Below are 72,089 nucleotides of genomic sequence, written 5' to 3' on the forward strand. Positions count from 1 at the left end.
TGTGTGTGTGTGTGTGTGTGTGTGTGTGTGTGTGTGTGTGTGTGTGTGTGTGTGTGTGTGTGTGTGTGTGTGTGTGTGTGTGTGTGTGTGTGTGTGTGTGTGTGTGTGTGTGTGTGTGTGTGTGTGTGTGTGTGTGTGTGTGTGTGTGTGAGCAAGGAGGTGGTGCCCATTAGCTGATTAGCTACCACCTGCCTGTCGATTGGTCCACCTGAGGAGACAGGAGCATATTAAGCGGCAGCCGTGCAGTTCCTCGGCCGCTCGCTGACTCCACTTCTCCTACTCCCAGCGCGGCGCTTTTTGATATTTTGTTCTATGGTGTTGTGAGCGCACTTTGGTATTGTTTGTCCTTCTCCTCTGGCTGCGGGCCAGTGTCACTTTACTTGTCTTTGCAAGACAGTTTATGTTCTCAGAAGTGCAAACCCTTTTGTTTTCTTTTCCCTTTTGGATCGATCGTTTCCTCATGTTTAAGGTAGTGTGACGGACTGAGGACAGACTGTGGACGGACAGAGGACAGATTGAGGACAGACTGAGGACAGACTGAGGACAGACTGAGGAAAGACTGAGAACAGACTGAGGACAGACTGATGAAAGACTGAGGACAGACTGAGGACGGACAGAGGACAGACAGAGGACGAACAGACAGAGGACGGACTGAGGACAGACAGGTGAAAGACAGAGGACATACTGAGGACATACTGAGGACAGACAGAGGACAGACTCAGGACACACTCAGGACACACTCAGGACACACTGAGGACAGACAGAGGACAGACTGAGGACAGACCGAGGACAGACTGAGGACATACTGAGAACAGACTGAGGAAAGACTGAGGACAGACTGAGGACAGACTGAGGACAGAGGACAGGCTGAGTACAGGCAGAGGACAGACTGAGGACAGACTGATGACATACTGAGGACAGACTGAGGACGGACAGAGGACAAATTGAGGACGGACAGGGGACAGACTGAGGGCAGAGGACATACTGAGGACAGACAGAGGACAGACTGAGGACAGACTGAGTACAGACTGAGTACAGACTGAGGAGAGACAGAGGATAGACTGAGGACAGACTGAGGACAGACAGAGGACATACTGAGTACATAGGACAGACTGAGGACAGACTGAGTACAGACTGAGGAAAGACTGAGAACAGACTGAGGACACACTGAGGACAGACCGAGGACAGACCGAGGACATACTGAGGACAGACTGAGTACAGACTGAGTAAAGACTGAGGACAGACTGATTATATACTGAGGACAGAGGACAGACTGAGGACGAACAGAGTACAGACTGAGGATGGACAGAGGACAGACTGAGGACAGACTGAGGACATAATGAGGAAAGACTGAGGATGGACAGACTGAGGACAGACTGAGGACAGAGGACGGTCAGAGGAGAGACTGAGGACAGAGGACATACTGATTACATACTGAGGACAGACAGATGACAGACAGAGGACAGACTGAGGACAGACTGAGGACAAACTGAGGACAGAGGACATACTGAGGACAGACTGAGGACGGACAGATGACAGACAGAGGACAGACTGAGGACAGACTGAGGACAAACTGAGGACAGACTGAGGACAGACTGAGGACAGACTCATGATATACTGAGGACAGATGACAGACTGAGGACGAACAGAGGACAGACTGAGGACGGACAGAGGACATACTGAGGACATACTGAGGACAGACTGAGGAAGGACAGACAGAGGACGGACAGAGGACAGACTGAGGACGGACAGAGGACAAACTGAGGACGGACAGGGGACAGACTGAGGACAGAGGACATACTGAGGACAGATTGAGGATGGACAGATGACAGACAGAGGACAGATTTAGGACAGACTGAGGACAAACTGAGGACAGACTGAGGACAGACTCATGATATACTGAGGACAGAGGACAGACTGAGGACGAACAGAGGACAGACTGAGGACGGACAGAGGACATACTGAGGACAGAGGACAGACTGAGGGCAGACAGATGACATACTGAGGACAGACAGAGGACAAACTCAGGACACACTGAGGACAGACTGAGGACAGAGGACAGACTGAGGACAGACTGAGGACAGACAGAGGACAGGCTGAGTACAGACAGAGGAAAGACTGAGTACAGACTGAGGTCAGACAGAGGACAGACTGAGGACAGACAGAGGACAGACTGAGGACAGACAGAGGACAGACTGAGTACATAGGACAGACTGAGGACAGACTGATGACAGACTGAGGACAGACTGAGGACGGACAGAGGACAGACTGAGGACAGACAGAGGAAAGACTGAGGACAGATTGAGGACAGACAGAGGACAGACTGAGGACACACTGAGGACAAACTGAGGACAGACTGAGGACAGACTGAGGACAAACTGAGGACAGCCTGAGGACAGACTGAAGACAGACTCATGATATACTGAGGACAGATGACAGACTGAGGACGAACAGAGGACAGACTGAGGACGGACAGAGGACAGACTGATGACATACTGAGGACAGACTGAGGAAGGACAGAGGACGGACAGAGGACAGACTGAGGACGGACAGAGGACAAACTGAGGACGGACAGGGGACAGACTGAGGACAGAGGACATACTGAGGACAGATTGAGGATGGACAGATGACAGACAGAGGACAGATTTAGGACAGACTGTGGACAAACTGAGGACAGACTGAGGACAGATGACAGACAGAGGACAGACAGAGGACAGACCGAGGACAGACTGAGGACATACTGAGAACAGACTGAGGACAGACAGAGGATAGATTGAGGACATACTGAGGACAGACTGAGGACAGAGGACAGGCTGAGTACAGGCAGAGGACAGACTGAGGACAGACTGAGGACAGACTGAGGATAGACAGAGGACAGATTGAGTACAGACAGAGGACAGGCTGAGTACAGACAGAGGACAGACTGAGTACAGATTAAGGACAGACAGAGGACAGACTGAGGACAGACAGAGGAAAGACTGTGAACATAGGACAGACTGAGGACAGACTGAGTACAGACTGAGGACAGACAGGGGATAGACTGAGGACACACTGAGGACAGACTGAGGACAGACTCATGATATACTGAGGACAGAGGACAGACTGAGGACGAACAGAGGACAGACTGAGGACGGACAGAGGACATACTGAGGACAGAGGACAGACTGAGGGCAGACAGATGACATACTGAGGACAGACAGAGGACAAACTCAGGACACACTGAGGACAGACTGAGGACAGAGGACAGACTAAGGACAGACAGAGGACAGGCTGAGTACAGACAGAGGAAAGACTGAGTACAGACTGAGGTCAGACTGAGGACAGACTGAGGACAGACAGAGGACAGACTGAGGACAGACAGAGGACAGACTGAGTACATAGGACAGACTGAGGACAGACTGATGACAGACTGAGGACAGACTGAGGACGGACAGAGGACATACTGAGGACAGACAGAGGAAAGACTGAGGACAGACAGAGGACATACTGAGGACAAACTGAGGACACACTGAGGACACACTGAGGACAGACTGAGGACAAACTGAGGACAGCCTGAGGACAGACTGAAGACAGACTCATGATATACTGAGGACAGATGACAGACTGAGGACGAACAGAGGACAGACTGAGGACGGACAGAGGACAGACTGATGACATACTGAGGACAGACTGAGGAAGGACAGACAGAGGACGGACAGAGGACAGACTGAGGACGGAAAGAGGACAAACTGAGGACGGACAGGGGACAGAGGACATACTGAGGACAGATTGAGGATGGACAGATGACAGACAGAGGACAGATTTAGGACAGACTGTGGACAAACTGAGGACAGACTGAGGACAGACTCATGATATACTGAGGACTGAGGACAGACTGAGGACGAACAGAGGACAGACTGAGGACAGAGGACAGACTGAGGACAGACTGAGGACAGACAGAGGACAGGCTGAGGACAAACAGAGGACAGACTGAGTACAGACTGAGGACAGACTGAGGACAGACTGAGGACAGACAGAGGACAGACTGAGGACAGACAGAGGACAAACTGAGGACAGACTGAGGACAGACTGAAGACAGACTCATGATATACTGAGGACAGATGACAGACTGAGGACGAACAGAGGACAGACTGAGGACGGACAGAGGACAGACTGAGGACATACTGAGGACAGACTGAGGAAGGAAAGACAGAGGACGGACAGAGGACAGACTCAGGACGGACAGAGGACAAACTGAGGACGGACAGGGGATAGACTGAGGACATACTGAGGACAGACTGAGGACAGAGGACAGGCTGAGGACAGACTGAGGACAAACTGAGGACAGACTGAGGGCAGAGGACAGACTGAGGACAGACCGAGGACAGACTGAAGACAGACTGATGAAAGACTGAGGACAGACCGAGGACAGACTGAGGACGGACAGAGGACAGACTGATGATAGACTGATAACAGACTGATGAAAGACTGAGGACAGACTGAGGACAGACTGAGGACAGAGGACAGACTGATGACAGACTGATAAAAGACTGAGGACACACTGATGACAGAGGACAGACTGAGGACAGAGGACAGACTGAGGACAGACTGAGGGCAGAGGACAGACTGAGGACAGACTGAGGGCAGAGGACAGACTGAGGACAGCCCGAGGACAGACTGAGGACACACTGATGACAGACTGATGAAAGACTGAGGACAGACCGAGGACAGCCTGAGGACAGACTGAGGACAGACTGAGGAAGGACAGAGGACAGACTGAAGACAGGCTGCGGACAGACTGAGGACAGAGGACAGACTGAGGACAGAGAACAGACTGAGGACGGACAGACTTAGGACAGACCGAGGACAGACTGAGGACAGACTGAGGACAGACTGAGTACAGACTGAGGAGAGATAGAGGATAGCCTGAGGACAGACTGAGGACAGACAGAGGACAGACTGAGTACATAGGACAGACTGAGGACAGACTGAGGACAGACAGAGGACAGACATAGGACAGGCTGAGGACAGACTGAGGACAGACTGAGGACAGACTGAGGACAGACAGAGGACAGACTGAGGACAGACAGAGGACAAACTGAGGACAGACTGAGGACAGACTGAAGACAGACTCATGATATACTGAGGACAGATGACAGACTGAGGACGAACAGAGGACAGACTGAGGACGGACAGAGGACAGACTGAGGACATACTGAGGACAGACTGAGGAAGGACAGACTGAGGGCAGACAGAGGACATACTGAGGATAGACAGTGGACAGACTCAGGACACACTGAGGACAGAGGACAGACTGAGGGCAGACAGAGGACATACTGAGGAAAGACAGAGGACATACTCAGGACACACTGAGGATAGACTGAGGACAGAGGACAGACTGAGGACAGAGAACAGACTGAGGACGGACAGACTTAGGACAGACCGAGGACAGACTGAGGACAGACTGAGGACAGACTGAGTACAGACTGAGGAGAGATAGAGGATAGCCTGAGGACAGACTGAGGACAGACAGAGGACAGACTGAGTACATAGGACAGACTGAGGACAGACAGAGGACAGACAGAGGACAGGCTGAGGACAGACTGAGGACAGACTGAGGACAGACTGAGGACAGACAGAGGACAGACTGAGGACAGACAGAGGACAAACTGAGGACAGACTGAGGACAGACTGAAGACAGACTCATGATATACTGAGGACAGATGACAGACTGAGGACGAACAGAGGACAGACTGAGGACGGACAGAGGACAGACTGAGGACATACTGAGGACAGACTGAGGAAGGACAGACAGAGGACGGACAGAGGACAGACTGAGGACGGACAGAGGACAAACTGAGGACGGACAGGGGATAGACTGAGGACAGACTGAGGACATACTGAGGACAGACTGAGGACAGAGGACAGGCTGAGGACAGACTGAGGACAAACTGAGGACAGACTGAGGGCAGAGGACAGACTGAGGACAGACCGAGGACAGACTGAGGACAGACTGATGAAAGACTGAGGACAGACCGAGGACAGACTGAGGACAGACAGAGGACAGACTGATGATAGACTGATAACAGACTGATGAAAGACTGAGGACAGACTGAGGACACACTGATGACAGAGGACAGACTGAGGACAGAGGACAGACTGAGGACAGACTGAGGGCAGAGGACAGACTGAGGACAGACCGAGGACAGACTGAGGACACACTGATGACAGACTGATGAAAGACTGAGGACAGACCGAGGACAGACTGAGGACAGACTGAGGACAGACTGAGGACAGACTGATGACAGACTGATGAAAGAGGATAGAGTGAGGACAGACTGATGAAAGAGGATAGAGTGAGGACAGACTGAGGACGGACAGAGGACCGACTGAGGACAGAGGACAGACTGATGACAGACTGATGAAAGACTGAGGACAGACTGAGGACAGAGGACAGACTGAGGACAGACTGATGAAAGACTGAGGAAAGACTGAGGACAGAGGACAGACTGAGGACAGACTGATGAAAGAGGATAGACTGAGGACAGTGTTATGACCCGGGTCGTTAGGTCATTTGTGTGTACATTTTTCCCTCCTCGTGTGTGTGTGTGTGTGTGTGTGTGTGTGTGTGTGTGTGTGTGTGTGTGTGTGTGTGTGTGTGTGTGTGTGTGTGTGTGTGTGTGTGTGTGTGTGTGTGTGTGTGTGTGTGTGTGTGTGTGTGTGTGTGTGTGTGTGTGTGTGTGTGTGTGTGTGTGAGCAAGGAGGTGGTGCCCATTAGCTGATTAGCTACCACCTGCATGTCGATTGGTCCACCTGAGGAGACAGGAGCATATTAAGCGGCAGCCGTGCAGTTCCTCGGCCGCTCGCTGACTCCACTTCTCCTACTCCCAGCGCGGCGCTTTTTGATATTTTGTTCTATGGTGTTGTGAGCGCAGTTTGGTATTGTTTGTCCTTCTCCTCTGGCTGCGGGCCAGTGTCACTTTACCTGTCTTTGCAAGACAGTTTATGTTCTCAGAAGTGCAAACCCTTTTGTTTTCTTTTCCCTTTTGGATCGATCGTTTCCTCATGTTTAAGGTAGTGTGACGGACTGAGGACAGACTGCGGACGGACAGAGGACAGATTGAGGACAGACTGAGGACAGACTGAGGACAGACTGAGGAAAGACTGAGAACAGACTGAGGACAGACTGATGAAAGACTGAGGACAGACTGAGGACGGACAGAGGACAGACAGAGGACGAACAGACAGAGGACGGACTGAGGACAGACAGGTGAAAGACAGAGGACATACTGAGGACATACTGAGGACAGACAGAGGACAGACTCAGGACACACTCAGGACACACTCAGGACACACTGAGGACAGACAGAGGACAGACTGAGGACAGACCGAGGACAGACTGAGGACATACTGAGAACAGACTGAGGACAGACTGAGGACAGACTGAGGACAGACTGAGGACAGAGGACAGGCTGAGTACAGGCAGAGGACAGACTGAGGACAGACTGATGACATACTGAGGACAGACTGAGGACGGACAGAGGACAAACTGAGGACGGACAGGGGACAGACTGAGGGCAGAGGACAGACTGAGGACAGACAGAGGACAGACTGAGGACAGACTGAGTACAGACTGAGTACAGACTGAGGAGAGACAGAGGATAGACTGAGGACAGACTGAGGACAGACAGAGGACATACTGAGTACATAGGACAGACTGAGGACAGACTGAGTACAGACTGAGGAAAGACTAAGAACAGACTGAGGACACACTGAGGACAGACCGAGGACAGACCGAGGACATACTGAGGACAGACTGAGTACAGACTGAGTAAAGACTGAGGACAGACTGATTATATACTGAGGACAGAGGACAGACTGAGGACGAACAGAGTACAGACTGAGGATGGACAGAGGACAGACTGAGGACAGACTGAGGACATAATGAGGAAAGACTGAGGATGGACAGACTGAGGACAGACTGAGGACAGAGGACGGTCAGAGGAGAGACTGAGGACAGAGGACATACTGATTACATACTGAGGACAGACAGATGACAGACAGAGGACAGACTGAGGACAGACTGAGGACAAACTGAGGACAGAGGACATACTGAGGACAGACTGAGGACGGACAGATGACAGACAGAGGACAGACTGAGGACAGACTGAGGACAAACTGAGGACAGACTGAGGACAGACTGAGGACAGACTCATGATATACTGAGGACAGATGACAGACTGAGGACGAACAGAGGACAGACTGAGGACGGACAGAGGACATACTGAGGACATACTGAGGACAGACTGAGGAAGGACAGACAGAGGACGGACAGAGGACAGACTGAGGACGGACAGAGGACAAACTGAGGACGGACAGGGGACAGACTGAGGACAGAGGACATACTGAGGACAGATTGAGGATGGACAGATGACAGACAGAGGACAGATTTAGGACAGACTGAGGACAAACTGAGGACAGACTGAGGACAGACTCATGATATACTGAGGACAGAGGACAGACTGAGGACGAACAGAGGACAGACTGAGGACGGACAGAGGACATACTGAGGACAGAGGACAGACTGAGGGCAGACAGATGACATACTGAGGACAGACAGAGGACAAACTCAGGACACACTGAGGACAGACTGAGGACAGAGGACAGACTGAGGACAGACTGAGGACAGACAGAGGACAGGCTGAGTACAGACAGAGGAAAGACTGAGTACAGACTGAGGTCAGACAGAGGACAGACTGAGGACAGACAGAGGACAGACTGAGGACAGACAGAGGACAGACTGAGTACATAGGACAGACTGAGGACAGACTGATGACAGACTGAGGACAGACTGAGGACGGACAGAGGACAGACTGAGGACAGACAGAGGAAAGACTGAGGACAGATTGAGGACAGACAGAGGACAGACTGAGGACACACTGAGGACAAACTGAGGACAGACTGAGGACAGACTGAGGACAAACTGAGGACAGCCTGAGGACAGACTGAAGACAGACTCATGATATACTGAGGACAGATGACAGACTGAGGACGGACAGAGGACAGACTGAGGACGGACAGAGGACAGACTGATGACATACTGAGGACAGACTGAGGAAGGACAGAGGACGGACAGAGGACAGACTGAGGACGGACAGAGGACAAACTGAGGACGGACAGGGGACAGACTGAGGACAGAGGACATACTGAGGACAGATTGAGGACAGACTGTGGACAAACTGAGGACAGACTGAGGACAGATGACAGACAGAGGACAGACTGAGGACAGACCGAGGACAGACTGAGGACATACTGAGAACAGACTGAGGACAGACAGAGGATAGATTGAGGACAGACTGAGGACAGACTGAGGACAGACTGAGGACAGAGGACAGGCTGAGTACAGGCAGAGGACAGACTGAGGACAGACTGAGGACAGACTGAGGATAGACAGAGGACAGATTGAGTACAGATTAAGGACAGACAGAGGACAGACTGAGGACAGACAGAGGAAAGACTGTGAACATAGGACAGACTGAGGACAGACTGAGTACAGACTGAGGACAGACAGGGGATAGACTGAGGACACACTGAGGACAGACTGAGGACAGACTCATGATATACTGAGGACAGAGGACAGACTGAGGACGAACAGAGGACAGACTGAGGACGGACAGAGGACATACTGAGGACAGAGGACAGACTGAGGGCAGACAGATGACATACTGAGGACAGACAGAGGACAAACTCAGGACACACTGAGGACAGACTGAGGACAGAGGACAGACTAAGGACAGACAGAGGACAGGCTGAGTACAGACAGAGGAAAGACTGAGTACAGACTGAGGTCAGACAGAGGACAGACTGAGGACAGACAGAGGACAGACTGAGGACAGACAGAGGACAGACTGAGTACATAGGACAGACTGAGGACAGACTGATGACAGACTGAGGACAGACTGATGACAGACTGAGGACAGACTGAGGACGGACAGAGGACATACTGAGGACAGACAGAGGAAAGACTGAGGACAGACAGAGGACAGACTGAGGACAAACTGAGGACACACTGAGGACACACTGAGGACAGACTGAGGACAAACTGAGGACAGCCTGAGGACAGACTGAAGACAGACTCATGATATACTGAGGACAGATGACAGACTGAGGACGAACAGAGGACAGACTGAGGACGGACAGAGGACAGACTGATGACATACTGAGGACAGACTGAGGAAGGACAGACAGAGGACGGACAGACGACATACTGAGGACGGACAGAGGACAAACTGAGGACGGACAGGGGACAGAGGACATACTGAGGACAGATTGAGGATGGACAGATGACAGACAGAGGACAGATTTAGGACAGACTGTGGACAAACTGAGGACAGACTGAGGACAGACTCATGATATACTGAGGACTGAGGACAGACTGAGGACGAACAGAGGACAGACTGAGGACAGAGGACAGACTGAGGACAGACTGAGGACAGACAGAGGACAGGCTGAGGACAGACAGAGGACAGACTGAGTACAGACTGAGGACAGACTGAGGACAGACTGAGGACAGACAGAGGACAGACTGAGGACAGACAGAGGACAAACTGAGGACAGACTGAGGACAGACTGAAGACAGACTCATGATATACTGAGGACAGATGACAGACTGAGGACGAACAGAGGACAGACTGAGGACGGACAGAGGACAGACTGAGGACATACTGAGGACAGACTGAGGAAGGAAAGACAGAGGACGGACAGAGGACAGACTCAGGACGGACAGAGGACAAACTGAGGACGGACAGGGGATAGACTGAGGACAGACTGAGGACATACTGAGGACAGACTGAGGACAGAGGACAGGCTGAGGACAGACTGAGGACAAACTAAGGACAGACTGAGGACAGAGGACAGACTGAGGACAGACCGAGGACAGACTGAGGACAGACTGATGAAAGACTGAGGACAGACCGAGGACAGACTGAGGACGGACAGAGGACAGACTGATGATAGACTGATAACAGACTGATGAAAGACTGAGGACAGACTGAGGACAGAGGACAGACTGATGACAGACTGATAAAAGACTGAGGACACACTGATGACAGAGGACAGACTGAGGACATAGGACAGACTGAGGACAGACTGAGGGCAGAGGACAGACTGAGGACAGACTGAGGGCAGAGGACAGACTGAGGACAGCCCGAGGACAGACTTAGGACACACTGATGACAGACTGATGAAAGACTGAGGACAGACCGAGGACAGCCTGAGGACAGACTGAGGACAGACTGAGGAAGGACAGAGGACAGACTGAAGACAGACTGCGGACAGACTGAGGACATAGGACAGACTGAGGGCAGACAGAGGACATACTGAGGATAGACAGTGGACAGACTCAGGACACACTGAGGACAGAGGACAGACTGAGGGCAGACAGAGGACATACTGAGGAAAGACAGAGGACATACTCAGGACACACTGAGGATAGACTGAGGACAGAGGACAGACTGAGGACAGAGAACAGACTGAGGACGGACAGACTTAGGACAGACCGAGGACAGACTGAGGACAGACTGAGGACAGACTGAGTACAGACTGAGGAGAGATAGAGGATAGACTGAGGACAGACTGAGGACAGACAGAGGACAGACTGAGTACATAGGACAGACTGAGGACAGACTGAGGACAGACTGAGGACAGACAGAGGACAGGCTGAGGACAGACTGAGGACAGACTGAGGACAGACTGAGGACAGACTGAGGACAGACTGAAGACAGACTCATGATATACTGAGGACAGATGACAGACTGAGGACGAACAGAGGACAGACTGAGGACGGACAGAGGACAGACTGAGGACATACTGAGGACAGACTGAGGAAGGACAGACAGAGGAGGGACAGAGGACAGACTGAGGACGGACAGAGGACAAACTGAGGACGGACAGGGGATAGACTGAGGACAGACTGAGGACATACTGAGGACAGACTGAGGACAGAGGACAGGCTGAGGACAGACTGAGGACAAACTGAGGACAGACTGAGGGCAGAGGACAGACTGAGGACAGACCGAGGACAGACTGAGGACAGACTGATGAAAGACTGAGGACAGACCGAGGACAGACTGAGGACAGACAGAGGACAGACTGATGATAGACTGATAACAGACTGATGAAAGACTGAGGACAGACTGAGGACAGACTGAGGACAGAGGACAGACTGATGACAGACTGATGAAAGACTGAGGACACACTGATGACAGAGGACAGACTGAGGACAGAGGACAGACTGAGGACAGACTGAGGGCAGAGGACAGACTGAGGACAGACCGAGGACAGACTGAGGACACACTGATGACAGACTGATGAAAGACTGAGGACAGACCGAGGACAGACTGAGGACAGACTGAGGACAGACTGATGACAGACTGATGAAAGAGGATAGAGTGAGGACAGACTGAGGACGGACAGAGGACCGACTGAGGACAGAGGACAGACTGATGACAGACTGATGAAAGACTGAGGACAGACTGAGGACAGAGGACAGACTGAGGACAGACTGATGAAAGACTGAGGAAAGACTGAGGACAGAGGACAGACTGAGGACAGACTGATGAAAGAGGATAGACTGAGGACAGTGTTATGACCCGGGTCGTTAGGTCATTTGTGTGTACATTTTTCCCTCCTCGTGTGTGTGTGTGTGTGTGTGTGTGTGTGTGTGTGTGTGTGTGTGTGTGTGTGTGTGTGTGTGTGTGTGTGTGTGTGTGTGTGTGTGTGTGTGTGTGTGTGTGTGTGTGTGTGTGTGTGTGTGTGTGTGTGTGTGTGTGTGTGAGCAAGGAGGTGGTGCCCATTAGCTGATTAGCTACCACCTGCATGTCGATTGGTCCACCTGAGGAGACAGGAGCATATTAAGCGGCAGCCGTGCAGTTCCTCGGCCGCTCGCTGACTCCACTTCTCCTACTCCCAGCGCGGCGCTTTTTGATATTTTGTTCTATGGTGTTGTGAGCGCACTTTGGTATTGTTTGTCCTTCTCCTCTGGCTGCGGGCCAGTGTCACTTTACCTGTCTTTGCAAGACAGTTTATGTTCTCAGAAGTGCAAACCCTTTTGTTTTCTTTTCCCTTTTGGATCGATCGTTTCCTCATGTTTAAGGTAGTGTGACGGACTGAGGACAGACTGCGGACGGACAGAGGACAGATTGAGGACAGACTGAGGACAGACTGAGGACAGACTGAGGAAAGACTGAGAACAGACTGAGGACAGACTGATGAAAGACTGAGGACAGACTGAGGACGGACAGAGGACAGACAGAGGACGAACAGACAGAGGACGGACTGAGGACAGACAGGTGAAAGACAGAGGACATACTGAGGACATACTGAGGACAGACAGAGGACATACTCAGGACACACTCAGGACACACTCAGGACACACTGAGGACAGACAGAGGACAGACTGAGGACAGACCGAGGACAGACTGAGGACATACTGAGAACAGACTGAGGACAGACTGAGGACAGACTGAGGACAGACTGAGGACAGAGGACAGGCTGAGTACAGGCAGAGGACAGACTGAGGACAGACTGATGACATACTGAGGACAGACTGAGGACGGACAGAGGACAAACTGAGGACGGACAGGGGACAGACTGAGGGCAGAGGACAGACTGAGGACAGACAGAGGACAGACTGAGGACAGACTGAGTACAGACTGAGTACAGACTGAGGAGAGACAGAGGATAGACTGAGGACAGACTGAGGACAGACAGAGGACATACTGAGTACATAGGACAGACTGAGGACAGACTGAGTACAGACTGAGGAAAGACTGAGAACAGACTGAGGACACACTGAGGACAGACCGAGGACAGACCGAGGACATACTGAGGACAGACTGAGTACAGACTGAGTAAAGACTGAGGACAGACTGATTATATACTGAGGACAGAGGACAGACTGAGGACGAACAGAGTACAGACTGAGGATGGACAGAGGACAGACTGAGGACAGACTGAGGACATAATGAGGAAAGACTGAGGATGGACAGACTGAGGACAGACTGAGGACAGACAGAGGACAGACTGAGGACAGACAGAGGACAAACTGAGGACAGACTGAGGACAGACTGAAGACAGACTCATGATATACTGAGGACAGATGACAGACTGAGGACGAACAGAGGACAGACTGAGGACGGACAGAGGACAGACTGAGGACATACTGAGGACAGACTGAGGAAGGAAAGACAGAGGACGGACAGAGGACAGACTCAGGACGGACAGAGGACAAACTGAGGACGGACAGGGGATAGACTGAGGACAGACTGAGGACATACTGAGGACAGACTGAGGACAGAGGACAGGCTGAGGACAGACTGAGGACAAACTGAGGACAGACTGAGGACAGAGGACAGACTGAGGACAGACCGAGGACAGACTGAGGACAGACTGATGAAAGACTGAGGACAGACCGAGGACAGACTGAGGACGGACAGAGGACAGACTGATGATAGACTGATAACAGACTGATGAAAGACTGAGGACAGACTGAGGACAGACTGAGGACAGAGGACAGACTGATGACAGACTGATAAAAGACTGAGGACACACTGATGACAGAGGACAGACTGAGGACATAGGACAGACTGAGGACAGACTGAGGGCAGAGGACAGACTGAGGACAGACTGAGGGCAGAGGACAGACTGAGGACAGCCCGAGGACAGACTTAGGACACACTGATGACAGACTGATGAAAGACTGAGGACAGACCGAGGACAGCCTGAGGACAGACTGAGGACAGACTGAGGAAGGACAGAGGACAGACTGAAGACAGACTGCGGACAGACTGAGGACATAGGACAGACTGAGGGCAGACAGAGGACATACTGAGGATAGACAGTGGACAGACTCAGGACACACTGAGGACAGAGGACAGACTGAGGGCAGACAGAGGACATACTGAGGAAAGACAGAGGACATACTCAGGACACACTGAGGATAGACTGAGGACAGAGGACAGACTGAGGACAGAGAACAGACTGAGGACGGACAGACTTAGGACAGACCGAGGACAGACTGAGGACAGACTGAGGACAGACTGAGTACAGACTGAGGAGAGATAGAGGATAGACTGAGGACAGACTGAGGACAGACAGAGGACAGACTGAGTACATAGGACAGACTGAGGACAGACTGAGGACAGACTGAGGACAGACAGAGGACAGGCTGAGGACAGACTGAGGACAGACTGAGGACAGACTGAGGACAGACTGAGGACAGACTGAAGACAGACTCATGATATACTGAGGACAGATGACAGACTGAGGACGAACAGAGGACAGACTGAGGACGGACAGAGGACAGACTGAGGACATACTGAGGACAGACTGAGGAAGGACAGACAGAGGAGGGACAGAGGACAGACTGAGGACGGACAGAGGACAAACTGAGGACGGACAGGGGATAGACTGAGGACAGACTGAGGACATACTGAGGACAGACTGAGGACAGAGGACAGGCTGAGGACAGACTGAGGACAAACTGAGGACAGACTGAGGGCAGAGGACAGACTGAGGACAGACCGAGGACAGACTGAGGACAGACTGATGAAAGACTGAGGACAGACCGAGGACAGACTGAGGACAGACAGAGGACAGACTGATGATAGACTGATAACAGACTGATGAAAGACTGAGGACAGACTGAGGACAGACTGAGGACAGAGGACAGACTGATGACAGACTGATGAAAGACTGAGGACACACTGATGACAGAGGACAGACTGAGGACAGAGGACAGACTGAGGACAGACTGAGGGCAGAGGACAGACTGAGGACAGACCGAGGACAGACTGAGGACACACTGATGACAGACTGATGAAAGACTGAGGACAGACCGAGGACAGACTGAGGACAGACTGAGGACAGACTGATGACAGACTGATGAAAGAGGATAGAGTGAGGACAGACTGAGGACGGACAGAGGACCGACTGAGGACAGAGGACAGACTGATGACAGACTGATGAAAGACTGAGGACAGACTGAGGACAGAGGACAGACTGAGGACAGACTGATGAAAGACTGAGGAAAGACTGAGGACAGAGGACAGACTGAGGACAGACTGATGAAAGAGGATAGACTGAGGACAGTGTTATGACCCGGGTCGTTAGGTCATTTGTGTGTACATTTTTCCCTCCTCGTGTGTGTGTGTGTGTGTGTGTGTGTGTGTGTGTGTGTGTGTGTGTGTGTGTGTGTGTGTGTGTGTGTGTGTGTGTGTGTGTGTGTGTGTGTGTGTGTGTGTGTGTGTGTGTGTGTGTGTGTGTGTGTGTGTGTGTGTGTGTGTGTGTGTGTGTGTGTGTGTGTGTGTGTGTGAGCAAGGAGGTGGTGCCCATTAGCTGATTAGCTACCACCTGCATGTCGATTGGTCCACCTGAGGAGACAGGAGCATATTAAGCGGCAGCCGTGCAGTTCCTCGGCCGCTCGCTGACTCCACTTCTCCTACTCCCAGCGCGGCGCTTTTTGATATTTTGTTCTATGGTGTTGTGAGCGCACTTTGGTATTGTTTGTCCTTCTCCTCTGGCTGCGGGCCAGTGTCACTTTACCTGTCTTTGCAAGACAGTTTATGTTCTCAGAAGTGCAAACCCTTTTGTTTTCTTTTCCCTTTTGGATCGATCGTTTCCTCATGTTTAAGGTAGTGTGACGGACTGAGGACAGACTGCGGACGGACAGAGGACAGATTGAGGACAGACTGAGGACAGACTGAGGACAGACTGAGGAAAGACTGAGAACAGACTGAGGACAGACTGATGAAAGACTGAGGACAGACTGAGGACGGACAGAGGACAGACAGAGGACGAACAGACAGAGGACGGACTGAGGACAGACAGGTGAAAGACAGAGGACATACTGAGGACATACTGAGGACAGACAGAGGACATACTCAGGACACACTCAGGACACACTCAGGACACACTGAGGACAGACAGAGGACAGACTGAGGACAGACCGAGGACAGACTGAGGACATACTGAGAACAGACTGAGGACAGACTGAGGACAGACTGAGGACAGACTGAGGACAGAGGACAGGCTGAGTACAGGCAGAGGACAGACTGAGGACAGACTGATGACATACTGAGGACAGACTGAGGACGGACAGAGGACAAACTGAGGACGGACAGGGGACAGACTGAGGGCAGAGGACAGACTGAGGACAGACAGAGGACAGACTGAGGACAGACTGAGTACAGACTGAGTACAGACTGAGGAGAGACAGAGGATAGACTGAGGACAGACTGAGGACAGACAGAGGACATACTGAGTACATAGGACAGACTGAGGACAGACTGAGTACAGACTGAGGAAAGACTGAGAACAGACTGAGGACACACTGAGGACAGACCGAGGACAGACCGAGGACATACTGAGGACAGACTGAGTACAGACTGAGTAAAGACTGAGGACAGACTGATTATATACTGAGGACAGAGGACAGACTGAGGACGAACAGAGTACAGACTGAGGATGGACAGAGGACAGACTGAGGACAGACTGAGGACATAATGAGGAAAGACTGAGGATGGACAGACTGAGGACAGACTGAGGACAGAGGACGGTCAGAGGAGAGACTGAGGACAGAGGACATACTGATTACATACTGAGGACAGACAGATGACAGACAGAGGACAGACTGAGGACAGACTGAGGACAAACTGAGGACAGAGGACATACTGAGGACAGACTGAGGACGGACAGATGACAGACAGAGGACAGACTGAGGACAGACTGAGGACAAACTGAGGACAGACTGAGGACAGACTGAGGACAGACTCATGATATACTGAGGACAGATGACAGACTGAGGACGAACAGAGGACAGACTGAGGACGGACAGAGGACATACTGAGGACATACTGAGGACAGACTGAGGAAGGACAGACAGAGGACGGACAGAGGACAGACTGAGGACGGACAGAGGACAAACTGAGGACGGACAGGGGACAGACTGAGGACAGAGGACATACTGAGGACAGATTGAGGATGGACAGATGACAGACAGAGGACAGATTTAGGACAGACTGAGGACAAACTGAGGACAGACTGAGGACAGACTCATGATATACTGAGGACAGAGGACAGACTGAGGACGAACAGAGGACAGACTGAGGACGGACAGAGGACATACTGAGGACAGAGGACAGACTGAGGGCAGACAGATGACATACTGAGGACAGACAGAGGACAAACTCAGGACACACTGAGGACAGACTGAGGACAGAGGACAGACTGAGGACAGACTGAGGACAGACAGAGGACAGGCTGAGTACAGACAGAGGAAAGACTGAGTACAGACTGAGGTCAGACAGAGGACAGACTGAGGACAGACAGAGGACAGACTGAGGACAGACAGAGGACAGACTGAGTACATAGGACAGACTGAGGACAGACTGATGACAGACTGAGGACAGACTGAGGACGGACAGAGGACAGACTGAGGACAGACAGAGGAAAGACTGAGGACAGATTGAGGACAGACAGAGGACAGACTGAGGACACACTGAGGACAAACTGAGGACAGACTGAGGACAGACTGAGGACAAACTGAGGACAGCCTGAGGACAGACTGAAGACAGACTCATGATATACTGAGGACAGATGACAGACTGAGGACGAACAGAGGACAGACTGAGGACGGACAGAGGACAGACTGATGACATACTGAGGACAGACTGAGGAAGGACAGAGGACGGACAGAGGACAGACTGAGGACGGACAGAGGACAAACTGAGGACGGACAGGGGACAGACAGAGGACATACTGAGGACAGATTGAGGATGGACAGATGACAGACAGAGGACAGATTTAGGACAGACTGTGGACAAACTGAGGACAGACTGAGGACAGATGACAGACAGAGGACAGACTGAGGACAGACCGAGGACAGACTGAGGACATACTGAGAACAGACTGAGGACAGACAGAGGATAGATTGAGGACAGACTGAGGACAGACTGAGGACAGACTGAGGACAGAGGACAGGCTGAGTACAGGCAGAGGACAGACTGAGGACAGACTGAGGACAGACTGAGGATAGACAGAGGACAGATTGAGTACAGACAGAGGACAGGCTGAGTACAGACAGAGGACAGACTGAGTACAGATTAAGGACAGACAGAGGACAGACTGAGGACAGACAGAGGAAAGACTGTGAACATAGGACAGACTGAGGACAGACTGAGTACAGACTGAGGACAGACAGGGGATAGACTGAGGACACACTGAGGACAGACTGAGGACAGACTCATGATATACTGAGGACAGAGGACAGACTGAGGACGAACAGAGGACAGACTGAGGACGGACAGAGGACATACTGAGGACAGAGGACAGACTGAGGGCAGACAGATGACATACTGAGGACAGACAGAGGACAAACTCAGGACACACTGAGGACAGACTGAGGACAGAGGACAGACTAAGGACAGACAGAGGACAGGCTGAGTACAGACAGAGGAAAGACTGAGTACAGACTGAGGTCAGACAGAGGACAGACTGAGGACAGACAGAGGACAGACTGAGGACAGACAGAGGACAGACTGAGTACATAGGACAGACTGAGGACAGACTGATGACAGACTGAGGACAGACTGAGGACGGACAGAGGACATACTGAGGACAGACAGAGGAAAGACTGAGGACAGACAGAGGACAGACTGAGGACAAACTGAGGACACACTGAGGACACACTGAGGACAGACTGAGGACAAACTGAGGACAGCCTGAGGACAGACTGAAGACAGACTCATGATATACTGAGGACAGATGACAGACTGAGGACGAACAGAGGACAGACTGAGGACGGACAGAGGACAGACTGATGACATACTGAGGACAGACTGAGGAAGGACAGACAGAGGACGGACAGAGGACAGACTGAGGACGGACAGAGGACAAACTGAGGACGGACAGGGGACAGAGGACATACTGAGGACAGATTGAGGATGGACAGATGACAGACAGAGGACAGATTTAGGACAGACTGTGGACAAACTGAGGACAGACTGAGGACAGACTCATGATATACTGAGGACTGAGGACAGACTGAGGACGAACAGAGGACAGACTGAGGACAGAGGACAGACTGAGGACATACTGAGGACAGACAGAGGACAGGCTGAGGACAGACAGAGGACAGACTGAGTACAGACTGAGGACAGACTGAGGACAGACTGAGGACAGACAGAGGACAGACTGAGGACAGACAGAGGACAAACTGAGGACAGACTGAGGACAGACTGAAGACAGACTCATGATATACTGAGGACAGATGACAGACTGAGGACGAACAGAGGACAGACTGAGGACGGACAGAGGACAGACTGAGGACATACTGCGGACAGACTGAGGAAGGAAAGACAGAGGACGGACAGAGGACAGACTCAGGACGGACAGAGGACAAACTGAGGACGGACAGGGGATAGACTGAGGACAGACTGAGGACATACTGAGGACAGACTGAGGACAGAGGACAGGCTGAGGACAGACTGAGGACAAACTGAGGACAGACTGAGGGCAGAGGACAGACCGAGGACAGACTGAGGACAGACTGATGAAAGACTGAGGACAGACCGAGGACAGACTGAGGACGGACAGAGGACAGACTGATGATAGACTGATAACAGACTGATGAAAGACTGAGGACAGACTGAGGACAGACTGAGGACAGAGGACAGACTGATGACAGACTGATAAAAGACTGAGGACACACTGATGACAGAGGACAGACTGAGGACAGAGGACAGACTGAGGACAGACTGAGGGCAGAGGACAGACTGAGGACAGACTGAGGGCAGAGGACAGACTGAGGACAGCCCGAGGACAGACTGAGGACACACTGATGACAGACTGATGAAAGACTGAGGACAGACCGAGGACAGCCTGAGGACAGACTGAGGACAGACTGAGGAAGGACAGAGGACAGACTGAAGACAGACTGCGGACAGACTGAGGACATAGGACAGACTGAGGGCAGACAGAGGACATACTGAGGATAGACAGTGGACAGACTCAGGACACACTGAGGACAGAGGACAGACTGAGGGCAGACAGAGGACATACTGAGGAAAGACAGAGGACATACTCAGGACACACTGAGGATAGACAGAGGACAGAGGACAGACTGAGGACAGAGGACAGACTGAGGACGGACAGACTTAGGACAGACCGAGGACGGACTGAGGACAGACTGAGGACAGACTGAGGACAGACTGAGTACAGACTGAGGAGAGATAGAGGATAGACTGAGGACAGACTGAGGACAGACAGAGGACAGACTGAGTACATAGTACAGACTGAGGACAGACTGAGGACAGACTGAGTACAGAATGAGTACAGACTGAGTACTGACTGAGGAGAGACAGAAGATAGACTGAGGACAGACTGAGGACAGACAGAGGACAGACTGAGTACATAGGACAAACTGAGGACAGACTGAGTACAGACTGAGGACAGACAGAGGATAGACTGAGGACACACTGAGGACAGACTGAGGAAAGACCAAGGACATACTGAGGACAGACTGATGATATACTGAGGACAGAGGACAGACTGAGGATGAACAGAGTACAGACTGAGGACGGACAGAGGACAGACTGAGGACATACTGAGGACAGACTGAGGACTAAATGAGGAAAGACTGAGGACGGACATACTGAGGACAGACAGAGGACGGTCAGAGGAGAGACTGAGGACAGAGGATAGACTGATGACATACTGAGGACAGACTGAGGACGGACAGAGGACAAACTGAGAACGGACAGGGGACAGACTGAGGGCAGAGGACAGACTGAGGACAGACTGAGGACAGACAGAGGACAGACTGAGGACAGACTGAGGACAGACTGAGTACAGACTGAGGAGAGACAGAGGATAGACTGAGGACAGACTGAGGACAGACTCAGGACACACTGAGGACAGAGGACAGACTGAGGACAGACTGAGGACAGACCGAGGACAGACCGAGGACAGACTGAGGACATACTGAGGACAGACAGAGGACAGACTGAGGACAGACTGAGGACAGACTGAGGACAGAGGACAGGCTGAGTACAGGCAGAGGACAGACTGAGGACAGACTGAGGACAGACTGAGGATAGACAGAGGACAGATTGAGTACAGACAGAGGACAGGCTGAGTACAGACAGAGGACAGACTGAGTACAGATTAAGGACAGACAGAGGACAGACTGAGGACAGACAGAGGAAAGACTGTGAACATAGGACAGACTGAGGACAGACTGAGTACAGACTGAGTACAGACTGAGGACAGACAGGGGATAGACTGAGGACACACTGAGGACAGACTGAGGACAGACTCATGATATACTGAGGACAGAGGACAGACTGAGGACGAACAGAGGACAGACTGAGGACGGACAGAGGACATACTGAGGACAGAGGACAGACTGAGGGCAGACAGATGACATACTGAGGACAGACAGAGGACAAACTCAGGACACACTGAGGACAGACTGAGGACAGAGGACAGACTGAGGACAGACAGAGGACAGGCTGAGTACAGACAGAGGAAAGACTGAGTACAGACTGAGGTCAGACAGAGGACAGACTGAGGACAGACAGAGGACAGACTGAGGACAGACAGAGGACAGACTGAGTACATAGGACAGACTGAGGACAGACTGATGACAGACTGAGGACAGACTGAGGACGGACAGAGGACAGACTGAGGACAGACTGAAGACAGACTCATGATATACTGAGGACAGATGACAGACTGAGGACGAACAGAGGACAGACTGAGGACGGACAGAGGACAGACTGAGGACATACTGAGGACAGACTGAGGAAGGACAGACAGAGGACGGACAGAGGACAGACTGAGGACGGACAGAGGACAAACTGAGGACGGACAGGGGATAGACTGAGGACAGACTGAGGACATACTGAGGACAGACTGAGGACAGAGGACAGGCTGAGGACAGACTGAGGACAAACTGAGGACAGACTGAGGGCAGAGGACAGACTGAGGACAGACCGAGGACAGACTGAGTACAGACAGAGGACAGACTGAGTACAGATTAAGGACAGACAGAGGACAGACTGAGGACAGACTGAGTACAGACTGAGGACAGACAGGGGATAGACTGAGGACACACTGAGGACAGACTGAGGACAGACTCATGATATACTGAGGACAGAGGACAGACTGAGGACGAACAGAGGACAGACTGAGGACGGACAGAGGACATACTGAGGACAGAGGACAGACTGAGGGCAGACAGATGACATACGGAGGACAGACAGAGGACAAACTCAGGACACACTGAGGACAGACTGAGGACAGAGGACAGACTGAGGACAGACAGAGGACAGGCTGAGTACAGACAGAGGAAAGACTGAGTACAGACTGAGGTCAGACAGAGGACAGACTGAGGACAGACAGAGGACAGACTGAGGACAGACTGAGGACTAAATGAGGAAAGACTGAGGACGGACATACTGAGGACAGACAGAGGACGGTCAGAGGAGAGACTGAGGACAGAGGATAGACTGATGACATACTGAGGACAGACTGAGAACGGACAGAGGACAAACTGAGAACGGACAGGGGACAGACTGAGGGCAGAGGACAGACTGAGGACAGACTGAGGACAGACTGAGGACAGACAGAGGACAGACTGAGGACAGACTGAGGACAGACTGAGGACAGACTGAGTACAGACTGAGGAGAGACAGAGGATAGACTGAGGACAGACTGAGGACAGACTCAGGACACACTGAGGACAGAGGACAGACTGAGGACAGACTGAGGACAGACCGAGGACAGACTGAGGACATACTGAGAACAGACTGAGGACAGACAGAGGATAGACTGAGGACAGACTGAGGACAGACTGAGGACAGAGGACAGGCTGAGTACAGGCAGAGGACAGACTGAGGACAGACTGAGGACAGACTGAGGATAGACAGAGGACAGATTGAGTACAGACAGAGGACAGGCTGAGTACAGACAGAGGACAGACTGAGTACAGATTAAGGACAGACAGAGGACAGACTGAGGACAGACAGAGGAAAGACTGTGAACATAGGACAGACTGAGGACAGACTGAGTACAGACTGAGTACAGACTGAGGACAGACAGGGGATAGACTGAGGACACACTGAGGACAGACTGAGGACAGACTCATGATATACTGAGGACAGAGGACAGACTGAGGACGAACAGAGGACAGACTGAGGACGGACAGAGGACATACTGAGGACAGAGGACAGACTGAGGGCAGACAGATGACATACTGAGGACAGACAGAGGACAAACTCAGGACACACTGAGGACAGACTGAGGACAGAGGACAGACTGAGGACAGACAGAGGACAGGCTGAGTACAGACAGAGGAAAGACTGAGTACAGACTGAGGTCAGACAGAGGACAGACTGAGGACAGACAGAGGACAGACTGAGGACAGACTGAGGACAGACTGATGACAGACTGAGGACAGACTGAGGACGGACAGAGGACAGACTGAGGACAGACTGAAGACAGACTCATGATATACTGAGGACAGATGACAGACTGAGGACGAACAGAGGACAGACTGAGGACGGACAGAGGACAGACTGAGGACATACTGAGGACAGACTGAGGAAGGACAGACAGAGGACGGACAGAGGACAGACTGAGGACGGACAGAGGACAAACTGAGGACGGACAGGGGATAGACTGAGGACAGACTGAGGACATACTGAGGACAGACTGAGGACAGAGGACAGGCTGAGGACAGACTGAGGGCAGAGGACAGACTGAGGACAGACCGAGGACAGACTGAGTACAGACAGAGGACAGACTGAGTACAGATTAAGGACAGACAGAGGACAGACTGAGGACAGACTGAGTACAGACTGAGGACAGACAGGGGATAGACTGAGGACACACTGAGGACAGACTGAGGACAGACTCATGATATACTGAGGACAGAGGACAGACTGAGGACGAACAGAGGACAGACTGAGGACGGACAGAGGACATACTGAGGACAGAGGACAGACTGAGGGCAGACAGATGACATACTGAGGACAGACAGAGGACAAACTCAGGACACACTGAGGACAGACTGAGGACAGAGGACAGACTGAGGGCAGACAGATGACATACGGAGGACAGACAGAGGACAAACTCAGGACACACTGAGGACAGACTGAGGACAGAGGACAGACTGAGGACAGACAGAGGACAGGCTGAGTACAGACAGAGGAAAGACTGAGTACAGACTGAGGTCAGACAGAGGACAGACTGAGGACAGACAGAGGACAGACTGAGGACAGACAGAGGACAGACTGAGTACATAGGACAGACTGAGGACAGACTGATGACATACTGAGGACAGACTGAGGACGGACAGAGGACAGACTGAGGACAGACAGAGGAAAGACTGAGGACAGACAGAGGACAGACTGAGGACACACTGAGGACAAACTGAGGACAGCCTGAGGACAGACTGAAGACAGACTCATGATATACTGAGGACAGATGACAGACTGAGGACGAACAGAGGACAGACTGAGGACGGACAGAGGACAGACTGATGACATACTGAGGACAGACTGAGGAAGGACAGACAGAGGACGGACAGAGGACAGACTGAGGACGGACAGAGGACAAACTGAGGACGGACAGGGGACAGACTGAGGACAGAGGACATACTGAGGACAGATTGAGGATGAAAGACTGAGGACAGACCGAGGACAGCCTGAGGACAGACTGTCCTCAGTCTGTCCTCTGCCCTCAGTCTGTCCCCTGTCCGTCCTCAGTTTGTCCTCTGTCCGTCCTCAGTCTGTCCTCAGTATGTCATCAGTCTATCCTCTGTCCTCAGTCTCTCCTCTGACCGTCCTCTGTCTGTCCTCAGTATGTCCGTCCTCAGTCTGTCCTCAGTATGTCATCAGTCTATCCTCTGTCCTCAGTCTCTCCTCTGACCGTCCTCTGTCTGTCCTCAGTATGTCCGTCCTCAGTCTGTCCTCTGTCCGTCCTCAGTCTGTACTCTGTTCATCCTCAGTCTGTCCTCTGTCCTCAGTATATCATCAGTCTGTCCTCAGTATGTCCTTGGTCTTTCCTCTGTCTGTCCTCAGTCTGTACTCAGTCTGTCCTCAGTTTGTCCTATGTACTCAGTCTGTCCTCTGTCTGTCCTCAGTCTGTCCTCAGTCTATCTTCTGTCTCTCCTCAGTCAGTACTCAGTCTGTACTCATTCTGTACTCAGTCTGTCCTCAGTCTGTCCTCAGTCTGTACTATGTACTCAGTCTGTCCTCTGTCTGTCCTCAGTCTGTCCTCAGTCTATCCTCTATCTCTCCTCAGTCTGTACTCAGTCTGTCCTCAGTCTGTCCTCAGTCCGTCCTCGGTCTGTCCTAAGTCTGTCCGTCCTCAGTCTGTCCTCTGTCCTCAGTCTGTCCTCTGTCCTCAGTCTATCCTCAGTGTGTCCTGAGTATGTCCTCTGTCTTTCCTCAGTATGTCCTCTGTCTGCCCTCAGTCTGTCCTCTGTCCTCAGTGTGTCCTGAGTCTGTCCACTGTCTATCCTCAGTATGTCCTCTGTCTGCCCTCAGTCTGTCCTATGTCCTCAGTCTGTCCTCAGTCTGTCTTCAGTCTGTCCTCTGTCCTTCCTCAGTCTGTCCTCAGACTGAGGACAGACTGAGTACAGACTGAGGAGAGATAGAGGATAGACTGAGGACAGACAGAGGAAAGACCAAGGACATACTGAGGACAGACTGATGATATACTGAGGACAGAGGACAGACTGAGGATGAACAGAGTACAGACTGAGGACGGACAGAGGACAGACTGAGGACGGACATACTGAGGACAGACAGAGGACGGTCAGAGGAGAGACTGAGGACAGAGGATAGACTGATGACATACTGAGGAAAGACTGAGGACGGACATACTGAGGACAGACAGAGGACGGTCAGAGGAGAGACTGAGGACAGAGGATAGACTGATGACATACTGAGGACAGACTGAGGACGGACAGAGGACAAACTGAGGACGGACAGGGGATAGACTGAGGGCAGAGGACAGACTGAGGACAGACTGAGGACAGACTGAGGACAGACAGAGGACAGACTGAGGACAGACTGAGTACAGACTGAGTACAGACTGAGGAGAGACAGAGGATAGACTGAGGACAGACTGAGGACAGACAGAGGACATACTGAGTACATAGGACAGACTGAGGACAGACTCATGATATACTGAGGACTGAGGGCAGACTGAGGACGAACAGAGGACAGACTGAGGACAGAGGACAGACTGAGGACAGACTGAGGACAGACAGAGGACAGGCTGAGGACAGACAGAGGACAGACTGAGTACAGACTGAGGACAGACTGAGGACAGACTGAGGACAGACTGAGGACAGACAGAGGACAGACTGAGGACAGACAGAGGACAAACTGAGGACAGACTGAGGACAGACTGAAGACAGACTCATGATATACTGAGGACAGATGACAGACTGAGGACGAACAGAGGACAGACTGAGGACGGACAGAGGACAGACTGAGGACATACTGAGGACAGACTGAGGAAGGACAGACAGAGGACGGACAGAGGACAGACTGAGGACGGACAGAGGACAAACTGAGGACGGACAGGGGATAGACTGAGGACAGACTGAGGACATACTGAGGACAGACTGAGGACAGAGGACAGGCTGAGGACAGACTGAGGACAAACTGAGGACAGACTGAGGGCAGAGGACAGACTGAGGACAGACCGAGGACAGACTGAGGACAGACTGATGAAAGACTGAGGACAGACCGAGGACAGACTGAGGACAGACAGAGGACAGACTGATGATAGACTGATAACAGACTGATGAAAGACTGAGGACAGACTGAGGACAGACTGAGGACAGAGGACAGACTGATGACAGACTGATGAAAGACTGAGGACACACTGATGACAGAGGACAGACTGAGGACAGAGGACAGACTGAGGACAGACTGAGGGCAGAGGACAGACTGAGGACAGACCGAGGACAGACTGAGGACACACTGATGACAGACTGATGAAAGACTGAGGACAGACCGAGGACAGCCTGAGGACAGACTGTGGAAGGACAGAGGACAGACTGAAGACAGACTGAGGACAGACTGAGGACATAGGACAGACTGAGGGCAGACAGAGGACATACTGAGGATAGACAGTGGACAGACTCAGGACACACTGAGGACAGAGGACAGACTGAGGGCAGACAGAGGACATACTGAGGAAAGACAGAGGACATACTCAGGACACACTGAGGATAGACTGAGGACAGAGGACAGACTGAGGACAGAGGACAGACTGAGGACGGACAGACTTAGGACAGACCGAGGACGGACTGAGGACAGACTGAGGACAGACTGAGTACAGACTGAGGAGAGATAGAGGATAGACTGAGGACAGACTGAGGACAGACAGAGGACAGACTGAGTACATAGTACAGACTGAGGACAGACTGAGGACAGACTGAGTACAGAATGAGTACAGACTGAGTACTGACTGAGGAGAGACAGAAGATAGACTGAGGACAGACTGAGGACAGACAGAGGACAGACTGAGTACATAGGACAAACTGAGGACAGACTGAGTACAGACTGAGGACAGACAGAGGATAGACTGAGGACACACTGAGGACAGACTGAGGAAAGACCAAGGACATACTGAGGACAGACTGATGATATACTGAGGACAGAGGACAGACTGAGGATGAACAGAGTACAGACTGAGGACGGACAGAGGACAGACTGAGGACATACTGAGGACAGACTGAGGACTAAATGAGGAAAGACTGAGGACGGACATACTGAGGACAGACAGAGGACGGTCAGAGGAGAGACTGAGGACAGAGGATAGACTGATGACATACTGAGGACAGACTGAGGACGGACAGAGGACAAACTGAGGACGGACAGGGGACAGACTGAGGGCAGAGGACAGACTGAGGACAGACAGAGGACAGACTGAGGACAGACTGAGTACAGACTGAGTACAGACTGAGGAGAGACAGAGGATAGACTGAGGACAGACTGAGGACAGACAGAGGACATACTGAGTACATAGGACAGACTGAGGACAGACTCATGATATACTGAGGACTGAGGGCAGACTGAGGACGAACAGAGGACAGACTGAGGACAGAGGACAGACTGAGGACAGACTGAGGACAGGCTGAGGACAGACAGAGGACAGACTGAGTACAGACTGAGGACAGACTGAGGACAGACTGAGGACAGACAGAGGACAGACTGAGGACAGACAGAGGACAAACTGAGGACGAACAGAGTACAGACTGAGGATGGACAGAGGACAGACTGAGGACAGACTGAGGACAGACAGAGGACAGACTGAGGACAGACAGAGGACAAACTGAGGACAGACTGAGGACAGACTGAAGACAGACTCATGATATACTGAGGACAGAGGACAGACTGAGGACAGACCGAGGACAGACTGAGGACAGACTGATGAAAGACTGAGGACAGACCGAGGACAGACTGAGGACAGACTGAGGACAGACAGAGGACAGACTGATGATAGACTGATAACAGACTGATGAAAGACTGAGGAAAGACTGAGGACAGACTGAGGACAGAGGACAGACTGATGACAGACTGATGAAAGACTGAGGACACACTGATGACAGACTGATGAAAGACTGAGGACAGACTGAGGGCAGAGGACAGACTGAGGACAGACTGAGGACAGACTGAGGACACACTGATGACAGACTGATGAAAGACTGAGGACAGACCGAGGACAGCCTGAGGACAGACTGAGGACAGACTGAGGAAGGACAGAGGACAAACTGAAGACAGACTGAGGACAGACTGAGGACATAGGACAGACTGAGGGCAGACAGAGGACATACTGAGGATAGACAGTGGACAGACTCAGGACACACTGAGGACAGAGGACAGACTGAGGGCAGACAGAGGACATACTGAGGATAGACTGAGGACAGAGGACAGACTGAGGACAGAGGACAGACTGAGGACGGACAGACTTAGGACAGACCGAGGACGGACTGAGGACAGACTGAGGACAGACTGAGTACAGACTGAGGAGAGATAGAGGATAGACTGAGGACAGACTGAGGACAGACAGAGGACAGACTGAGTACATAGTACAGACAGAGGACATACTGAGGATAGACTGAGGACAGAGGACAGACTGAGGACAGAGGACAGACTGAGGACGGACAGACTTAGGACAGACCTAGGACGGACTGAGGACAGACTGAGGACAGACTGAGTACAGACTGAGGAGAGATAGAGGATAGACTGAGGACAGACTGAGGACAGACAGAGGACAGACTGAGTACATAGTACAGACTGAGGACAGACTGAGGACAGACTGAGTACAGAATGAGTACAGACTGAGTACTGACTGAGGAGAGACAGAAGATAGACTGAGGACAGACTGAGGACAGACAGAGGACAGACTGAGTACATAGGACAAACTGAGGACAGACTGAGTACAGACTGAGGACAGACAGAGGATAGACTGAGGACACACTGAGGACAGACTGAGGAAAGACCAAGGACATACTGAGGACAGACTGATGATATACTGAGGACAGAGGACAGACTGAGGATGAACAGAGTACAGACTGAGGACGGACAGAGGACAGACTGAGGACATACTGAGGACAGACTGAGGACTAAATGAGGAAAGACTGAGGACGGACATACTGAGGACAGACAGAGGACGGTCAGAGGAGAGACTGAGGACAGAGGATAGACTGATGACATACTGAGGGCAGACTGAGGACGGACAGAGGACAAACTGAGGACGGACAGGGGACATACTGAGGGCAGAGGACAGACTGAGGACAGACTGAGGACAGACTGAGGACAGACAGAGGACAGACAGAGGACATACTCAGTACAGACTGAGGAGAGACAGAGGATAGACTGAGGACAGACTGAGGACAGACAGAGGACATACTGAGTACATAGGACAGACTGAGGACAGACTCATGATATACTGAGGACTGAGGGCAGACTGAGGACGAACAGAGGACAGACTGAGGACAGAGGACAGACTGAGGACAGGCTGAGGACAGACAGAGGACAGACTGAGGACAGACTGAGGACAGACTGAGGACAGACATAGGACAGACAGAGGACAGACAGAGGACAAACTGAGGACGAACAGAGTACAGACTGAGGATGGACAGAGGACAGACTGAGGACAGACTGAGGACAGACAGAGGACAGACTGAGGACAGACAGAGGACAAACTGAGGACAGACTGAGGACAGACTGAAGACAGACTCATGATATACTGAGGACAGAGGACAGACTGAGGACAGACCGAGGACAGACTGAGGACAGACTGATGAAAGACTGAGGACAGACCGAGGACAGACTGAGGACAGACTGAGGACAGACAGAGGACAGACTGATGATAGACTGATAACAGACTGATGAAAGACTGAGGAAAGACTGAGGACAGACTGAGGACAGAGGACAGACTGATGACAGACTGATGAAAGACTGAGGACACACTGATGACAGACTGATGAAAGACTGAGGACAGACTGAGGGCAGAGGACAGACTGAGGACAGACTGAGGACAGACTGAGGACACACTGATGACAGACTGATGAAAGACTGAGGACAGACCGAGGACAGCCTGAGGACAGACTGAGGACAGACTGAGGAAGGACAGAGGACAGACTGAAGACAGACTGAGGACAGACTGAGGACATAGGACAGACTGAGGGCAGACAGAGGACATACTGAGGATAGACAGTGGACAGACTCAGGACACACTGAGGACAGAGGACAGACTGAGGGCAGACAGAGGACATACTGAGGATAGACTGAGGACAGAGGACAGACTGAGGACAGAGGACAGACTGAGGACGGACAGACTTAGGACAGACCGAGGACGGACTGAGGACAGACTGAGGACAGACTGAGTACAGACTGAGGAGAGATAGAGGATAGACTGAGGACAGACTGAGGACAGACTGAGGACAGACTGAGTACAGAATGAGTACAGACTGAGTACTGACTGAGGAGAGACAGAAGATAGACTGAGGACAGACTGAGGACAGACAGAGGACAGACTGAGTACATAGGACAAACTGAGGACAGACTGAGTACAGACTGAGGACAGACAGAGGAAAGACCAAGGACATACTGAGGACAGACTGATGATATACTGAGGACACACTGATGACAGACTGATAAAAGACTGAGGACAGACCGAGGACAGACTGAGGACAGACTGAGGACAGACTGATGACAGACTGATGAAAGAGGATAGAGTGAGGACAGACTGAGGACGGACAGAGGACCGACTGAGGACAGAGGACAGACTGATGACAGACTGATGAAAGACTGAGGACAGACTGAGGACAGAGGACAGACTGAGGACAGACTGATGAAAGACTGAGGAAAGACTGAGGACAGAGGACATACTGAGGACAGACTGATGAAAGAGGATAGACTGAGGACAGTGTTATGACCCGGGTCGTTAGGTCATTTGTGTGTACATTTTTCCCTCCTCGTGTGTGTGTGTGTGTGTGTGTGTGTGTGTGTGTGGGGGGGGGGGTGTGTGTGTGTGTGTGTGTGTGTGTGTGTGTGTGTGTGTGTGTGTGTGTGTGTGTGTGTGTGTGTGTGTGTGTGTGTGTGTGTGTGTGTGTGTGTGTGTGTGTGTGTGTGTGTGTGTGTGTGTGTGTGTGTGTGTGTGTGTGTGTGTGAGCAAGGAGGTGGTGCCCATTAGCTGATTAGCTACCACCTGCATGTCGATTGGTCCACCTGAGGAGACAGGAGCATATTAAGCGGCAGCCGTGCAGTTCCTCGGCCGCTCGCTGACTCCACTTCTCCTACTCCCAGCGCGGCGCTTTTTGATATTTTGTTCTATGGTGTTGTGAGCGCACTTTGGTATTGTTTGTCCTTCTCCTCTGGCTGCGGGCCAGTGTCACTTTACCTGTCTTTGCAAGACAGTTTATGTTCTCAGAAGTGCAAACCCTTTTGTTTTCTTTTCCCTTTTGGATCGATCGTTTCCTCATGTTTAAGGTAGTGTGACGGACTGAGGACAGACTGAGGACGGACAGAGGACAGATTGAGGACAGACTGAGGACAGACTGAGGACAGACTGAGGAAAGACTGAGAACAGACTGAGGACAGACTGATGAAAGACTGAGGACGGACAGAGGACAGACAGGGGACGAACAGACAGAGGACGGACTGAGGACAGACAGGTGAAAGACAGAGGACATACTGAGGACATACTGAGGACAGACAGAGGACAGACTCAGGACACACTCAGGACACACTGAGGACAGAGGACAGACAGAGGACAGACTGAGGACAGACCGAGGACAGACTGAGGACATACTGAGAACAGACTGAGGACAGACAGAGGATAGACTGAGGACAGACTGAGGACAGACTGAGGACAGAGGACAGGCTGAGTACAGGCAGAGGACAGACTGAGGACAGACTGATGACATACTGAGGACAGACTGAGGACGGACAGAGGACAAACTGAGGACGGACATGGGACAGACTGAGGGCAGAGGACAGACTGAGGACAGACTGAGTACAGACTGAGTACAGACTGAGGAGAGACAGAGGATAGACTGAGGACAGACTGAGGACAGACAGAGGACATACTGAGTACATAGGACAGACTGAGGACAGACTGAGTACAGACAGAGGATAGACTGAGGACACACTGAGGACAGACCGAGGACAGACCGAGGACATACTGAGGACAGACTGAGTACAGACTGAGTAAAGACTGAGGACAGACTGATTATATACTGAGCACAGAGGACAGACTGAGGACGAACAGAGTACAGACTGAGGATGGACAGAGGACAGACTGAGGACAGACTGAGGACATAATGAGGAAAGACTGAGGACGGACAGACTGAGGACAGACTGAGGACATATGACGGTCAGAGGAGAGACTGAGGACAGAGGACAGACTGATTACATACTGAGGACAGACTGAGGACGGACAGAGGACAAACTGAGGACGGACAGGGGACAGACTGAGGACAGAGAACATACTGAGGACAGACTGAGGACGGACAGATGACAGACAGAGGACAGACTGAGGACAGACTGAGGACAAACTGAGGACAGACTGAGGACAGACTGAGGACAGACTCATGATATACTGAGGACATATGACAGACTGAGGACGAACAGAGGACAGACTGAGGACGGACAGAGGACATACTGAGGACATACTGAGGACAGACTGAGGAAGGACAGACAGATGACGGACAGAGGACAGACTGAGGACGGACAGAGGACAAACTGAGGACGGACAGGGGACAGACTGAGGACAGAGGACATACTGAGGACAGATTGAGGATGGACAGATGACAGACAGAGGACAGATTTAGGACAGACTGAGGACAAACTGAGGACAGACTGAGGACAGACTCATGATATACTGAGGACAGAGGACAGACTGAGGACGAACAGAGGACAGACTGAGGACGGACAGAGGACATACTGAGGACAGAGGACAGACTGAGGGCAGACAGATGACATACTGAGGACAGACAAAGGACAAACTCAGGACACACTGAGGACAGACTGAGGACAGAGGACAGACTGAGGACAGACTGAGGACAGGCTGAGTACAGACAGAGGAAAGACTGAGTACAGACTGAGGTCAGACAGAGGACAGACTGAGGACAGACAGAGGACAGACTGAGGACAGACAGAGGACAGACTGAGTACATAGGACAGACTGAGGACAGACTGATGACAGACTGAGGACAGACTGAGGACGGACAGAGGACAGACTGAGGACAGACAGAGGAAAGACTGAGGACAGATTGAGGACAGACAGAGGACAGACTGAAGACAGACTCATGATATACTGAGGACAGATGACAGACTGAGGACGAACAGAGGACAGACTGAGGACGGACAGAGGACAGACTGATGACATACTGAGGACATACTGAGGAAGGACAGACAGAGGACGGACAGAGGACAGACTGAGGACGGACAGAGGACAAACTGAGGACGGACAGGGGACAGACTGAGGACAGAGGACATACTTAGGACAGATTGAGGATGGACAGATGACAGACAGAGGACAGATTTAGGACAGACTGTGGACAAACTGAGGACAGACTGAGGACAGACTCATGATATACTGAGGACTGAGGGCAGACTGAGGACGAACAGAAGACAGACTGAGGACAGAGGACAGACTGAGGACAGACTGAGGACAGACTGAGGACAGACAGAGGACAGACTGAGTACAGACTGAGGACAGACTGAGGACAGACAGAGGACAGACTGAGGACAGACAGAGGACAAACTGAGGACAGACTGAGGACAGGCTGAAGACAGACTCATGATATACTGAGGACAGATGACAGACTGAGGACGAACAGAGGACAGACTGAGGACGGACAGAGGACAGACTGAGGACAGACTGAGGACAGACTGAGGACAGACTGAGGATAGACAGAGGACAGATTGAGTACAGACAGAGGACAGGCTGAGTACAGACAGAGGACAGACTGAGTACAGATTAAGGACAGACAGAGGACAGACTGAGGACAGACAGAGGAAAGACTGTGAACATAGGACAGACTGAGGACAGACTGAGTACAGACTGAGTACAGACTGAGGACAGACAGGGGATAGACTGAGGACACACTGAGGACAGACTGAGGACAGACTCATGATATACTGAGGACAGAGGACAGACTGAGGACGAACAGAGGACAGACTGAGGACGGACAGAGGACATACTGAGGACAGAGGACAGACTGAGGGCAGACAGATGACATACTGAGGACAGACAGAGGACAAACTCAGGACACACTGAGGACAGACTGAGGACAGAGGACAGACTGAGGACAGACAGAGGACAGGCTGAGTACAGACAGAGGAAAGACTGAGTACAGACTGAGGTCAGACAGAGGACAGACTGAGGACAGACAGAGGACAGACTGAGGACAGACAGAGGACAGACTGAGTACATAGGACAGACTGAGGACAGACTGATGACAGACTGAGGACAGACTGAGGACGGACAGAGGACAGACTGAGGACAGACTGAAGACAGACTCATGATATACTGAGGACAGATGACAGACTGAGGACGAACAGAGGACAGACTGAGGACGGACAGAGGACAGACTGAGGACATACTGAGGACAGACTGAGGAAGGACAGACAGAGGACGGACAGAGGACAGACTGAGGACGGACAGAGGACAAACTGAGGACGGACAGGGGATAGACTGAGGACAGACTGAGGACATACTGAGGACAGACTGAGGACAGAGGACAGGCTGAGGACAGACTGAGGACAAACTGAGGACAGACTGAGGGCAGAGGACAGACTGAGGACAGACCGAGGACAGACTGAGTACAGACAGAGGACAGACTGAGTACAGATTAAGGACAGACAGAGGACAGACTGAGGACAGACTGAGTACAGACTGAGGACAGACAGGGGATAGACTGAGGACACACTGAGGACAGACTGAGGACAGACTCATGATATACTGAGGACAGAGGACAGACTGAGGACGAACAGAGGACAGACTGAGGACGGACAGAGGACATACTGAGGACAGAGGACAGACTGAGGGCAGACAGATGACATACGGAGGACAGACAGAGGACAAACTCAGGACACACTGAGGACAGACTGAGGACAGAGGACAGACTGAGGACAGACAGAGGACAGGCTGAGTACAGACAGAGGAAAGACTGAGTACAGACTGAGGTCAGACAGAGGACAGACTGAGGACAGACAGAGGACAGACTGAGGACAGACTGAGGACTAAATGAGGAAAGACTGAGGACGGACATACTGAGGACAGACAGAGGACGGTCAGAGGAGAGACTGAGGACAGAGGATAGACTGATGACATACTGAGGACAGACTGAGGACGGACAGAGGACAAACTGAGAACGGACAGGGGACAGACTGAGGGCAGAGGACAGACTGAGGACAGACTGAGGACAGACTGAGGACAGACAGAGGACAGACTGAGGACAGACTGAGGACAGACTGAGTACAGACTGAGGAGAGACAGAGGATAGACTGAGGACAGACTGAGGACAGACTCAGGACACACTGAGGACAGAGGACAGACTGAGGACAGACTGAGGACAGACCGAGGACAGACTGAGGACATACTGAGAACAGACTGAGGACAGACAGAGGATAGACTGAGGACAGACTGAGGACAGACTGAGGACAGAGGACAGGCTGAGTACAGGCAGAGGACAGACTGAGGACAGACTGAGGACAGACTGAGGATAGACAGAGGACAGATTGAGTACAGACAGAGGACAGGCTGAGTACAGACAGAGGACAGACTGAGTACAGATTAAGGACAGACAGAGGACAGACTGAGGACAGACAGAGGAAAGACTGTGAACATAGGACAGACTGAGGACAGACTGAGTACAGACTGAGTACAGACTGAGGACAGACAGGGGATAGACTGAGGACACACTGAGGACAGACTGAGGACAGACTCATGATATACTGAGGACAGAGGACAGACTGAGGACGAACAGAGGACAGACTGAGTACGGACAGAGGACATACTGAGGACAGAGGACAGACTGAGGGCAGACAGATGACATACTGAGGACAGACAGAGGACAAACTCAGGACACACTGAGGACAGACTGAGGACAGAGGACAGACTGAGGACAGACAGAGGACAGGCTGAGTACAGACAGAGGAAAGACTGAGTACAGACTGAGGTCAGACAGAGGACAGACTGAGGACAGACAGAGGACAGACTGAGGACAGACAGAGGACAGACTGAGTACATAGGACAGACTGAGGACAGACTGATGACAGACTGAGGACAGACTGAGGACGGACAGAGGACAGACTGAGGACAGACTGAAGACAGACTCATGATATACTGAGGACAGATGACAGACTGAGGACGAACAGAGGACAGACTGAGGACGGACAGAGGACAGACTGAGGACATACTGAGGACAGACTGAGGAAGGACAGACAGAGGACGGACAGAGGACAGACTGAGGACGGACAGAGGACAAACTGAGGACGGACAGGGGATAGACTGAGGACAGACTGAGGACATACTGAGGACAGACTGAGGACAGAGGACAGGCTGAGGACAGACTGAGGACAAACTGAGGACAGACTGAGGGCAGAGGACAGACTGAGGACAGACCGAGGACAGACTGAGTACAGACAGAGGACAGACTGAGTACAGATTAAGGACAGACAGAGGACAGACTGAGGACAGACTGAGTACAGACTGAGGACAGACAGGGGATAGACTGAGGACAGACTGAGGACAGACTCATGATATACTGAGGACAGAGGACAGACTGAGGACGAACAGAGGACAGACTGAGGACGGACAGAGGACATACTGAGGACAGAGGACAGACTGAGGGCAGACAGATGACATACGGAGGACAGACAGAGGACAAACTCAGGACACACTGAGGACAGACTGAGGACAGAGGACAGACTGAGGACAGACAGAGGACAGGCTGAGTACAGACAGAGGAAAGACTGAGTACAGACTGAGGTCAGACAGAGGACAGACTGAGGACAGACAGAGGACAGACTGAGGACAGACAGAGGACAGACTGAGTACATAGGACAGACTGAGGACAGACTGATGACATACTGAGGACAGACTGAGGACGGACAGAGGACAGACTGAGGACAGACAGAGGAAAGACTGAGGACAGACAGAGGACAGACTGAGGACACACTGAGGACAAACTGAGGACAGCCTGAGGACAGACTGAAGACAGACTCATGATATACTGAGGACAGATGACAGACTGAGGACGAACAGAGGACAGACTGAGGACGGACAGAGGACAGACTGATGACATACTGAGGACAGACTGAGGAAGGACAGACAGAGGACGGACAGAGGACAGACTGAGGAAGGACAGAGGACAAACTGAGGACGGACAGGGGACAGACTGAGGACAGAGGACATACTGAGGACAGATTGAGGATGAAAGACTGAGGACAGACCGAGGACAGCCTGAGGACAGACTGTCCTCAGTCTGTCCTCTGCCCTCAGTCTGTCCCCTGTCCGTCCTCAGTTTGTCCTCTGTCCGTCCTCAGTCTGTCCTCAGTATGTCATCAGTCTATCCTCTGTCCTCAGTCTCTCCTCTGACCGTCCTCTGTCTGTCCTCAGTATGTCCGTCCTCAGTCTGTCCTCAGTATGTCATCAGTCTATCCTCTGTCCTCAGTCTCTCCTCTGACCGTCCTCTGTCTGTCCTCAGTATGTCCGTCCTCAGTCTGTCCTCTGTCCGTCCTCAGTCTGTACTCTGTTCATCCTCAGTCTGTCCTCTGTCCTCAGTATATCATCAGTCTGTCCTCAGTATGTCCTTGGTCTTTCCTCTGTCTGTCCTCAGTCTGTACTCAGTCTGTCCTCAGTTTGTCCTATGTACTCAGTCTGTCCTCTGTCTGTCCTCAGTCTGTCCTCAGTCTATCTTCTGTCTCTCCTCAGTCAGTACTCAGTCTGTACTCATTCTGTACTCAGTCTGTCCTCAGTCTGTCCTCAGTCTGTACTATGTACTCAGTCTGTCCTCTGTCTGTCCTCAGTCTGTCCTCAGTCTATCCTCTATCTCTCCTCAGTCTGTACTCAGTCTGTCCTCAGTCTGTCCTCAGTCCGTCCTCGGTCTGTCCTAAGTCTGTCCGTCCTCAGTCTGTCCTCTGTCCTCAGTCTGTCCTCTGTCCTCAGTCTATCCTCAGTGTGTCCTGAGTATGTCCTCTGTCTTTCCTCAGTATGTCCTCTGTCTGCCCTCAGTCTGTCCTCTGTCCTCAGTGTGTCCTGAGTCTGTCCACTGTCTATCCTCAGTATGTCCTCTGTCTGCCCTCAGTCTGTCCTATGTCCTCAGTCTGTCCTCAGTCTGTCTTCAGTCTGTCCTCTGTCCTTCCTCAGTCTGTCCTCAGACTGAGGACAGACTGAGTACAGACTGAGGAGAGATAGAGGATAGACTGAGGACAGACAGAGGAAAGACCAAGGACATACTGAGGACAGACTGATGATATACTGAGGACAGAGGACAGACTGAGGATGAACAGAGTACAGACTGAGGACGGACAGAGGACAGACTGAGGACGGACATACTGAGGACAGACAGAGGACGGTCAGAGGAGAGACTGAGGACAGAGGATAGACTGATGACATACTGAGGAAAGACTGAGGACGGACATACTGAGGACAGACAGAGGACGGTCAGAGGAGAGACTGAGGACAGAGGATAGACTGATGACATACTGAGGACAGACTGAGGACGGACAGAGGACAAACTGAGGACGGACAGGGGATAGACTGAGGGCAGAGGACAGACTGAGGACAGACTGAGGACAGACTGAGGACAGACAGAGGACAGACTGAGGACAGACTGAGTACAGACTGAGTACAGACTGAGGAGAGACAGAGGATAGACTGAGGACAGACTGAGGACAGACAGAGGACATACTGAGTACATAGGACAGACTGAGGACAGACTCATGATATACTGAGGACTGAGGGCAGACTGAGGACGAACAGAGGACAGACTGAGGACAGAGGACAGACTGAGGACAGACTGAGGACAGACAGAGGACAGGCTGAGGACAGACAGAGGACAGACTGAGTACAGACTGAGGACAGACTGAGGACAGACTGAGGACAGACAGAGGACAGACTGAGGACAGACAGAGGACAAACTGAGGACAGACTGAGGACAGACTGAAGACAGACTCATGATATACTGAGGACAGATGACAGACTGAGGACGAACAGAGGACAGACTGAGGACGGACAGAGGACAGACTGAGGACATACTGAGGACAGACTGAGGAAGGACAGACAGAGGACGGACAGAGGACAGACTGAGGACGGACAGAGGACACACTGAGGACGGACAGGGGATAGACTGAGGACAGACTGAGGACATACTGAGGACAGACTGAGGACAGAGGACAGGCTGAGGACAGACTGAGGACAAACTGAGGACAGACTGAGGGCAGAGGACAGACTGAGGACAGACCGAGGACAGACTGAGGACAGACTGATGAAAGACTGAGGACAGACAGAGGACAGACTGAGGACAGACAGAGGACAGACTGATGATAGACTGATAACAGACTGATGAAAGACTGAGGACAGACTGAGGACAGACTGAGGACAGAGGACAGACTGATGACAGACTGATGAAAGACTGAGGACACACTGATGACAGAGGACAGACTGAGGACAGAGGACAGACTGAGGACAGACTGAGGGCAGAGGACAGACTGAGGACATACCGAGGACAGACTGAGGACACACTGATGACAGACTGATGAAAGACTGAGGACAGACCGAGGACAGCCTGAGGACAGACTGTGGAAGGACAGAGGACAGACTGAAGACAGACTGAGGACAGACTGAGGACATAGGACAGACTGAGGGCAGACAGAGGACATACTGAGGATAGACAGTGGACAGACTCAGGACACACTGAGGACAGAGGACAGACTGAGGGCAGACAGAGGACATACTGAGGAAAGACAGAGGACATACTCAGGACACACTGAGGATAGACTGAGGACAGAGGACAGACTGAGGACAGAGGACAGACTGAGGACGGACAGACTTAGGACAGACCGAGGACGGACTGAGGACAGACTGAGGACAGACTGAGTACAGACTGAGGAGAGATAGAGGATAGACTGAGGACAGACTGAGGACAGACAGAGGACAGACTGAGTACATAGTACAGACTGAGGACAGACTGAGGACAGACTGAGTACAGAATGAGTACAGACTGAGTACTGACTGAGGAGAGACAGAAGATAGACTGAGGACAGACTGAGGACAGACAGAGGACAGACTGAGTACATAGGACAAACTGAGGACAGACTGAGTACAGACTGAGGACAGACAGAGGATAGACTGAGGACACACTGAGGACAGACTGAGGAAAGACCAAGGACATACTGAGGACAGACTGATGATATACTGAGGACAGAGGACAGACTGAGGATGAACAGAGTACAGACTGAGGACGGACAGAGGACAGACTGAGGACATACTGAGGACAGACTGAGGACTAAATGAGGAAAGACTGAGGACGGACATACTGAGGACAGACAGAGGACGGTCAGAGGAGAGACTGAGGACAGAGGATAGACTGATGACATACTGAGGACAGACTGAGGACGGACAGAGGACAAACTGAGGACGGACAGGGGACAGACTGAGGGCAGAGGACAGACTGAGGACAGACTGAGGACAGACTGAGGACAGACAGAGGACAGACTGAGGACAGACTGAGTACAGACTGAGTACAGACTGAGGAGAGACAGAGGATAGACTGAGGACAGACTGAGGACAGACAGGGGATAGACTGAGGACACACTGAGGACAGACTGAGGACAGACTCATGATATACTGAGGACAGAGGACAGACTGAGGACGAACAGAGGACAGACTGAGTACGGACAGAGGACATACTGAGGACAGAGGACAGACTGAGGGCAGACAGATGACATACTGAGGACAGACAGAGGACAAACTCAGGACACACTGAGGACAGACTGAGGACAGAGGACAGACTGAGGACAGACAGAGGACAGGCTGAGTACAGACAGAGGAAAGACTGAGTACAGACTGAGGTCAGACAGAGGACAGACTGAGGACAGACAGAGGACAGACTGAGGACAGACAGAGGACAGACTGAGTACATAGGACAGACTGAGGACAGACTGATGACAGACTGAGGACAGACTGAGGACGGACAGAGGACAGACTGAGGACAGACTGAAGACAGACTCATGATATACTGAGGACAGATGACAGACTGAGGACGAACAGAGGACAGACTGAGGACGGACAGAGGACAGACTGAGGACATACTGAGGACAGACTGAGGAAGGACAGACAGAGGACGGACAGAGGACAGACTGAGGACGGACAGAGGACAAACTGAGGACGGACAGGGGATAGACTGAGGACAGACTGAGGACATACTGAGGACAGACTGAGGACAGAGGACAGGCTGAGGACAGACTGAGGACAAACTGAGGACAGACTGAGGGCAGAGGACAGACTGAGGACAGACCGAGGACAGACTGAGTACAGACAGAGGACAGACTGAGTACAGATTAAGGACAGACAGAGGACAGACTGAGGACAGACTGAGTACAGACTGAGGACAGACAGGGGATAGACTGAGGACAGACTGAGGACAGACTCATGATATACTGAGGACAGAGGACAGACTGAGGACGAACAGAGGACAGACTGAGGACGGACAGAGGACATACTGAGGACAGAGGACAGACTGAGGGCAGACAGATGACATACGGAGGACAGACAGAGGACAAACTCAGGACACACTGAGGACAGACTGAGGACAGAGGACAGACTGAGGACAGACAGAGGACAGGCTGAGTACAGACAGAGGAAAGACTGAGTACAGACTGAGGTCAGACAGAGGACAGACTGAGGACAGACAGAGGACAGACTGAGGACAGACAGAGGACAGACTGAGTACATAGGACAGACTGAGGACAGACTGATGACATACTGAGGACAGACTGAGGACGGACAGAGGACAGACTGAGGACAGACAGAGGAAAGACTGAGGACAGACAGAGGACAGACTGAGGACAGACTGAGGAAAGACTGAGAACAGACTGAGGACAGACTGATGAAAGACTGAGGACGGACAGAGGACAGACAGGGGACGAACAGACAGAGGACGGACTGAGGACAGACAGGTGAAAGACAGAGGACATACTGAGGACATACTGAGGACAGACAGAGGACAGACTCAGGACACACTCAGGACACACTGAGGACAGAGGACAGACAGAGGACAGACTGAGGACAGACCGAGGACAGACTGAGGACATACTGAGAACAGACTGAGGACAGACAGAGGATAGACTGAGGACAGACTGAGGACAGACTGAGGACAGAGGACAGGCTGAGTACAGGCAGAGGACAGACTGAGGACAGACTGATGACATACTGAGGACAGACTGAGGACGGACAGAGGACAAACTGAGGACGGACATGGGACAGACTGAGGGCAGAGGACAGACTGAGGACAGACTGAGTACAGACTGAGTACAGACTGAGGAGAGACAGAGGATAGACTGAGGACAGACTGAGGACAGACAGAGGACATACTGAGTACATAGGACAGACTGAGGACAGACTGAGTACAGACAGAGGATAGACTGAGGACACACTGAGGACAGACCGAGGACAGACCGAGGACATACTGAGGACAGACTGAGTACAGACTGAGTAAAGACTGAGGACAGACTGATTATATACTGAGCACAGAGGACAGACTGAGGACGAACAGAGTACAGACTGAGGATGGACAGAGGACAGACTGAGGACAGACTGAGGACATAATGAGGAAAGACTGAGGACGGACAGACTGAGGACAGACTGAGGACATAGGACGGTCAGAGGAGAGACTGAGGACAGAGGACAGACTGATTACATACTGAGGACAGACTGAGGACGGACAGAGGACAAACTGAGGACGGACAGGGGACAGACTGAGGACAGAGAACATACTGAGGACAGACTGAGGACGGACAGATGACAGACAGAGGACAGACTGAGGACAGACTGAGGACAAACTGAGGACAGACTGAGGACAGACTGAGGACAGACTCATGATATACTGAGGACATATGACAGACTGAGGACGAACAGAGGACAGACTGAGGACGGAAAGAGGACATACTGAGGACATACTGAGGACAGACTGAGGAAGGACAGACAGATGACGGACAGAGGACAGACTGAGGACGGACAGAGGACAAACTGAGGACGGACAGGGGACATACTGAGGACAGAGGACATACTGAGGACAGATTGAGGATGGACAGATGACAGACAGAGGACAGATTTAGGACAGACTGAGGACAAACTGAGGACAGACAGAGGACAGACTCATGATATACTGAGGACAGAGGACAGACTGAGGACGAACAGAGGACAGACTGAGGACGGACAGAGGACATACTGAGGACAGAGGACAGACTGAGGGCAGACAGATGACATACTGAGGACAGACAGAGGACACACTCAGGACACACTGAGGACAGACTGAGGACAGAGGACAGACTGAGGACAGACTGAGGACAGGCTGAGTACAGACAGAGGAAAGACTGAGTACAGACTGAGGTCAGACAGAGGACAGACTGAGGACAGACAGAGGACAGACTGAGGACAGACAGAGGACAGACTGAGTACATAGGACAGACTGAGGACAGACTGATGACAGACTGAGGACAGACTGAGGACGGACAGAGGACAGACTGAGGACAGACAGAGGAAAGACTGAGGACAGATTGAGGACAGACAGAGGACAGACTGAAGACAGACTCATGATATACTGAGGACAGATGACAGACTGAGGACGAACAGAGGACAGACTGAGGACGGACAGAGGACAGACTGATGACATACTGAGGACATACTGAGGAAGGACAGACAGAGGACGGACAGAGGACAGACTGAGGACGGACAGAGGACAAACTGAGGACGGACAGGGGACAGACTGAGGACAGAGGACATACTTAGGACAGATTGAGGATGGACAGATGACAGACAGAGGACAGATTTAGGACATACTGTGGACAAACTGAGGACAGACTGAGGACAGACTCATGATATACTGAGGACTGAGGGCAGACTGAGGACGAACAGAAGACAGACTGAGGACAGAGGACAGACTGAGGACAGACTGAGGACAGACTGAGGACAGACAGAGGACAGACTGAGTACAGACTGAGGACAGACTGAGGACAGACAGAGGACAGACTGAGGACAGACAGAGGACAAACTGAGGACAGACTGAGGACAGGCTGAAGATAGACTCATGATATACTGAGGACAGATGACAGACTGAGGACGAACAGAGGACAGACTGAGGACGGACAGAGGACAGACTGAGGACATACTGAGGACAGACTGAGGAAGGACAGACAGAGGACGGACAGAGGACAGACTGAGGACGGACAGAGGACAAACTGAGGATGGACAGGGGATAGACTGAGGACAGACTGAGGACATACTGAGGACAGACTGAGGACAGAGGACAGGCTGAGGACAGACTGAGGACAAACTGAGGACAGACTGAGGGCAGAGGACAGACTGAGGACAGACCGAGGACAGACTGAGGACAGACTGATGAAAGACTGAGGACAGACCGAGGACAGACTGAGGACAGACAGAGGACATACTGATGATAGACTGATAACAGACTGATGAAAGACTGAGGACAGACTGAGGACAGACTGAGGACAGAGGACAGACTGATGACAGACTGATGAAAGACTGAGGACACACTGATGACAGAGGACAGACTGAGGACAGAGGACAGACTGAGGACAGACTGAGGGCAGAGGACAGACTGAGGACAGACCGAGGACAGACTGAGGACACACTGATGACAGACTGATGAAAGACTGAGGACAGACCGAGGACAGCCTGAGGACAGACTGAGGACAGACTGAGGAAGGACAGAGGACAGACTGAAGACAGACTGAGGACAGACTGAGGACATAGGACAGACTGAGGGCAGACAGAGGACATACTGAGGATAGACAGTGGACAGACTCAGGACACACTGAGGACAGAGGACAGACTGAGGGCAGACAGAGGACATACTGAGGAAAGACAGAGGACATACTCAGGACACACTGAGGATAGACTGAGGACAGAGGACAGACTGAGGACGGACAGACTTAGGACAGACCGAGGACGGACTGAGGACAGACTGAGGACAGACTGAGTACAGACTGAGGAGAGATAGAGGATAGACTGAGGACAGACTGAGGACAGACAGAGGACAGACTGAGTACATAGTACAGACTGAGGACAGACTGAGGACAGACTGAGTACAGAATGAGTACAGACTGAGTACTGACTGAGGAGAGACAGAAGATAGACTGAGGACAGACTGAGGACAGACAGAGGACAGACTGAGGACAGACTGAGGAAGGACAGAGGACAGACTGAAGACAGACTGAGGACAGACTGAGGACATAGGACAGACTGAGGGCAGACAGAGGACATACTGAGGATAGACAGTGGACAGACTCAGGACACACTGAGGACAGAGGACAGACTGAGGGCAGACAGAGGACATACTGAGGATAGACTGAGGACAGAGGACAGACTGAGGACAGAGGACAGACTGAGGACGGACAGACTTAGGACAGACCGAGGACGGACTGAGGACAGACTGAGGACAGACTGAGTACAGACTGAGGAGAGATAGAGGATAGACTGAGGACAGACTGAGGACAGACAGAGGACAGACTGAGTACATAGTACAGACAGAGGACATACTGAGGATAGACTGAGGACAGAGGACAGACTGAGGACAGAGGACAGACTGAGGACGGACAGACTTAGGACAGACCGAGGACGGACTGAGGACAGACTGAGGACAGACTGAGTACAGACTGAGTACAGACTGAGGAGAGATAGAGGATAGACTGAGGACAGACTGAGGACAGACAGAGGACAGACTGAGTACATAGTACAGACTGAGGACAGACTGAGGACAGACTGAGTACAGAATGAGTACAGACTGAGTACTGACTGAGGAGAGACAGAAGATAGACTGAGGACAGACTGAGGACAGACAGAGGACAGACTGAGTACATAGGACAAACTGAGGACAGACTGAGTACAGACTGAGGACAGACAGAGGATAGACTGAGGACACACTGAGGACAGACTGAGGAAAGACCAAGGACATACTGAGGACAGACTGATGATATACTGAGGACAGAGGACAGACTGAGGAGAGACTGAGGACAGAGGACAGACTGATTACATACTGAGGACAGACTGAGGACGGACAGAGGACAAACTGAGGACGGACAGGGGACAGACTGAGGACAGAGAACATACTGAGGACAGACTGAGGACGGACAGATGACAGACAGAGGACAGACTGAGGACAGACTGAGGACAAACTGAGGACAGACTGAGGACAGACTGAGGACAGACTCATGATATACTGAGGACATATGACAGACTGAGGACGAACAGAGGACAGACTGAGGACGGACAGAGGACATACTGAGGACATACTGAGGACAGACTGAGGAAGGACAGACAGATGACGGACAGAGGACAGACTGAGGACGGACAGAGGACAAACTGAGGACGGACAGGGGACAGACTGAGGACAGAGGACATACTGAGGACAGATTGAGGATGGACAGATGACAGACAGAGGACAGATTTAGGACAGACTGAGGACAAACTGAGGACAGACTGAGGACAGACTCATGATATACTGAGGACAGAGGACAGACTGAGGACGAACAGAGGACAGACTGAGGACGGACAGAGGACATACTGAGGACAGAGGACAGACTGAGGGCAGACAGATGACATACTGAGGACAGACAGAGGACAAACTCAGGACACACTGAGGACAGACTGAGGACAGAGGACAGACTGAGGACAGACTGAGGACAGGCTGAGTACAGACAGAGGAAAGACTGAGTACAGACTGAGGTCAGACAGAGGACAGACTGAGGACAGACAGAGGACAGACTGAGGACAGACAGAGGACAGACTGAGTACATAGGACAGACTGAGGACAGACTGATGACAGACTGAGGACAGACTGAGGACGGACAGAGGACAGACTGAGGACAGACAGAGGAAAGACTGAGGACAGATTGAGGACAGACAGAGGACAGACTGAAGACAGACTCATGATATACTGAGGACAGATGACAGACTGAGGACGAACAGAGGACAGACTGAGGACGGACAGAGGACAGACTGATGACATACTGAGGACATACTGAGGAAGGACAGACAGAGGACGGACAGAGGACAGACTGAGGACGGACAGAGGACAAACTGAGGACGGACAGGGGACAGACTGAGGACAGAGGACATACTTAGGACAGATTGAGGATGGACAGATGACAGACAGAGGACAGATTTAGGACAGACTGTGGACAAACTGAGGACAGACTGAGGACAGACTCATGATATACTGAGGACTGAGGGCAGACTGAGGACGAACAGAAGACAGACTGAGGACAGAGGACAGACTGAGGACAGACTGAGGACAGACTGAGGACAGACAGAGGACAGACTGAGTACAGACTGAGGACAGACTGAGGACAGACAGAGGACAGACTGAGGACAGACAGAGGACAAACTGAGGACAGACTGAGGACAGGCTGAAGATAGACTCATGATATACTGAGGACAGATGACAGACTGAGGACGAACAGAGGACAGACTGAGGACGGACAGAGGACAGACTGAGGACATACTGAGGACAGACTGAGGAAGGACAGACAGAGGACGGACAGAGGACAGACTGAGGACGGACAGAGGACAAACTGAGGATGGACAGGGGATAGACTGAGGACAGACTGAGGACATACTGAGGACAGACTGAGGACAGAGGACAGGCTGAGGACAGACTGAGGACAAACTGAGGACAGACTGAGGGCAGAGGACAGACTGAGGACAGACCGAGGACAGACTGAGGACAGACTGATGAAAGACTGAGGACAGACCGAGGACAGACTGAGGACAGACAGAGGACATACTGATGATAGACTGATAACAGACTGATGAAAGACTGAGGACAGACTGAGGACAGACTGAGGACAGACTGAGGACAGAGGACAGACTGATGACAGACTGATGAAAGACTGAGGACACACTGATGACAGAGGACAGACTGAGGACAGAGGACAGACTGAGGACAGACTGAGGGCAGAGGACAGACTGAGGACAGACCGAGGACAGACTGAGGACACACTGATGACAGACTGATGAAAGACTGAGGACAGACCGAGGACAGCCTGAGGACAGACTGAGGACAGACTGAGGAAGGACAGAGGACAGACTGAAGACAGACTGAGGACAGACTGAGGACATAGGACAGACTGAGGGCAGACAGAGGACATACTGAGGATAGACAGTGGACAGACTCAGGACACACTGAGGACAGAGGACAGACTGAGGGCAGACAGAGGACATACTGAGGAAAGACAGAGGACATACTCAGGACACACTGAGGATAGACTGAGGACAGAGGACAGACTGAGGACAGAGGACAGACTGAGGACGGACAGACTTAGGACAGACCGAGGACGGACTGAGGACAGACTGAGGACAGACTGAGTACAGACTGAGGAGAGATAGAGGATAGACTGAGGACAGACTGAGGACAGACAGAGGACAGACTGAGTACATAGTACAGACTGAGGACAGACTGAGGACAGACTGAGTACAGAATGAGTACAGACTGAGTACTGACTGAGGAGAGACAGAAGATAGACTGAGGACAGACTGAGGACAGACAGAGGACAGACTGAGGACAGACTGAGGAAGGACAGAGGACAGACTGAAGACAGACTGAGGACAGACTGAGGACATAGGACAGACTGAGGGCAGACAGAGGACATACTGAGGATAGACAGTGGACAGACTCAGGACACACTGAGGACAGAGGACAGACTGAGGGCAGACAGAGGACATACTGAGGATAGACTGAGGACAGAGGACAGACTGAGGACAGAGGACAGACTGAGGACGGACAGACTTAGGACAGACCGAGGACGGACTGAGGACAGACTGAGGACAGACTGAGTACAGACTGAGGAGAGATAGAGGATAGACTGAGGACAGACTGAGGACAGACAGAGGACAGACTGAGTACATAGTACAGACAGAGGACATACTGAGGATAGACTGAGGACAGAGGACAGACTGAGGACAGAGGACAGACTGAGGACGGACAGACTTAGGACAGACCGAGGACGGACTGAGGACAGACTGAGGACAGACTGAGTACAGACTGAGTACAGACTGAGGAGAGATAGAGGATAGACTGAGGACAGACTGAGGACAGACAGAGGACAGACTGAGTACATAGTACAGACTGAGGACAGACTGAGGACAGACTGAGTACAGAATGAGTACAGACTGAGTACTGACTGAGGAGAGACAGAAGATAGACTGAGGACAGACTGAGGACAGACAGAGGACAGACTGAGTACATAGGGCAAACTGAGGACAGACTGAGTACAGACTGAGGACAGACAGAGGATAGACTGAGGACACACTGAGGACTGACTGAGGAAAGACCAAGGACATACTGAGGACAGACTGATGATATACTGAGGACAGAGGACAGACTGAGGATGAACAGAGTACAGACTGAGGACGGACAGAGGACAGACTGAGGACATACTGAGGACAGACTGAGGACTAAATGAGGAAAGACTGAGGACGGACATACTGAGGACAGACAGAGGACGGTCAGAGGAGAGACTGAGGACAGAGGATAGACTGATGACATACTGAGGACAGACTGAGGACGGACAGAGGACAAACTGAGGACGGACAGGGGACAGACTGAGGGCAGAGGACAGACTGAGGACAGACTGAGGACAGACTGAGGACAGACAGAGGACAGACTGAGGACAGACTGAGTACAGACTGAGTACAGACTGAGGAGAGACAGAGGATAGACTGAGGACAGACTGAGGACAGACAGAGGACATACTGAGTACATAGGACAGACTGAGGACAGACTCATGATATACTGAGGACTGAGGGCAGACTGAGGACGAACAGAGGACAGACTGAGGACAGAGGACAGACTGAGGACAGACTGAGGACAGACTGAGGACAGGCTGAGGACAGACAGAGGACAGACTGAGTACAGACTGAGGACAGACTGAGGACAGACTGAGGACAGACAGAGGACAGACTGAGGACAGACAGAGGAAAGACCAAGGACATACTGAGGACAGACTGATGATATACTGAGGACAGAGGACAGACTGAGGATGAACAGAGTACAGACTGAGGACGGACAGAGGACAGACTGAGGACGGACATACTGAGGACAGACAGAGGACGGTCAGAGGAGAGACTGAGGACAGAGGATAGACTGATGACATACTGAGGAAAGACTGAGGACGGACATACTGAGGACAGACAGAGGACGGTCAGAGGAGAGACTGAGGACAGAGGATAGACTGATGACATACTGAGGACAGACTGAGGACGGACAGAGGACAAACTGAGGATGGACAGGGGATAGACTGAGGGCAGAGGACAGACTGAGGACAGACTGAGGACAGACTGAGGACAGACAGAGGACAGACTGAGGACAGACTGAGTACAGACTGAGTACAGACTGAGGAGAGACAGAGGATAGACTGAGGACAGACTGAGGACAGACAGAGGACATACTGAGTACATAGGACAGACTGAGGACAGACTCATGATATACTGAGGACTGAGGGCAGACTGAGGACGAACAGAGGACAGACTGAGGACAGAGGACAGACTGAGGACAGACTGAGGACAGACAGAGGACAGGCTGAGGACAGACAGAGGACAGACTGAGTACAGACTGAGGACAGACTGAGGACAGACTGAGGACAGACAGAGGACAGACTGAGGACAGACAGAGGACAAACTGAGGACAGACTGAGGACAGACTGAAGACAGACTCATGATATACTGAGGACAGATGACAGACTGAGGACGAACAGAGGACAGACTGAGGACGGACAGAGGACAGACTGAGGACATACTGAGGACAGACTGAGGAAGGACAGACAGAGGACGGACAGAGGACAGACTGAGGACGGACAGAGGACACACTGAGGACGGACAGGGGATAGACTGAGGACAGACTGAGGACATACTGAGGACAGACTGAGGACAGAGGACAGGCTGAGGACAGACTGAGGACAAACTGAGGACAGACTGAGGGCAGAGGACAGACTGAGGACAGACCGAGGACAGACTGAGGACAGACTGATGAAAGACTGAGGACAGACCGAGGACAGACTGAGGACAGACAGAGGACAGACTGATGATAGACTGATAACAGACTGATGAAAGACTGAGGACAGACTGAGGACAGACTGAGGACAGAGGACAGACTGATGACAGACTGATGAAAGACTGAGGACACACTGATGACAGAGGACAGACTGAGGACAGAGGACAGACTGAGGACAGACTGAGGGCAGAGGACAGACTGAGGACAGACCGAGGACAGACTGAGGACACACTGATGACAGACTGATGAAAGACTGAGGACAGACCGAGGACAGCCTGAGGACAGACTGTGGAAGGACAGAGGACAGACTGAAGACAGACTGAGGACAGACTGAGGACATAGGACAGACTGAGGGCAGACAGAGGACATACTGAGGATAGACAGTGGACAGACTCAGGACACACTGAGGACAGAGGACAGACTGAGGGCAGACAGAGGACATACTGAGGAAAGACAGAGGACATACTCAGGACACACTGAGGATAGACTGAGGACAGAGGACAGACTGAGGACAGAGGACAGACTGAGGACGGACAGACTTAGGACAGACCGAGGACGGACTGAGGACAGACTGAGGACAGACTGAGTACAGACTGAGGAGAGATAGAGGATAGACTGAGGACAGACTGAGGACAGACAGAGGACAGACTGAGTACATAGTACAGACTGAGGACAGACTGAGGACAGACTGAGTACAGAATGAGTACAGACTGAGTACTGACTGAGGAGAGACAGAAGATAGACTGAGGACAGACTGAGGACAGACAGAGGACAGACTGAGTACATAGGACAAACTGAGGACAGACTGAGTACAGACTGAGGACAGACAGAGGATAGACTGAGGACACACTGAGGACAGACTGAGGAAAGACCAAGGACATACTGAGGACAGACTGATGATATACTGAGGACAGAGGACAGACTGAGGATGAACAGAGTACAGACTGAGGACGGACAGAGGACAGACTGAGGACATACTGAGGACAGACTGAGGACTAAATGAGGAAAGACTGAGGACGGACATACTGAGGACAGACAGAGGACGGTCAGAGGAGAGACTGAGGACAGAGGATAGACTGATGACATACTGAGGACAGACTGAGGACGGACAGAGGACAAACTGAGGACGGACAGGGGACAGACTGAGGGCAGAGGACAGACTGAGGACAGACTGAGGACAGACTGAGGACAGACAGAGGACAGACTGAGGACAGACTGAGTACAGACTGAGTACAGACTGAGGAGAGACAGAGGATAGACTGAGGACAGACTGAGGACAGACAGAGGACATACTGAGTACATAGGACAGACTGAGGACAGACTCATGATATACTGAGGACTGAGGGCAGACTGAGGACGAACAGAGGACAGACTGAGGACAGAGGACAGACTGAGGACAGACTGAGGACAGGCTGAGGACAGACAGAGGACAGACTGAGTACAGACTGAGGACAGACTGAGGACAGACTGAGGACAGACAGAGGACAGACTGAGGACAGACAGAGGCCAAACTGAGGACGAACAGAGTACAGACTGAGGATGGACAGAGGACAGACTGAGGACAGACTGAGGACAGACAGAGGACAGACTGAGGACAGACAGAGGACAAACTGAGGACAGACTGAGGACAGACTGAAGACAGACTCATGATATACTGAGGACAGAGGACAGACTGAGGACAGACCGAGGACAGACTGAGGACAGACTGATGAAAGACTGAGGACAGACCGAGGACAGACTGAGGACAGACTGAGGACAGACAGAGGACAGACTGATGATAGACTGATAACAGACTGATGAAAGACTGAGGAAAGACTGAGGACAGACTGATGACAGACTGATGAAAGACTGAGGACACACTGATGACAGACTGATGAAAGACTGAGGACAGACTGAGGGCAGAGGACAGACTGAGGACAGACTGAGGACAGACTGAGGACACACTGATGACAGACTGATGAAAGACTGAGGACAGACCGAGGACAGCCTGAGGACAGACTGAGGACAGACTGAGGAAGGACAGAGGACAGACTGAAGACAGACTGAGGACAGACTGAGGACATAGGACAGACTGAGGGCAGACAGAGGACATACTGAGGATAGACAGTGGACAGACTCAGGACACACTGAGGACAGAGGACAGACTGAGGGCAGACAGAGGACATACTGAGGATAGACTGAGGACAGAGGACAGACTGAGGACAGAGGACAGACTGAGGACGGACAGACTTAGGACAGACCGAGGACGGACTGAGGACAGACTGAGGACAGACTGAGTACAGACTGAGGAGAGATAGAGGATAGACTGAGGACAGACTGAGGACAGACAGAGGACAGACTGAGTACATAGTACAGACAGAGGACATACTGAGGATAGACTGAGGACAGAGGACAGACTGAGGACAGAGGACAGACTGAGGACGGACAGACTTAGGACAGACCGAGGACGGACTGAGGACAGACTGAGGACAGACTGAGTACAGACTGAGGAGAGATAGAGGATAGACTGAGGACAGACTGAGGACAGACAGAGGACAGACTGAGTACATAGTACAGACTGAGGACAGACTGAGGACAGACTGAGTACAGAATGAGTACAGACTGAGTACTGACTGAGGAGAGACAGAAGATAGACTGAGGACAGACTGAGGACAGACAGAGGACAGACTGAGTACATAGGACAAACTGAGGACAGACTGAGTACAGACTGAGGACAGACAGAGGATAGACTGAGGACACACTGAGGACAGACTGAGGAAAGACCAAGGACATACTGAGGACAGACTGATGATATACTGAGGACAGAGGACAGACTGAGGATGAACAGAGTACAGACTGAGGACGGACAGAGGACAGACTGAGGACATACTGAGGACAGACTGAGGACTAAATGAGGAAAGACTGAGGACGGACATACTGAGGACAGACAGAGGACGGTCAGAGGAGAGACTGAGGACAGAGGATAGACTGATGACATACTGAGGACAGACTGAGGACGGACAGAGGACAAACTGAGGACGGACAGGGGACAGACTGAGGGCAGAGGACAGACTGAGGACAGACTGAGGACAGACTGAGGACAGACTGAGGACAGACAGAGGACAGACTGAGGACAGACTGAGTACAGACTGAGTACAGACTGAGGAGAGACAGAGGATAGACTGAGGACAGACTGAGGACAGACAGAGGACATACTGAGTACATAGGACAGACTGAGGACAGACTCATGATATACTGAGGACTGAGGGCAGACTGAGGACGAACAGAGGACAGACTGAGGACAGAGGACAGACTGAGGACAGACTGAGGACAGACTGAGGACAGGCTGAGGACAGGCTGAGGACAGACTGAGTACAGACTGAGGACAGACTGAGGACAGACTGAGGACAGACAGAGGACAGACTGAGGACAGACAGAGGACAAACTGAGGACGAACAGAGTACAGACTGAGGATGGACAGAGGACAGACTGAGGACAGACTGAGGACAGACAGAGGACAGACTGAGGACAGACAGAGGACAAACTGAGGACAGACTGAGGACAGACTGAAGACAGACTCATGATATACTGAGGACAGAGGACATACTGAGGACAGACCGAGGACAGACTGAGGACAGACTGATGAAAGACTGAGGACAGACCGAGGACAGACTGAGGACAGACTGAGGACAGACAGAGGACAGACTGATGATAGACTGATAACAGACTGATGAAAGACTGAGGAAAGACTGAGGACAGACTGAGGACAGAGGACAGACTGATGACAGACTGATGAAAGACTGAGGACACACTGATGACAGACTGATGAAAGACTGAGGACAGACTGAGGGCAGAGGACAGACTGAGGACAGACTGAGGACAGACTGAGGACACACTGATGACAGACTGATGAAAGACTGAGGACAGACCGAGGACAGCCTGAGGACAGACTGAGGACAGACTGAGGAAGGACAGAGGACAGACTGAAGACAGACTGAGGACAGACTGAGGACATAGGACAGACTGAGGGCAGACAGAGGACATACTGAGGATAGACAGTGGACAGACTCAGGACACACTGAGGACAGAGGACAGACTGAGGGCAGACAGAGGACATACTGAGGATAGACTGAGGACAGAGGACAGACTGAGGACAGAGGACAGACTGAGGACGGACAGACTTAGGACAAACCGAGGACGGACTGAGGACAGACTGAGGACAGACTGAGTACAGACTGAGGAGAGATAGAGGATAGACTGAGGACAGACTGAGGACAGACAGAGGACAGACTGAGTACATAGTACAGACTGAGGACAGACTGAGGACAGACTGAGTACAGAATGAGTACAGACTGAGTACTGACTGAGGAGAGACAGAAGATAGACTGAGGACAGACTGAGGACAGACAGAGGACAGACTGAGTACATAGGACAAACTGAGGACAGACTGAGTACAGACTGAGGACAGACAGAGGAAAGACCAAGGACATACTGAGGACAGACTGATGATATACTGAGGACACACTGATGACAGACTGATAAAAGACTGAGGACAGACCGAGGACAGACTGAGGACAGACTGAGGACAGACTGATGACAGACTGATGAAAGAGGATAGAGTGAGGACAGACTGAGGACGGACAGAGGACCGACTGAGGACAGAGAACAGACTGATGACAGACTGATGAAAGACTGAGGACAGACTGAGGACAGAGGACAGACTGAGGACAGACTGATGAAAGACTGAGGAAAGACTGAGGACAGAGGACATACTGAGGACAGACTGATGAAAGAGGATAGACTGAGGACAGTGTTATGACCCGGGTCGTTAGGTCATTTGTGTGTACATTTTTCCCTCCTCGTGTGTGTGTGTGTGTGTGTGTGTGTGTGTGTGTGGGGGGGGGTGTGTGTGTGTGTGTGTGTGTGTGTGTGTGTGTGTGTGTGTGTGTGTGTGTGTGTGTGTGTGTGTGTGTGTGTGTGTGTGTGTGTGTGTGTGTGTGTGTGTGTGTGTGTGTGTGTGAGCAAGGAGGTGGTGCCCATTAGCTGATTAGCTACCACCTGCATGTCGATTGGTCCACCTGAGGAGACAGGAGCATATTAAGCGGCAGCCGTGCAGTTCCTCGGCCGCTCGCTGACTCCACTTCTCCTACTCCCAGCGCGGCGCTTTTTGATATTTTGTTCTATGGTGTTGTGAGCGCACTTTGGTATTGTTTGTCCTTCTCCTCTGGCTGAGGGCCAGTGTCACTTTACCTGTCTTTGCAAGACAGTTTATGTTCTCAGAAGTGCAAACCCTTTTGTTTTCTTTTCCCTTTTGGATCGATCGTTTCCTCATGTTTAAGGTAGTGTGACGGACTGAGGACAGACTGAGGACGGACAGAGGACAGATTGAGGACAGACTGAGGACAGACTGAGGACAGACTGAGGAAAGACTGAGAACAGACTGAGGACAGACTGATGAAAGACTGAGGACGGACAGAGGACAGACAGGGGACGAACAGACAGAGGACGGACTGAGGACAGACAGGTGAAAGACAGAGGACATACTGAGGACATACTGAGGACAGACAGAGGACAGACTCAGGACACACTCAGGACACACTGAGGACAGAGGACAGACAGAGGACAGACTGAGGACAGACCGAGGACAGACTGAGGACATACTGAGAACAGACTGAGGACAGACAGAGGATAGACTGAGGACAGACTGAGGACAGACTGAGGACAGAGGACAGGCTGAGTACAGGCAGAGGACAGACTGAGGACAGACTGATGACATACTGAGGACAGTCTGAGGACGGACAGAGGACAAACTGAGGACGGACATGGGACAGACTGAGGGCAGAGGACAGACTGAGGACAGACTGAGTACAGACTGAGTACAGACTGAGGAGAGACAGAGGATAGACTGAGGACAGACTGAGGACAGACAGAGGACATACTGAGTACATAGGACAGACTGAGGACAGACTGAGTACAGACAGAGGATAGACTGAGGACACACTGAGGACAGACCGAGGACAGACCGAGGACATACTGAGGACAGACTGAGTACAGACTGAGTAAAGACTGAGGACAGACTGATTATATACTGAGCACAGAGGACAGACTGAGGACGAACAGAGTACAGACTGAGGATGGACAGAGGACAGACTGAGGACAGACTGAGGACATAATGAGGAAAGACTGAGGACGGACAGACTGAGGACAGACTGAGGACATAGGACGGTCAGAGGAGAGACTGAGGACAGAGGACAGACTGATTACATACTGAGGACAGACTGAGGACGGACAGAGGACAAACTGAGGACGGACAGGGGACAGACTGAGGACAGAGAACATACTGAGGACAGACTGAGGACGGACAGATGACAGACAGAGGACAGACTGAGGACAGACTGAGGACAAACTGAGGACAGACTGAGGACAGACTGAGGACAGACTCATGATATACTGAGGACATATGACAGACTGAGGACGAACAGAGGACAGACTGAGGACGGACAGAGGACATACTGAGGACATACTGAGGACAGACTGAGGAAGGACAGACAGATGACGGACAGAGGACAGACTGAGGACGGACAGAGGACAAACTGAGGACGGACAGGGGACAGACTGAGGACAGAGGACATACTGAGGACAGATTGAGGATGGACAGATGACAGACAGAGGACAGATTTAGGACAGACTGAGGACAAACTGAGGACAGACTGAGGACAGACTCATGATATACTGAGGACAGAGGACAGACTGAGGACGAACAGAGGACAGACTGAGGACGGACAGAGGACATACTGAGGACAGAGGACAGACTGAGGGCAGACAGATGACATACTGAGGACAGACAGAGGACAAACTCAGGACACACTGAGGACAGACTGAGGACAGAGGACAGACTGAGGACAGACTGAGGACAGGCTGAGTACAGACAGAGGAAAGACTGAGTACAGACTGAGGTCAGACAGAGGACAGACTGAGGACAGACAGAGGACAGACTGAGGACAGACAGAGGACAGACTGAGTACATAGGACAGACTGAGGACAGACTGATGACAGACTGAGGACAGACTGAGGACGGACAGAGGACAGACTGAGGACAGACAGAGGAAAGACTGAGGACAGATTGAGGACAGACAGAGGACAGACTGAAGACAGACTCATGATATACTGAGGACAGATGACAGACTGAGGACGAACAGAGGACAGACTGAGGACGGACAGAGGACAGACTGATGACATACTGAGGACATACTGAGGAAGGACAGACAGAGGACGGACAGAGGACAGACTGAGGACGGACAGAGGACAAACTGAGGACGGACAGGGGACAGACTGAGGACAGAGGACATACTTAGGACAGATTGAGGATGGACAGATGACAGACAGAGGACAGATTTAGGACAGACTGTGGACAAACTGAGGACAGACTGAGGACAGACTCATGATATACTGAGGACTGAGGGCAGACTGAGGACGAACAGAAGACAGACTGAGGACAGAGGACAGACTGAGGACAGACTGAGGACAGACTGAGGACAGACAGAGGACAGACTGAGTACAGACTGAGGACAGACTGAGGACAGACAGAGGACAGACTGAGGACAGACAGAGGACAAACTGAGGACAGACTGAGGACAGGCTGAAGATAGACTCATGATATACTGAGGACAGATGACAGACTGAGGACGAACAGAGGACAGACTGAGGACGGACAGAGGACAGACTGAGGACATACTGAGGACAGACTGAGGAAGGACAGACAGAGGACGGACAGAGGACAGACTGAGGACGGACAGAGGACAAACTGAGGATGGACAGGGGATAGACTGAGGACAGACTGAGGACATACTGAGGACAGACTGAGGACAGAGGACAGGCTGAGGACAGACTGAGGACAAACTGAGGACAGACTGAGGGCAGAGGACAGACTGAGGACAGACCGAGGACAGACTGAGGACATACTGATGAAAGACTGAGGACAGACCGAGGACAGACTGAGGACAGACAGAGGACAGACTGATGATAGACTGATAACAGACTGATGAAAGACTGAGGACAGACTGAGGACAGACTGAGGACAGAGGACAGACTGATGACAGACTGATGAAAGACTGAGGACACACTGATGACAGAGGACAGACTGAGGACAGAGGACAGACTGAGGACAGACTGAGGGCAGAGGACAGACTGAGGACAGACCGAGGACAGACTGAGGACACACTGATGACAGACTGATGAAAGACTGAGGACAGACCGAGGACAGCCTGAGGACAGACTGAGGACAGACTGAGGAAGGACAGAGGACAGACTGAAGACAGACTGAGGACAGACTGAGGACATAGGACAGACTGAGGGCAGACAGAGGACATACTGAGGATAGACAGTGGACAGACTCAGGACACACTGAGGACAGAGGACAGACTGAGGGCAGACAGAGGACATACTGAGGAAAGACAGAGGACATACTCAGGACACACTGAGGATAGACTGAGGACAGAGGACAGACTGAGGACAGAGGACAGACTGAGGACGGACAGACTTAGGACAGACCGAGGACGGACTGAGGACAGACTGAGGACAGACTGAGTACAGACTGAGGAGAGATAGAGGATAGACTGAGGACAGACTGAGGACAGACAGAGGACAGACTGAGTACATAGTACAGACTGAGGACAGACTGAGGACAGACTGAGTACAGAATGAGTACAGACTGAGTACTGACTGAGGAGAGACAGAAGATAGACTGAGGACAGACTGAGGACAGACAGAGGACAGACTGAGTACATAGGACAAACTGAGGACAGACTGAGTACAGACTGAGGACAGACAGAGGAAAGACCAAGGACATACTGAGGACAGACTGATGATATACTGAGGACAGAGGACAGACTGAGGATGAACAGAGTACAGACTGAGGACGGACAGAGGACAGACTGAGGACGGACATACTGAGGACAGACAGAGGACGGTCAGAGGAGAGACTGAGGACAGAGGATAGACTGATGACATACTGAGGACAGACTGAGGACGGACATACTGAGGACAGACAGAGGACGGTCAGAGGAGAGACTGAGGACAGAGGATAGACTGATGACATACTGAGGACAGACTGAGGACGGACAGAGGACAAACTGAGGACGGACAGGGGACAGACTGAGGGCAGAGGACAGACTGAGGACAGACTGAGGACAGACTGAGTACAGACTGAGGAGAGATAGAGGATAGACTGAGGACAGACAGAGGAAAGACCAAGGACATACTGAGGACAGACTGATGATATACTGAGGACAGAGGACAGACTGAGGATGAACAGAGTACAGACTGAGGACGGACAGAGGACAGACTGAGGACGGACATACTGAGGACAGACAGAGGACGGTCAGAGGAGAGACTGAGGACAGAGGATAGACTGATGACATACTGAGGAAAGACTGAGGACGGACATACTGAGGACAGACAGAGGACGGTCAGAGGAGAGACTGAGGACAGAGGATAGACTGATGACATACTGAGGACAGACTGAGGACGGACAGAGGACAAACTGAGGACGGACAGGGGATAGACTGAGGGCAGAGGACAGACTGAGGACAGACTGAGGACAGACTGAGGACAGACAGAGGACAGACTGAGGACAGACTGAGTACAGACTGAGTACAGACTGAGGAGAGACAGAGGATAGACTGAGGACAGACTGAGGACAGACAGAGGACATACTGAGTACATAGGACAGACTGAGGACAGACTCATGATATACTGAGGACTGAGGGCAGACTGAGGACGAACAGAGGACAGACTGAGGACAGAGGACAGACTGAGGACAGACTGAGGACAGACAGAGGACAGGCTGAGGACAGACAGAGGACAGACTGAGTACAGACTGAGGAAAGACTGAGGACAGACTGAGGACAGACAGAGGACAGACTGAGGACAGACAGAGGACAAACTGAGGACAGACTGAGGACAGACTGAAGACAGACTCATGATATACTGAGGACAGATGACAGACTGAGGACGAACAGAGGACAGACTGAGGACGGACAGAGGACAGACTGAGGACATACTGAGGACAGACTGAGGAAGGACAGACAGAGGACGGACAGAGGACAGACTGAGGACGGACAGAGGACAAACTGAGGACGGACAGGGGATAGACTGAGGACAGACTGAGGACATACTGAGGACAGACTGAGGACAGAGGACAGGCTGAGGACAGACTGAGGACAAACTGAGGACAGACTGAGGGCAGAGGACAGACTGAGGACAGACCGAGGACAGACTGAGGACAGACTGATGAAAGACTGAGGACAGACCGAGGACAGACTGAGGACAGACAGAGGACAGACTGATGATAGACTGATAACAGACTGATGAAAGACTGAGGACAGACTGAGGACAGACTGAGGACAGAGGACAGACTGATGACAGACTGATGAAAGACTGAGGACACACTGATGACAGAGGACAGACTGAGGACAGAGGACAGACTGAGGACAGACTGAGGGCAGAGGACAGACTGAGGACAGACCGAGGACAGACTGAGGACACACTGATGACAGACTGATGAAAGACTGAGGACAGACCGAGGACAGCCTGAGGACAGACTGTGGAGAGATAGAGGATAGACTGAGGACAGACTGAGGACAGACAGAGGACAGACTGAGTACATAGTACAGACTGAGGACAGACTGAGGACAGACTGAGTACAGAATGAGTACAGACTGAGTACTGACTGAGGAGAGACAGAAGATAGACTGAGGACAGACTGAGGACAGACAGAGGACAGACTGAGTACATAGGACAAACTGAGGACAGACTGAGTACAGACTGAGGACAGACAGAGGAAAGACCAAGGACATACTGAGGACAGACTGATGATATACTGAGGACAGAGGACAGACTGAGGATGAACAGAGTACAGACTGAGGACGGACAGAGGACAGACTGAGGACGGACATACTGAGGACAGACAGAGGACGGTCAGAGGAGAGACTGAGGACAGAGGATAGACTGATGACATACTGAGGACAGACTGAGGACGGACATACTGAGGACAGACAGAGGACGGTCAGAGGAGAGACTGAGGACAGAGGATAGACTGATGACATACTGAGGACAGACTGAGGACGGACAGAGGACAAACTGAGGACGGACAGGGGACAGACTGAGGGCAGAGGACAGACTGAGGACAGACTGAGGACAGACTGAGTACAGACTGAGGAGAGATAGAGGATAGACTGAGGACAGACAGAGGAAAGACCAAGGACATACTGAGGACAGACTGATGATATACTGAGGACAGAGGACAGACTGAGGATGAACAGAGTACAGACTGAGGACGGACAGAGGACAGACTGAGGACGGACATACTGAGGACAGACAGAGGACGGTCAGAGGAGAGACTGAGGACAGAGGATAGACTGATGACATACTGAGGAAAGACTGAGGACGGACATACTGAGGACAGACAGAGGACGGTCAGAGGAGAGACTGAGGACAGAGGATAGACTGATGACATACTGAGGACAGACTGAGGACGGACAGAGGACAAACTGAGGACGGACAGGGGATAGACTGAGGGCAGAGGACAGACTGAGGACAGACTGAGGACAGACTGAGGACAGACAGAGGACAGACTGAGGACAGACTGAGTACAGACTGAGTACAGACTGAGGAGAGACAGAGGATAGACTGAGGACAGACTGAGGACAGACAGAGGACATACTGAGTACATAGGACAGACTGAGGACAGACTCATGATATACTGAGGACTGAGGGCAGACTGAGGACGAACAGAGGACAGACTGAGGACAGAGGACAGACTGAGGACAGACTGAGGACAGACAGAGGACAGGCTGAGGACAGACAGAGGACAGACTGAGTACAGACTGAGGAAAGACTGAGGACAGACTGAGGACAGACAGAGGACAGACTGAGGACAGACAGAGGACAAACTGAGGACAGACTGAGGACAGACTGAAGACAGACTCATGATATACTGAGGACAGATGACAGACTGAGGACGAACAGAGGACAGACTGAGGACGGACAGAGGACAGACTGAGGACATACTGAGGACAGACTGAGGAAGGACAGACAGAGGACGGACAGAGGACAGACTGAGGACGGACAGAGGACAAACTGAGGACGGACAGGGGATAGACTGAGGACAGACTGAGGACATACTGAGGACAGACTGAGGACAGAGGACAGGCTGAGGACAGACTGAGGACAAACTGAGGACAGACTGAGGGCAGAGGACAGACTGAGGACAGACCGAGGACAGACTGAGGACAGACTGATGAAAGACTGAGGACAGACCGAGGACAGACTGAGGACAGACAGAGGACAGACTGATGATAGACTGATAACAGACTGATGAAAGACTGAGGACAGACTGAGGACAGACTGAGGACAGAGGACAGACTGATGACAGACTGATGAAAGACTGAGGACACACTGATGACAGAGGACAGACTGAGGACAGAGGACAGACTGAGGACAGACTGAGGGCAGAGGACAGACTGAGGACAGACCGAGGACAGACTGAGGACACACTGATGACAGACTGATGAAAGACTGAGGACAGACCGAGGACAGCCTGAGGACAGACTGTGGAAGGACAGAGGACAGACTGAAGACAGACTGAGGACAGACTGAGGACATAGGACAGACTGAGGGCAGACAGAGGACATACTGAGGATAGACAGTGGACAGACTCAGGACACACTGAGGACAGAGGACAGACTGAGGGCAGACAGAGGACATACTGAGGAAAGACAGAGGACATACTCAGGACACACTGAGGATAGACTGAGGACAGAGGACAGACTGAGGACAGAGGACAGACTGAGGACGGACAGACTTAGGACAGACCGAGGACGGACTGAGGACAGACTGAGGACAGACTGAGTACAGACTGAGGAGAGATAGAGGATAGACTGAGGACAGACTGAGGACAGACAGAGGACAGACTGAGTACATAGTACAGACTGAGGACAGACTGAGGACAGACTGAGTACAGAATGAGTACAGACTGAGTACTGACTGAGGAGAGACAGAAGATAGACTGAGGACAGACTGAGGACAGACAGAGGACAGACTGAGTACATAGGACAAACTGAGGACAGACTGAGTACAGACTGAGGACAGACAGAGGATAGACTGAGGACACACTGAGGACAGACTGAGGAAAGACCAAGGACATACTGAGGACAGACTGATGATATACTGAGGACAGAGGACAGACTGAGGATGAACAGAGTACAGACTGAGGACGGACAGAGGACAGACTGAGGACATACTGAGGACAGACTGAGGACTAAATGAGGAAAGACTGAGGACGGACATACTGAGGACAGACAGAGGACGGTCAGAGGAGAGACTGAGGACAGAGGATAGACTGATGACATACTGAGGACAGACTGAGGACGGACAGAGTACAGACTGAGGACAGACTGGGGACAGACTGAGGACAGACAGAGGACAGACTGAGGACAGACAGAGGACAAACTGAGGACGAACAGAGTACAGACTGAGGATGGACAGAGGACAGACTGAGGACAGACTGAGGACAGACAGAGGACAGACAGAGGACAGACTGAGGACAGACAGAGGACAAACTGAGGACAGACTGAGGACAGACTGAAGACAGACTCATGATATACTGAGGACAGAGGACAGACTGAGGACAGACCGAGGACAGACTGAGGACAGACTGATGAAAGACTGAGGACAGACCGAGGACAGACTGAGGACAGACTGAGGACAGACAGAGGACAGACTGATGATAGACTGATAACAGACTGATGAAAGACTGAGGAAAGATTGAGGACAGACTGAGGACAGAGGACAGACTGATGACAGACTGATGAAAGACTGAGGACACACTGATGACAGACTGATGAAAGACTGAGGACAGACTGAGGGCAGAGGACAGACTGAGGACAGACTGAGGACAGACTGAGGACACACTGATGACAGACTGATGAAAGACTGAGGACAGACCGAGGACAGCCTGAGGACAGACTGAGGACAGACTGAGGAAGGACAGAGGACAGACTGAAGACAGACTGAGGACAGACTGAGGACATAGGACAGACTGAGGGCAGACAGAGGACATACTGAGGATAGACAGTGGACAGACTCAGGACACACTGAGGACAGAGGACAGACTGAGGGCAGACAGAGGACATACTGAGGATAGACTGAGGACAGAGGACAGACTGAGGACAGAGGACAGACTGAGGACGGACAGACTTAGGACAGACCGAGGACGGACTGAGGACAGACTGAGGACAGACTGAGTACAGACTGAGGAGAGATAGAGGATAGACTGAGGACAGACTGAGGACAGACAGAGGACAGACTGAGTACATAGTACAGACTGAGGACAGACTGAGGACAGACTGAGTACAGAATGAGTACAGACTGAGTACTGACTGAGGAGAGACATAAGATAGACTGAGGACAGACTGAGGACAGACAGAGGACAGACTGAGTACATAGGACAAACTGAGGACAGACTGAGTACAGACTGAGGACAGACAGAGGAAAGACCAAGGACATACTGAGGACAGACTGATGATATACTGAGGACACACTGATGACAGACTGATAAAAGACTGAGGACAGACCGAGGACAGACTGAGGACAGACTGAGGACAGACTGATGACAGACTGATGAAAGAGGATAGAGTGAGGACAGACTGATGACGGACAGAGGACCGACTGAGGACAGAGGACAGACTGATGACAGACTGATGAAAGACTGAGGACAGACTGAGGACAGAGGACAGACTGAGGACAGACTGATGAAAGACTGAGGAAAGACTGAGGACAGAGGACATACTGAGGACAGACTGATGAAAGAGGATAGACTGAGGACAGTGTTATGACCCGGGTCGTTAGGTCATTTGTGTGTACATTTTTCCCTCCTCGTGTGTGTGTGTGTGTGTGTGTGTGTGTGTGTGTGTGTGTGTGTGGGGGTGTGTGTGTGTGTGTGTGTGTGTGTGTGTGTGTGTGTGTGTGTGTGTGTGTGTGTGTGTGTGTGTGTGTGTGTGTGTGTGTGTGTGTGTGTGTGTGTGTGTGTGTGTGTGTGTGTGTGTGTGTGTGTGTGAGCAAGGAGGTGGTGCCCATTAGCTGATTAGCTACCACCTGCATGTCGATTGGTCCACCTGAGGAGACAGGAGCATATTAAGTGGCAGCCGTGCAGTTCCTCGGCCGCTCGCTGACTCCACTTCTCCTACTCCCAGCGCGGCGCTTTTTGATATTTTGTTCTATGGTGTTGTGAGCGCACTTTGGTATTGTTTGTCCTTCTCCTCTGGCTGCGGGCCAGTGTCACTTTACCTGTCTTTGCAAGACAGTTTATGTTCTCAGAAGTGCAAACCCTTTTGTTTTCTTTTCCCTTTTGGATCGATCGTTTCCTCATGTTTAAGGTAGTGTGACGGACTGAGGACAGACTGAGGACGGACAGAGGACAGATTGAGGACAGACTGAGGACAGACTGAGGACAGACTGAGGAAAGACTGAGAACAGACTGAGGACAGACTGATGAAAGACTGAGGACGGACAGAGGACAGACAGGGGACGAACAGACAGAGGACGGACTGAGGACAGACAGGTGAAAGACAGAGGACATACTGAGGACATACTGAGGACAGACAGAGGACAGACTCAGGACACACTCAGGACACACTGAGGACAGAGGACAGACAGAGGACAGACTGAGGACAGACCGAGGACAGACTGAGGACATACTGAGAACAGACTGAGGACAGACAGAGGATAGACTGAGGACAGACTGAGGACAGACTGAGGACAGAGGACAGGCTGAGTACAGGCAGAGGACAGACTGAGGACAGACTGATGACATACTGAGGACAGACTGAGGACGGACAGAGGACAAACTGAGGACGGACATGGGACAGACTGAGGGCAGAGGACAGACTGAGGACAGACTGAGTACAGACTGAGTACAGACTGAGGAGAGACAGAGGATAGACTGAGGACAGACTGAGGACAGACAGAGGACATACTGAGTACATAGGACAGACTGAGGACAGACTGAGTACAGACAGAGGATAGACTGAGGACACACTGAGGACAGACCGAGGACAGACCGAGGACATACTGAGGACAGACTGAGTACAGACTGAGTAAAGACTGAGGACACACTGATTATATACTGAGCACAGAGGACAGACTGAGGACGAACAGAGTACAGACTGAGGATGGACAGAGGACAGACTGAGGACAGACTGAGGACATAATGAGGAAAGACTGAGGACGGACAGACTGAGGACAGACTGAGGACATAGGACGGTCAGAGGAGAGACTGAGGACAGAGGACAGACTGATTACATACTGAGGACAGACTGAGGACGGACAGAGGACAAACTGAGGACGGACAGGGGACAGACTGAGGACAGAGAACATACTGAGGACAGACTGAGGACGGACAGATGACAGACAGAGGACAGACTGAGGACAGACTGAGGACAAACTGAGGACAGACTGAGGACAGACTCATGATATACTGAGGACATATGACAGACTGAGGACGAACAGAGGACAGACTGAGGACGGACAGAGGACATACTGAGGACATACTGAGGACAGACTGAGGAAGGACAGACAGATGACGGACAGAGGACAGACTGAGGACGGACAGAGGACAAACTGAGGACGGACAGGGGACAGACTGAGGACAGAGGACATACTGAGGACAGATTGAGGATGGACAGATGACAGACAGAGGACAGATTTAGGACAGACTGAGGACAAACTGAGGACAGACTGAGGACAGACTCATGATATACTGAGGACAGAGGACAGACTGAGGACGAACAGAGGACAGACTGAGGACGGACAGAGGACATACTGAGGACAGAGGACAGACTGAGGGCAGACAGATGACATACTGAGGACAGACAGAGGACAAACTCAGGACACACTGAGGACAGACTGAGGACAGAGGACAGACTGAGGACAGACTGAGGACAGGCTGAGTACAGACAGAGGAAAGACTGAGTACAGACTGAGGTCAGACAGAGGACAGACTGAGGACAGACAGAGGACAGACTGAGGACAGACAGAGGACAGACTGAGTACATAGGACAGACTGAGGACAGACTGATGACAGACTGAGGACAGACTGAGGACGGACAGAGGACAGACTGAGGACAGACAGAGGAAAGACTGAGGACAGATTGAGGACAGACAGAGGACAGACTGAAGACAGACTCATGATATACTGAGGACAGATGACAGACTGAGGACGAACAGAGGACAGACTGAGGACGGACAGAGGACAGACTGATGACATACTGAGGACATACTGAGGAAGGACAGACAGAGGACGGACAGAGGACAGACTGAGGACGGACAGAGGACAAACTGAGGACGGACAGGGGACAGACTGAGGACAGAGGACATACTTAGGACAGATTGAGGATGGACAGATGACAGACAGAGGACAGATTTAGGACAGACTGTGGACAAACTGAGGACAGACTGAGGACAGACTCATGATATACTGAGGACTGAGGGCAGACTGAGGACGAACAGAAGACAGACTGAGGACAGAGGACAGACTGAGGACAGACTGAGGACAGACTGAGGACAGACAGAGGACAGACTGAGGACAGACTGAGGACAGACTGAGGACAGACAGAGGACAGACTGAGGACAGACAGAGGACAAACTGAGGACAGACTGAGGACAGGCTGAAGACAGACTCATGATATACTGAGGACAGATGACAGACTGAGGACGAACAGAGGACAGACTGAGGACGGACAGAGGACAGACTGAGGACATACTGAGGACAGACTGAGGAAGGACAGACAGAGGACGGACAGAGGACAGACTGAGGACGGACAGAGGACAAACTGAGGATGGACAGGGGATAGACTGAGGACAGACTGAGGACATACTGAGGACAGACTGAGGACAGAGGACAGGCTGAGGACAGACTGAGGACAAACTGAGGACAGACTGAGGGCAGAGGACAGACTGAGGACAGACCGAGGACAGACTGAGGACAGACTGATGAAAGACTGAGGACAGACCGAGGACAGACTGAGGACAGACAGAGGACAGACTGATGATAGACTGATAACAGACTGATGAAAGACTGAGGACAGACTGAGGACAGACTGAGGACAGAGGACAGACTGATGACAGACTGATGAAAGACTGAGGACACACTGATGACAGAGGACAGACTGAGGACAGAGGACAGACTGAGGACAGACTGAGGGCAGAGGACAGACTGAGGACAGACCGAGGACAGACTGAGGACACACTGATGACAGACTGATGAAAGACTGAGGACAGACCGAGGACAGCCTGAGGACAGACTGAGGACAGACTGAGGAAGGACAGAGGACAGACTGAAGACAGACTGAGGACAGACTGAGGACATAGGACAGACTGAGGGCAGACAGAGGACATACTGAGGATAGACAGTGGACAGACTCAGGACACACTGAGGACAGAGGACAGACTGAGGGCAGACAGAGGACATACTGAGGAAAGACAGAGGACATACTCAGGACACACTGAGGATAGACTGAGGACAGAGGACAGACTGAGGACAGAGGACAGACTGAGGACGGACAGACTTAGGACAGACCGAGGACGGACTGAGGACAGACTGAGGACAGACTGAGTACAGACTGAGGAGAGATAGAGGATAGACTGAGGACAGACTGAGGACAGACAGAGGACAGACTGAGTACATAGTACAGACTGAGGACAGACTGAGGACAGACTGAGTACAGAATGAGTACAGACTGAGTACTGACTGAGGAGAGACAGAAGATAGACTGAGGACAGACTGAGGACAGACAGAGGACAGACTGAGTACATAGGACAAACTGAGGACAGACTGAGTACAGACTGAGGACAGACAGAGGAAAGACCAAGGACATACTGAGGACAGACTGATGATATACTGAGGACAGAGGACAGACTGAGGATGAACAGAGTACAGACTGAGGACGGACAGAGGACAGACTGAGGACGGACATACTGAGGACAGACAGAGGACGGTCAGAGGAGAGACTGAGGACAGAGGATAGACTGATGACATACTGAGGAAAGACTGAGGACGGACATACTGAGGACAGACAGAGGACGGTCAGAGGAGAGACTGAGGACAGAGGATAGACTGATGACATACTGAGGACAGACTGAGGACGGACAGAGGACAAACTGAGGACGGACAGGGGATAGA

This window comes from Notothenia rossii (genome assembly GCF_949606895.1).
Source record: "Notothenia rossii genome assembly, chromosome: 9".
Taxonomy (NCBI): Eukaryota; Metazoa; Chordata; class Actinopteri; order Perciformes; family Nototheniidae; genus Notothenia; species Notothenia rossii.